Raw genomic sequence first — 71139 nt, 5'->3', positions numbered from 1 at the left:
TCCATTGTTTAGTGTCATATTTGTTTGTTTATCTTGTTTGATTTGCACCACCTCTAATCTGCCAATCAAATCAATGCAAATTGCTCTGAGCATTACCACAGCATGTGATTGATATCAGATGATTTGGCTGTGCGCTCTGCCTCCTGCCTGTCAGTGTATGGAAAGCTGCCCTTTTCTCTACTCTGCTTCTCGCTGGCCTGTTGCAGTACGTGACCTTCCTCTCTGCCTTCTCACAGCAGTAGACTTCACTGTTCATAGCATTCACTCCTTCACAGAGAATACCAGATATTCTGTGCTGTGCTGCTGGGTACATATATGGAGTTCTGCAGATGGGCATGGAACACTTATTATGTTGTCTCTTGCAGTAGATCTTTCCAGCTTCATTGCTTAGTTTGAAACATTTGTTAGAAAGGTAATCAAATGTAATGAGTCACATTACTTTAATGAAGAAATTAAAATAGTTACATTACTTATTACACTTTTAACTGCATTTCTCAGTAGCATGGTGGTAACGTCACTACTTTCTGAGTGAAATAGCTTTTCAGTAGTGAAGCTAATTAACTGACCGAGTAGTGCAGCAGCCGTCCATGAAAGTTACAAGCTATTTTTCCTCAGGAAAAGCTCTGAAGTGCAGCAGACGTTTTTCCTGCAGAGGTCTGGATAAAGTACGGACAATAGAACTGAGGATAAGTTATTCGCAGGACATGTTCATGTGCTAATGTCTGCAAAAAAAGAAAAGTTTTCATTTAGGTCTGTTGTTTTTATTGTTTATATTATTATCTTTTAATTTTTTATGGTTTTATCGACCGAAAATTATATTTTGGAATTCTGTTTTTGAATTACTGACACAGCCAGAGAGATGACTGAAAGAGGCCAAGAAAGAGAAATAGGCCGACTGACGATGTCATGTTATTGGAGGGCATGTTTAAATGTCATAAAGTCTTACAAAAAGATTTAATAAGTCTGTCATTTTATAATTAACAGTTTAAGTGAACATTTTTTGCTTGCCTATTCTTATCACTGAGAAAGTGTCGATTTGACATAAATAAGAAAATAAAAAAATGCCACTTTCTTGCAGCTTAGCATGCTACGTTTCTCTGGAGGTAGCTTCAGTGTAGTGAAACTTCATTTTGATGTGGATTAACTGGTAGCTTAGCTCTTAGCTTGCCCAACACTGTATGTGGAGTAGTGAAAGAGTGAAGGCAGGAGAAAGATGTCGAATGCAGCCGTATGTCACCTGTGACGAGGGGTCAAACAAGTTTTAAGTAGAAATGTGCCAAACAGGTTGGGAACCAGTTGATAAATCAATGTACTTATGGTCTTTCTTTTAAAGTGAATATGTTTGTTTGCAGTTCCCTGACCTGTGCATGTGTGTGTTTGCAGTACAAGCAGGTGGAGCAGTACATGTCGTTCCATAAGCTTCCTGCAGATGTTCGGCAAAAGATCCACGAGTACTACGAGCACCGCTTCCAGGGGAAAATGTTTGATGAGGAGAACATCCTGGGAGAACTCAGCGAGCCGCTTAAAGAGGTAATAAATTCACAAACACTGACAAATCAACACGTGCAGACCACAAACGCTCTGTCCTCCTGCAAATCTCTCCTCTGTCCCTTCTCTCTTTATCTCCTCTTCCTCTTTGTCCAGGAGATCGTCAGCTTTAACTGCCGCAGCCTGGTGGCTAACATGCCACTGTTCGCCAATGCTGATCCCAACTTTGTGACTGCCGTGCTGACCAAGCTCCGCTTTGAAGTGTTCCAGCCTGCAGACTTCATCATCCGTGAGGGCACAGTTGGACGGAAGATGTACTTCATCCAGCACGGACGAGTCAGCGTGTTGACCCGTGGCAACAAGGAAACCAAGCTGAGCGATGGGTCTTACTTTGGAGGTGAGAACATGCAGAGTTGTCCAGGAAGGTACAGAGGAAGAAGGTACTTAAATATGAAGGTGATAGTGGTTTATGATTATGCAAAGTACTCTATGGTTAATTTATCTCACTGCCTGTTCTCTTTTTCAGAGATCTGTTTGTTGACCCGTGGACGGAGGACAGCCAGTGTGCGTGCAGATACTTATTGTCGCCTGTACTCTCTCAGTGTGGACAGCTTTAATGAGGTGCTGGAGGAACATCCAATGATGCGACGTGCCTTCGAAACTGTCGCAGTTGACCGACTGGACCGTATCGGTAAAATGGATTTCTGATTAGCTCATACATTTCTCCCACCATCTCATAAATGCAGTGACTCACCATTTTCCATTTAGCTTTCTAATTCTGCAACGACCTTGCCCAACATTATAATAATCCGTCCTATTCTGCTAAATTTCTCAGGCGCTTTGTCCTCAGCTGAAAGGTCAGAACTCATCTTTGAAAAATAAAATGATGAAATAATAAAGGATGAGTAATGTTCTCAGTGAAGAACAGAAAAACCTTGAGGCTAAAACCTCAGACGTTTCTTATGTGTTCAGTAAACAACTCCTACAAAGTAGATGTTTTCAATCTTTCACGCCTTCTATTTCTGGAACTTAACTCACACTTGGTATCATATCTTCATTCGTCTTTTCCTCTACAGGCAGGAAGAACTCCATGCTCCTGCGGAAGTCCTCCCAGGGTGGTTCTCTGGGGGGCAGTATGGGTCGTGGTGGAGGTCGGGGTGGAGGGGGTCCAGGAGCAGGAGGCCTTGCAGCAGGCAGTCTGGGTTCCTGTGACAGCATGCTGGTGCAGCAGATTGTCAAACACGACAGCATGCCTGCCATGCAGGACGCCATTGCGGCCGCTGCTGCAGGAAGAAGCGTCATGGGAGGAAGTGGCACGGTGTCTCCACGGCCACGCCCGGTCATCTGGGCGCCGCTGGTCCATGCCCCCCTGCAGACTGCTGCTGCCACCAGTAATGTAGCCATCGCCCTCATGCACCAGCAGCAGCAACAGCAGCAGCAGCTCCAGCAGTTGCAGCAGCAGCATGCGCTCGGAGGTGCTTTCTTCCTGCCTTCCCCTCTTATTTCTCCTTCTCCCTCCTCCTCTTTCCCTCTGTCTCCTCCTCGTCCTCCTGTGTTACAGCCCCTCCGCCCCTCTGTGAGCTCTCTTATTGGGATGATGACAATGGGAGGGATGGGAGGGTTAGGAGGATTAGGAGGGTTAGGAGGGATGGGTGGGATGGGTGGGATGGGTGGCTTGTCCCCAAGAGGATTTCCGGCCTCTCCTTCAACCATGGGCCCCCCTGGTGGGTTGACATCGCCCCCTGTTGCTAAAACTCCACCGACACCAGCCTCCTCTGTCCCGACTTCAGTCCAACAAGGCAGACCTCTTCATTACAGCCTCCGCCTCCAGGCTGATCATCCCACAGTGATTGCTGGATCACTAGGAACCCCGACTGGTGCAGGGCCACCAACTCCACCCCTCCACAAGATACCTGCCACCAACCCCTCTGCTGCTTGTGGTGCCCCCTCCGATAGCAACACTTCTGTGATGGGCCAGCAGGGAGCGAAAGAAGCTCTGTTACGTCACGGAGGACCCAGCTCTCAGGGTCTGCCAGCGCTGGGCAGACTCACCCAGGAGGCCAGGCTGCTGTCGGCCTCACAGCCCACTCTGCCTCACCGCTCCTGGGCTGGAGTGCAGCCTCACCCTCCTCTCCACAGGAAGGCCTCTGGTGGTAATTTGCTGGCGGCTCCTTTCCTTGCAGGGCAGTTAGCCAGGGGAAGCAGTGCGGGCATGCTGACCTCAAACGTTCCAGTACAGCTGCTGACAAACATACCGTTTAACGCACAAACACAAGCACAGGCCGCAGTTCCTATTCAGCCGGCGTTAGCACAGAATCTGCCCACACAATCTGCCCCTCATGCTGCCTCCATGCCCGCACCTACAGCTGCACACATGCCTTCTGCAGCTTCCTCCTCCCCTCCGAAACAGACCCCGCTTTCCTCTGCTGCCCCTTCACCTGCACCCACTCCCTCATCTCCTACACCAATACTCTCTCAGACACCTCGTCCTAAACCAATCCCAATGCCACCCTCTCGCTCCTCCTCTCCTCCTCCCTGCTCCACCCCTCCTTCAACAGGAACAAACCCGCTGTCGCTCTCATCAACTCCTCGTCCCAAACCAATCCCTACACCCTCTCCCCGCTCTTCCTCTCCCTCTCCCTCCTCCACACCGCCTCCATCATCTGTTACTACCCCTGTTCCACTACCTCAAACTTACGGGCCCAAGTCATCTTTTACCTCCTCTTCCCCCCCATCCTCTTTGATCACCTCCATCCCACCACGACCCCAGAGCCCCCGAGCCAAGGCATCCAACACACCTCCTTCTGCCTCACCATTGTCAGGCCCCAGTCCCGCCCCAACCCCAATCCCTTCTCCAATACCGACTCCCACACAAACTACCCGCACCCGCACTTCCACCCCCGTTCAGACTCCTACACAAGCCATGACACCTGTTACTCCTATCCCTGCACCTTCCCCCTCTCCTATGCCTGTTACACCTGTCCCTTCACTGAGTAAATCCCAGAGTCCAACCCCTTGTCTCCAGCCCACTGTCTCCAGCTCGACCCGAGCCCCCCCTTTGAGCCAGATCCCAAAACAAACCCCAGTCCAATCTCCATCTTCTTCCCCAACAACAGCTGGCACTAGCACTCAACGTAAAATAACTTTCTCAGTTCATCCTGTGAAGCAAATCCCGTCCGTCCCAACACCAAGCCCCACTTCAGGCTCCGATCATTCCACCAAACCAACCCCACCGACACCCTCATCCTCTGCAACTTCATGCTCCATTAAACCCTCATCTCTTACAACCACCTCTCCCCCCACCACCACCGCCGCCACCTCTTCTAGTGCCCAATCTGCCTCTGCTCCCTCCCCTAAACAAATGCCAACCACCACAGCTGCCCCCACCCACTCCTCAAAACTCAGTACACCCTCAACCCCTGCCCAGACCTCTCAGGCAGCCACCACTACACCCACCCAGTCAGCACATGCAGCCACTCCTGCCAACACCACCTCACCTAAAGGTGGGAAAAAAGACCCACAGCTGCCACTCGCCAGAAAAGACTCAGAAGGACTGAGACACAAACTGCCTGCTAACATGTAAGAAAAAAAAGGAAGAAAATCTCACAGGATGTTGATGTTGTGGCCGGTGCTGATTAGCAGAGCCATGGATAAACAGAGTTGTGTCCGAGTTGGAGCCAGACATCTAATGATGTCATGTGGACAGGTCCATCTTGTTTGCATTCACTCTAGGATGTGATTGTCTTAGAACATCAGGTGTTTGTGTGACTCTCAACCAAGCCATTGCTCGAGGACTGTCTGGGTGTGTCGGTGCAGGCGATGGTAGAGTCTGAAAAACCATCCAAATGTATACATACATATCTGTGTTAGTGATTGTTGGAGCAAGCGGGGGAGCTGAAGTGGAAACAAAACACACGGTGAAATGGGATGGAAGCAATAGCGGAGAAAAAACGAAGTCTCCATTTTCTTGACAATGGAAGCAGCAATACATGTGAAACCTTTGAGAGGGAATTACCTTGACAATAACAATAAATGTGAGAAAATAATAATCGTTCTGCTGTTGGGAAGACCGTCTCTTGTGATGTCCGTTTCAGGCAATAGAGCAGACACTTCCGGGTTTCCAGCTCCAACTCCCTCTTGCCTCCCATTCTGCACCAAAGTGTAATATTTTCTCATCAGAATAATAATAACGATAAGAATATAGAGTTTAAAAATCACTGTAAAGTCGATGCTCATATGAATTTGAATAATTAGGAGCAGTCCACTGGTAGTTTTGTTGTCCCAGGTGTGTGGTGTTTAGTTTTTTGGACAAAAGTTTTAAACCTACATGTTCACTCTGACGATTTCTGTATATTGTGTTTTGTTTTTTTTCTGTGTGACAGACAATACTGCTCTGCTGTGCACCGTGGCTCACTTGATTTTCATCCCACCCAGCTCCATGTACTGTAAATACGTGCCTCTCTGTGGGTCTGTTGTAAGCTTCCTCACTCCTCAGCCTCTCTGTCTTTCATCTCCTCTCTGTCTCGCCGCCTTTCATCTGATTTCACAGCCGCGGTCGCTAACTGCTTCTTTGGCGCTCACAGACTCTCTCCCTTTCTCTCGGTTTGCCCGACACTTTGCTCTGTGCGGCCATCAGCCTCATGTTCAAATGGCTCTCCCTTCCGTCGCCCCATCACACTGTTTCGGCGCCATTCCCAGTGATGTTTGATGTTTTGTGTGGGTAGCAACGAGACTTTTCTGTCTTAACCCTTGATACCATGTTGCCTAGACTATATATTAAAGGACCAAATGTTTTATTTTTTATTTATCACAGCTTTAGCTTTTGAACAGAGAAAAAAAAGCTAATTATGCTGTCACGATGAGGATCCTGAGCGTGGTGTTGAAGGTGATGATTATGATTGTGATTATGATGATGATGATATTCTTGACAACCATGACAGTGATGATGAAGGTGTATATCTGGATGTAAGAATAAAGCAGATTTAGATATCATCTTGATGGGTGTGTTCAGGTATGAGCTTGTGTTTTCTGTCCTGTGTATGTGTATATTTAATTAAACTGCTGTTACCTTAAAGGTTCTGTATATGACACTCAGAGCATTTATATAGCAGCAAGCAATTATTTGCTATGTGATATGGAGTAATGGCATCCTGAGCAGAGAGTGAAGTCACGCTCTGAGTGTAATCCGAGCTTCTCTGTGGTTTGTTGTGGTAAGCCATTCTGTGTGTATCCCACTGTCTAGCTCATTGCCACTGTTTTGCTCCGCACTCATACGTTGGCGTTAGTACAATGTCTCAGAAGCATAGCAACCACCCCCCAGTTTCCCCCGAGGTTAACACTATTAGCTCTGTCAGCACTGTTGCTGTTGCTTAGTGCTGTTCATGGAGTTAGCACCGTTAGCTGCTAGCCGCCTCCTCAGCCACCTCCATGTTGAGTGCTGTGTACAGACAACCTATACACTCTGAATTTTGCATAGAGCCCCTATATCAACAGGCTGGATATGAAAGTATTGATTCATAATTCAACTTAAACTTGAATGTTGATGACTTGGACATTTCCAGAGCAGACTTGAGACTTTTAATTTTTTCCAATGTGGTTGCTTTTGGTCTAGTTTGTTCAGTGGCCTTCAATATGTTAACATTTTAGAGATTTAAAGCTCCACTCCTGGCGTCGATTAAACCTCTGGTATAAAAAGATTTCCGCACACTTACATCTATGCAGTGTTTCACTTTATTGTTGGGGTTTCGGTCTCTTCGACCTTCATCAGAGCATATATACGGCAACAATGGACAGGCTCTGTCCACTGCATAGATGTGAGTGTGCCGAAATCTTTTTATACCAGTCTGGATTTATTGATGTTTCCAGCACCTTGACAAGACTAAGCTGGGTGGAGCAGTGATTGTTCTGCATCATTTATTAAACCCCTAAAAACGTACCTCTGCTCATCCAAATTAGATATTTGGAAGTTTTTTTCCATTAAAAAAAATCCCTTCACGCCTTAAAATGGCTTACAAGTGGGGTATCAGTGGCTTAGTGGATAGAGCAGGTTCCCCATGTACAAAGGCATTGTCCTTGCTGCAGCGGCTGCGAGCCCGACTCCAGCCTGCGTGTCATCTCCTCAGATACACCTTGTTTTGCTGTAGCATTATTCTACTGATATGAAAAAGCCTCACCCGGCAAAGAGACAGGGTTGGTTCCTTAGGTTTGTGACATATGAAACCCTGGCTGTCTGAATCTGTGTTTTCAGACTCAGTGGTGCTCTACAGTTTTGGTGAAAATGCTCAGCCATGATGCTGACTTATGACAGATCTTATGACAGATATTACTTATGACAGATCTTGTACTTGATTTTCATTGTAGGGGGTCTTTAAAACTGACATCCACGACTAACCATCCCCAAGAAACCATTACAACCACTAAACAAGCTGTTATTAATGTAAAAGAAAGTGCTGGTTTACCAGAATTATGAACAAAAAAAACAAAACAAAAAACAAACAAACAAAAAAATGATTTTCTCAACTCATCTCCATAGTATTTAAAAAAAAAAACATGGCACTTTTTATTCAGCACTATTTCATAAGGAAAAAGAACTTATCATGAAAAGTGTTTACGGAAAGGTTTATGGATTGTCGGGAGTCTAAAAATATAGAATCCACATATTAAATACCTGTCATCTGTAACTTTTTTACAGACCTTTTTGAATTTTAAACTCCGTACGGACTGTGAAAACCCTTAAATTCACGGGGGGAAAAATTAAGGATATGGATATAACCTCATTGACATCAGTGATAGCTATTGCCCTGGTTTATTAAATTCACCTCCATTGTCCTGGAGAGACAGAAATCATGTGGACTATTTGACTATCTGCATGGCCTGAAACCACCATGCAGCTGTGGTAGACGTATTCAGATGAGGAACTACTGCCACAGAAATCTGTATGCAAATAATCTTTGTGAAATCTTGGATAATTTTACCACTTTGTGCCTTGACCAATCTGAGAAGCTGCTGTCTGAATTGTGACAAGAGACTCAAGACAATCTTTTATTTTCGAGCCAAAACTGCTTAAAATGCTTTAAAAAAATACAATGATTTCATTTTATCATATGTTTTAAGATCTAATCTTTAAGATCTTAATCTTAAAAGTACCAAGTAACTATGGCTGTCAAAAAAATGTAGTGGAGTAAAAAGCACAATATTTATTAGACTTACTAGAAATAAGTAGTAGAAAATGAGAATACTCAAATGTACTTGAGTAATTGTTTACTTTCCACTGGTGCTACTGTGGCTTAGGATTTGTTGATTCTGTGATTTGAGTGAACTGATCCTTTAATTTACATATTTCATTTTAGTTTGGACAGATCACCAGGATACTGATCACCACCTGAGACTCCACTTGGACACGACCCTGATGATTCATATTTGGACTTGTTCGTGACCTCGGAGGATTTGGGAATTGAGAGGTTTGGCAGCTCATCTTCGACACCGCTGTGTGACAAAATAACTTCTTGTGTTGAATGGCTGGTTGAATGGTTAAGAGATGTTCGCTCAGTCTTAGCTCTGCTGCTGCTGCTCCTGGATCCCCAACACTAATCCTGTACCTCTCAGCAGAGGGCAGACACACTCGCATCCAAGGTTAAGCTTGTGAATGTGGGGACACTTAAATCTCTGCCGCTCTTGACTGGAACTAAATGGATATCTGTCTCTGTTAGGGAAGATTACAGCCTCACTGATACACCTGCCTATCCTTCCCTTCCTAAAACTCTTTCTCCCTCACACACATTTATTTTACCTCTCCTCTCTCATGAATGTACAAGGGGATTTTAACAGCCCTTCAGCCCATGCAGGCGGCGATGAGAGAATTAATTTTCACATCTACGAGTTAAGAGGCATTAGTATGTTGGATTTACACTTGTTATTATTTGCACACTGTTTGAATAGCCCCTGTTTTGTCAGTAAGAGGATGATTTTCATGTTGCTGTTTGAGCTAGGCCATAATTATAATTAGGGAGACACAGCACCACCAATATCCAAAAATGCTTAAAATGCCACCCCTCCTCCAATATAGCCTATTGATTATTATTGAAGAAATATATATAAATCCTTTTTTTCCTATGTTACAACAGGCAACCATGCATGGCCATCTGAAATAATTATAAGTAAAAGTAATCATGATCTTGAGTAAATTTAAAGGTCCAGTGTATAGGACTTGATAATCACCAGAAAGTGTTAGACCTTCAAGTGCTGCACCTCCAAAACACTAGTTGGCAGCAGGGTTTCTGTGAAGTGCTGTAAAATTGAGTTGATTCAAAACACACCTAAAGCACACATTAAACATGGCTTAATAGCGACAGTTTCAAACACAAGTACACAAAACAAATTCACTATAACTCGCAGCATTCACAGACAAAGCACTTGTCTTTATCTGGACACATTTTCCCCACAAATACAACATGCTAACATTATTAGCACAAGCCTATGGCATTTTACATTGTATAAATTAGCATAGCCTCTAGCAGAGATTTCCTCCGCACATATAAAACCAGGGACAACAGCAACATTTAACAAAGGTAACGTTACAGAATTTGGCTCCATTACAACTCACAAGGTTCACTGACAAAACTGTCTTATACTAGACACATTTTCCAAACAAATATAACATGCTAACGTTATTAGCACAAGCCTATGGCATTTTACATTGTATAAATTAGGCTAGCGACTAGCAAAATTTCTTTTGCTCATAGGAAGCCAGGTCTTCACAATTTACTGTTTCTTATCTGTGAAATAAAAATAAATAAAAGCTTAGTTTCCACTGAGGGAAATGGTCTCAGCTTGCAAAAATAGACAGGAGGTCTGCGTTGCTGCAATGTGTAGTTACATTTCTGAGGAGGTGCACATCAGGTTACCGCATAGGTCCGGCATCAACAGAAGTATAAATCCCATTTTATCATGAGTCGTTTATATTTACTTACAGAGCAGGTCCTCTTCCGAGGAGTTCACCATGTTTTTTCTGCACTAGTCCCGAGCAGACAAACCAGTCACCAGCTCTAGATAAGGCCTTCTGTACTTTCACATTTTCACATCAGCCTCCATAATTCTACACTTGACATGCAGGAGAAGTTTCAGTTGGTTGCAGCCTCAGCCACTAGATGCCACTAAATCCTACACACTAGACTTTTAACAAATTGCCAGTATTTTTACTACTAGATCTGATCATCACATGCTATTTGACAATGTGTAAAAACAAGTTCCAAAAATTGCTTGGGAACACATGAAGTCTGAAATATTGGGATGCTGTTTATAAATGCACAGGGATTTTCAAGTAGTTCTGGGCTACAACACTCACCGAGTAAAGTATATATGACGGCACATTTATGTCAGTAGTTGCAAGTGTGCTTAAACATGCTCATTATATTATTTCACACACTCACATATCAACTGCCACTCACATGTTACAAGTCCTCACACACGAATTCACCAACTGAGAGTTGTACAAGCAGCTGTGAGCAAGAAACAAAACAAAGGAAGAGGCAAAGAATAGCTCCTGGGTGTGAAGAACTAAGCAGTAAGCGCACAGAGGACTTCATGCAAGTGGCAGTTCATATCTGCGCCTGTGAAATAATATAATGTGCTCATGAGCATGTTTCATCGCCCTGGTGGCTGATGACATAAATGCAATGCCACAGGTAACTTTTCATCCTAAGAACTGTAAAATAAATAAATAAATAAATAAATAAATAAAACACAGAAAGACCTAAATTCTCCTCCTCTTCAGAATAAAAGCTCTACGCCAGAAATTCACTGTACATAAAAATGAAATTTACAAGTCACTTGCGGTTCAGTCAGAATGGACCTGCACCACATTTTTGGACCGCGACCCACTGGTTAGGAACCACTGACTTAAAGGTGTACTATCCAGAACTGTGGTTACTTTTTGTAAACATGCTCGCCAGCAAAAGTGAAAGGAAAGCTAACCCCAGATTCACTCTCATTTGGAATTTTGCCTTACTATATTTTTGTTTTTTCGACGCTGTGTATCTTGGATGCCTGATGCTTATGGTCTGGCACCTGGTCTCTACCTTTTTGTAAAGACCCAACTTTATCTGAGCGCTGTGGGAGTACACGCCGTGTATGTCCCGAACACAGGAAACAAGAAGAAACTAAGAAAATGCAGGCAGAATCTCTGCAGAAAAATACACCACTACACAGTTCTAGTGGACCATAAGTGATGACTGAGAGGGATTACTTCTGTATGAGTCTATACATTGTTTATCAGGAAAGTCCTGCAGAGTACATCTTTAAATCATCAAGGATCTAGGATTTGCAATGCTTTAAAATGGTCAGTCCTGCTGCTAACTTTGGGAGCTGTAAAAAAGGGAATACCCCAAGACCCCCCCTTCAGAGTTGGGTTGCAGAAAGCGTCTTCATTTCCACAGTGGAGACACAGAGTAGTCTTGTACTGAAGGCACAGGTTGAGCAGACACTTAGAGTCAGACCTGCTGACTGCACAGTGACCACTAGATGGCGATGACACTTTAATAATCACATCAACAGAGCAGGAAGAAGCAGAATCTTGCACAAAGACACCATTTATAGTATAGCTCAAGTATGTATCTTTACAGTAACATGAGAGAGCAGGAGGGGCAGTTAAATGCTGAGAACATTTAATGTGAGGAGGAGAGGCCACTGTGGAGCAAGAAAAGAGGTTAATGATGGCAGACCAGCCTGGATTACCAGCCATGAATAGAGGTGGGGGGATAAACGGGACTGTAATTGCTGCCTGTCATTCTGGCTCTGAAATAGACTCAGAGGGAAGTCTTTACTGTGAGGCCACACTGGAAACAAACTGCAGACACTTTCAGGGGATAAAAACGTACACTTATCACACTACAGTGCTGCATTACATGGTAACATCAACAGTCTGTGTGTACTCGTCTTGCAAGTTTAATTACTGGATTGATATAAACCTCAATTCATTCATCCACAAACAGACTGAGGGGTCTTTCTGCAAGTGTGATTACACTTTCAGAATCAGAAACACTTTACTGAAGTCTGTGTGTCCTGCTCCTGTGCAGCAGAGGTGGTGGGGCCTTTTGCATGTCTGTGCCCAGGGGCTCATTGTGTCTCATAATCCACCCACAAACAGTGTAAATTACAAAAAATGTTGAGAAATGAAATCTATAAGTGTGTTAAATATAAATGCAAGAATAGCAGGTGAATAGCAGAATTAAATAAGTATAATTCAAAATGGAATAATAAATAATTCAAACATGCTTTTCCAACCTATTCATCCATGACCATTTGTTACAGGTGGCACTTTTTGCTACCAGTTCAACCACACAGCTTTCCTTTTTTTATGAGTCAGTTTTGAAGGCCTGGGGAGATTAAGGTATCAAGAATTTCACAATATAAGAGCAACGAATAAAACAAAAGGTCAGAAAAAAACAGCAACATTTCTCAGTTTTTATCTTATGAATCATCTTGCGACCTCCTCACGTCTCAGCAGGGGCGTATCTTCCTATAGGCGACATAGGCGACACATAGGGCGTCACCCAAAACTGAAAAGGCAAAAGCCATGCAGGGTGCAGTACAAAAACACAAGGAAGACTTGGTTGTTATCTAGCATTACTGCATTTGTTGTTTTTATATATTGATTTCTCATTAGCTCTTGTTAGTAATAATGAGATACATGTAAAAGATGATAATATGTGTCAGCCCTGTGATAGTCAGGCGACCTGTCCAGGGTGTACCTCGCCTCTTGCCCAGTGTCAGCTGGGATAGGCTCCAGATAAGCGGTTATGGAAAAAGAATGAATGAATGAATAATAATAATGCTAGAGTTCTCAATGGGCCGAAAAATTACAACCCAAATTGAATTGACCCATGTGGGTTAAAGCCTGAAGCCTGAACGCAGCCCATCAGAGATCATCACATAAAATACTAAGCGTGAGCCCGACCAGGCCTGACTCCCCGAAAAAATCGGCTTCTAATGTCCTCACGTTTCTCACTTTTTAATATTTATTTTTGTATTTATTCATGTATGTATGCATGTATTTATTTATTTCTATTTATTTAATTATTTATTTATTTATTTAATTCTATTTATTTAATTCTATTATTTATTCAAATTTATTTAATTTTATTTATTTATATCTTTTTTATTTTATTTTATTTATTTCGAAAACAAGATTTTTTTTTCCCACAGCCGGAGCCCTACCCGACCCAGCCAATCAGCACACATTTTCGGCCTGAACACGGTCCAACCCGTGGGGCTTTTTGGACTCAGGTTGAGATTGAGAACTTATAATGATAATAATAATATTAATAAAAAGAATAATAATAACAATAAGAAGAAGAAATAGAAGAAATTTTGGGGGGTTGCCAGGGGAGGCGTGCAAGGGCACTGAATGTGCTAGCTCCGGCACTGGGTCTCGGCCCCCCTCACTTTAAAACAAACTAACATGGGGAAGGGGGACTCAGTTGCACCTATGGAACATGTGGTGCACATGTAGTTTTACGTCTTTGTCTGGTGGCACAACCGCAGAACAAGCACAGATTTAAGGTTAGGGGGGTGGTATTGGGTGGGCTGGCTGAGCTCACCGCAAAATTATATATAGACTTCCTGCAGCATTACTTCAAACCCACCAACACACTGCTGGAGCTACTGTAGCCGAGGATGAGATTCAAACCTTGAAAAACGCGCGGTGATCCCCATCCCCATAACCACTTCAAACGGGAGGCATATATGTAAGTGCTCAGGGTTTAGTGTGTGCAGTGAAATGAGAGCTGCTGTTTCAGTGTCACTTTCTCTACCTGGAAAAAAAATCATAAAGAAACAACTGCGTTTTTCTTCTTTTCAGTAAACCATATTTTTTTGTCTGATTCACCGATTCATTTTTAAAAAGTCCCTTTTAGTGTTGCCCTTTGCTGCTCTTCACACTGGATGTGACACATCCTCTGTATGAGTTTCATTTAGCACAATAAGTTCCGTTTAACTTTGAATCATCTCTCAGCCTCAATCCAGGCACCTGTTTGGACTCCTGTGCGCTCCCATCTCTCCATCACCTCCAGATGGCTCCTCAGGGAGTTCTGCTGAGTCATGAGGAGGGGGCCACTAAGTCTGTTTCGACTGAAAACGCTTTTGCGTCTGACAGGTAAGCAATAGGCAGATATCCTTCAATCCGCTTTCGCTGCCCGCCCTCATCTACCCACCTATGCGCGGTGATGCCCGATGAGAGGAGGAGGAGGAGGAGGAGGGAGGAGCGGGGTCTCCAAACCTGCCCACCTCTCTCCTCCCTCCGCCACCGGCACCGCGACAGACACCGCTCCTGGCCTATCGCGTCAGAGCCGGACCCCCTCCGTCCTCTCCCTCCCTCCCTCCCCTGCGCCCTGCCCACCCCGGCGGTCTCTTCTCCAGCCCTGCCAGAGCCAATCCGCGACTGGGTGTAAGTAGGGCAAGCCGCTTCCTGGTTCTCAGAAAGAAGGAGTTGGGAGTCGGAGTGGGCCAGCGGAGACAGCAGACAGGCAGGGGGGTCAGAGCAGCAAAGAGCCGGCGGGCTGCAGAGACAAGACAGGAGCCGCAGGAGAGACGCCGACGCACCGTTTGGCGAAGATTAAAAAAAGGAGGTGTCGAGCTGGGGACGGCGGGAGCGGTGACCCCCGGTGGAGACAACTAAACAAGAGCGGGGAGGATAAAATAAAAAAGAAGAAGAAGAAGTAGAAGAAGTAAGCAGGGTGGGACGGAATAATCCAGGAAGTGCGGAGGCCGGTCAGGTGGGAGGCGACGAGCCTGAACAGGTGACACACCGGCACTCAGGTAATTGCTTCACCTGAATGGAAATTATATCGCACCTTTAACTTAAATGTGATGTAAGTGACATGTGTGTGTGCCATGACAGCGCCGGCTCGCCTCAACCTATAGCCTCCCTCCTCCCCTCCCTCCCTCCTTCCTTCACGGTTCTGATCGGGGTCATGGGAGGACTAACCACGTCACGGGTATTCGGTAACTCCCGTCGACATTCATTCCCGTTTATAATACAGCCACAGCGCGTCTCCTATTGAGCCTGTGCGTTAAAGAAAAAGAAACTGAGGCTGTGTGTGTGTGTGTGTGTGTGTGTGTGTGTTTGGAGCAGGTGCTGCAGCTTTCATATGTGCGTCTGTGTGTGCGCGCGGCCAGGTGAGACAGGCAGAGGCAGAGCAGGGTCGGCGGGTACATTTCTGGAGACTCGGCTGCTAATTATAGCCGAGAACACCGGCTGACATCCAAAACCTAACCTGCTCTCACGCACATCACCTGCCTCTCTGCGCTGCTCGTGGGCACGCACAGCACGCACTGGATGTGTTGGGTTTTAGCCCTCTTGTACCGAAATGATCTCCCTTCAGTGGTCTGTTAATCATCATCATCCCCACTATCATCATCATCATCATGGCGCACCCAGTGTTTTATTTTAATCCTGTCCCTATCCTGTGTTACAATAGGATGTGCTCAGGCTGTAATGTTAGGTTAAGGCTTTTGCCTACCTCATGGGTGGGGAGGGCTGGCATGCAAGTGGGCTTTGTGTGTGTGATTACAGAGGTAGATGTGTTGCTGACTCGCCCCTCTGACAGACCGGCCTAACAAGCTCAACTGGCTTGGGTTTGGTTTCCCTGTCTTGGGCACAGCCTGTTTGGTTAAATCTTTAGCCGTCCATGCAGGTAGTTAATGCCTTATGCCCTTTAGGCTCAGGTGTTGTCGCAGCCTTTTTAGTTGTTCTGTGGCTCACCTCTGGGCCTCTGAGGGGTCTGACACGTCGGCTACAGCCTGAGCTTGTGACCAAAAGTTTGAAGAAGTCCCCTTTTCTTTTTGTTTCACTGTTCCCTGTGTGCATGCCATCATGTGAGTGGACATCCAATGCCTTCTCGTGCTGGGACGGCTGCCCACATATGGAAGACCCATCAGGCATTTGAAATAAATTCTTAATGCCAGCTCTGTTTTGCCCTAACTTTGTCTGCAACATAATTGGACATCTGTGCTTCATCCCTCGCTCCTGCTGTCCTGACACGACCTCCGTCCTGCTCTGCTTTCTGCAGGGCCTGCCTCTGCTATCTCTTGTTTCCCCCCCGACGCTCCATCGTCGCGTGTTTAGTCTGAATCTGCACTTCAGATATGTTCTCCACATCACAGCCTACATTTTTTGAATATTTCCTGGAGAGCCGTGGAAATCTAAACAGTACTGTACATACAGTATGCTGCTAATCACATTCATCTCACAGAGGTGTGTGTGTGTCAGAGTGTGTGTGTGTGTGTGTGTGTGTGTGTGTGTGTGTGTGTGTGTGTGTGTGTGGGCTTTCTCAACCTCACTGACTGTTCGAGAACTTCTTTTCCGAAGAAGTCAAAGTAGGAAGCGGTCGGTTTCTATCAACGTCTTTTATTTCTGCTCTTACAAGAACCCCCCCACTCCACCCCAAATTACATCTGATGCATCATATGATTGCTGCTGAGTGTGTGTGTGTGTGTATGTTTACTCACATGCTCTGTAGCCAACCTATTTTACAACAGAGGAGAAACAAGTGCTTTAATTAGTCAGCACTTTGTGTTTTCTCTCACATCTTTGTTCACATACTTGGTGAATGCCTGACCCAGTGCCCCCCCCCCCCCCCCCCCNCCCCCCCTCTGGGAGGAATAACACTCTACTCAGGTGACATTTTTAACATTGCTGTGCCTTTTCCTTCAGGTGTATGAACTCTGCTGACCTCCGAGCCAAGGACCAAAGAGGAGGGGAACGAGCGGGAGGCAGAAGAAAGCAGGCACCCATCTTCTCCTGGGTTTATGGACTGGAGGTAGGAATAACTTATCAAATTATTACTGTATGTGTCATATCATCAGTTCCAAAATCTGTCCCTCTCTCTTTCAAACACTCTAATATCTATGCTGTCAACCATTTTAGGAGGTTTTCTCAAAATATATTAGCCCTAATAAAGATGATTTTGAGGGTTTTGTTTACGTTAAACAAAGTAGTTGGTACAAAGTGTCGTCCAAATGCACCTTAAAGGAAAGGTGTTAATACCTGTTCCAAATGGCCGCACTCGAAGTTGCTGTGACGGAGAAGACTGAGACGTGATTAATTGCACGGGTAGAGATTATGGGGCACACTTTCAAACACACTTTTGGACATTCACATGTTTCCCACGGTCACAGAAAGCCTGGAAAAGCCATGAAATTGTGTTGCGTGTTATGAAACTGTCATGTAATAAAACCACAAATGTATTTTCTGAAACTGTCTACGCAACGTTGCTTTAATATGCAGCGATGTGTGACAACGTTTAGTTTACCATCATGTACATCTCTTCACTTTCTACCCACGTTCCCTCTCTCTCTTGATGTTTGCCAGCTAGCTGAAATTATGTTTGAATAGAGTTTGAATCTGATATGTTTAAAAAGTGCCAGGCAAGTGGGACAAAAAAACCCCAATATTGTAATGGGTCCTTGAAAAGTGATGTATTGGTTTTGAAATTTTGTCCATGAAAGTGTGTGGGATCCCTGCAGCCAGTCTCTCATTAAAAGTCCAGTGTGTAGGATTTAGGGCCATATACTGACAGAAATGGTGTATAATATTCATAACTATGTTTTCATTAGTGTATAATTAACTGAAACTAAGAATTGTTGTGTTTTTGTTACCTTAGAAAGAGCAATTTATATCATTAATATGATCTACAGTAGCCTAGAACAGACAAATGAAATACCAGCTCTAGGTATGGCCATTCACAACTTCATGTCGGCCATCATAGTACTCCTACAGTTGAGTTTCAGTTGATTGTAATTTGCAACCTCATTGCTAGGTACCATTAAATCCTACATACTGGACCGTTAAAGGTCCAGTGTGTAGTATTTAATGGCATCTATTTGCCGAAATCATGTATAATATTCAAAATTATGTTTTCATTAGTGTATATCCACCAGAAACTAAGAATCATTGTGTTTTCGTTACCTTAGGCTGAGCCATTTATATCTACATACGGAGCAGGTCCTCTATCACGTAGTCCACCATGTTGTTCTACTGTAGCCCACAATGGACAAACCAAACACTGCTCTAGATAGGGTCATTTGCTCTTCTGTGTTTTCATTCCTGTCATCTTAGTACTCCTACATGATTGACACAGCTCTGCAACCTCACAGCTAGATGCCACTAAATCCTACACACTAGAGCTCTGAAATCAAATTTTAGATCATGTGAAGAATGACAAAAAAGTTTGAGGTAGAAGTCCAGAAACTGTGTGGGTGAAAGGAGTTTCAAACCCCTCTACAAGTGCTTTGTTTGACTCATACTGATGTCTTAAAAGCTGCTACAAGGAACTTTCATTTTGTTCTGATTTTGGTGGCCCCTGTTGACAAAAGCGGTAGTTTCCATGAGCACAAATGCTTTGTGTCATAAAGATTGTGATCTGGGGAGTGCGTGCATTTTTTTTGGAAGCAAGTGAAAGATTTGTTGTAAAAATAGAGCTGTTTGCATTTTGTATAGTGATTGGTGGCTATATAAGATTAATAGCTGTAATGTGACGATGGTGAGACAAAATAAACTTTGTTCTCGCCACCAACGGTAATTCATATATTGATGTAAAACCATGTCTCGAGATCTATCTCATAAACAGAACAGACATATTACATACCTGTGTAGGCGAAAGAGGGCTAATTCAGGATTGGACGTGAGTCATGTCTTATCCTGCAGTTCTTTCCACTTGTTGGACAACCAAGGCCGACTGGTGTTTTCGCCTGTGCTCTATCACTGTCCTTCTCAGTTTTTAGCTTTTTCTGGTTCTTCAGTCAACTCTTTTCTTTTCTCTTTGCTGATCGTGCCCCCAGTATTGGCCATAAACCCAAATTATAAGAGAAATCTTCTCCTGCTTCCACTGAACTGTCAAATATACTCACTGTGAAACTTTGCCAAGGAACATGTAGATACAGGCTCTTTCAGTTTGTGTCACGTAAATGGTTTCATCGGACACAAGGACAAGCATTAAAAATAACTCTAGAAAGAGTCAGTCATATCGCTGATGGACTTGTTTGCTTATGTAGTTCATATGGAGGCATCAGTATTAAGCAGCATTTATACTTATGCGTTGGTGTGTCTGTGTCACTCTGCAGTTACACCTCCAAAACACTAGTTGGCTGTGGGGTTTCTGTGAAGCGCTGTAAAGCTTAGTTGATTCAAAACACACATTAAACACACATTAAACATGGCTTAATAGAGACAATTTCAAACACAAATACACAAATTGGCTTCACTATAAGTCGCAGCATTCACAGACAAAGCACTTGTCTTTATCTGGACACATTTTCCCCACAAATACAACGTGCTAACGTTATTAGCACAAGCCTATGGCATTTTATATTGTATAAATTAGCCTAGCAGCTGGCAATCTTTACCTCTTCTCATATAAAACCAGGGACAACAGCAACATTTAACAAAGGTAATGTTACATAATTTTGCTCCGTTACAACTCACAAGGTTCACTGACAAAACAACTGTTTTATACTAAACACATTTTCCAAACAAATACAACATGCTAACGTTATTAGCGCCAGCCTATGGCATTTTACATGGTATAAATTAGCCAAGCACATAGTGGAGATTTCCTCTACTCATATGAAGCCAGGATAAATCACACAGAAGACTTAAAATACTATTTTTGTGGAGGCTTTATTGTCTTCACAATTTATTGTTTCTTATCTGTGAAATTAAAGTAAATAAAAAATTGGTTTCCACTGAGGGAAATGGTTTCAGTTTACAAAAATAGACAGGAGGTCTCCGTCACTGCGACGTGTAGTTACATTTCTGGGGAGGTGCACGTTTGTGAAGTTGTTTCATCTTGTTGTTGCCGTGCAGGAAAAACGCCACTGGTGAACCATGTAATGTGAATGTTAATACACTGAAGTGATGGAGGTTAAGATGTGATTGGTGTTTTCAATCAAATCAAACAAGCTTGATCAACATGCGCACTAAATGCACAGTTTGTGTTTTCACATACCTCACTGAAACCAGTACAGATTAGTTTTAAACGTTACAGATTTCAGCTTCAAAACAACAGCGAATCTGCCTTCAACTCCTCTCACACCATGTTACACACACACACACACACACACACACACAGAATCACAGATGAAAGTTGAATCAATTCTAAATGATTGAAAATGGAGTTTATGGAGCTCAGCCCACCGTGTGTCTGAGTAACACATGTACTCAGATAAAAGGGTTTGACTACTTTCTCTTCTATGAATCACCCAGAACAGTTAAATCTGCATCTATTTTATTTATCCTGTCACTCTGCAGTTAACACCACAAACACATTGTTGTGGGGTCAGACCTCATTAAACATTATTGGTTTATAGGACGTATAAAGAGGATGGGCTTCTGGAAAACATCATTGTCCTTGGAATAAATATGAGCTGAATAAAGTGGTCAAGCAGTTGAATATTTTATGGGCAACCTGGAAGTTAACTCCTCTGTAGTTTGTCAGCTGCAGACGCTCGACGACTTCAATCGGCTTTTAAGGAAGGTTCGGGAGTGATGCCAGAAATACACTCTTGTGTTTAAAACGGGCTCGTGATATTTATAGGTTTTTTGGTATGTGATATAATCACAACAAAGCAGCGCTGCCTTTTGAGAAGCTTTAAAGCCGTATTGATGTTAGTGTAACAGTAATAAGAAGGCTGAACCAAGACACAGTTCTTCATTGCCAACAACATTAACAGCTTCTTTAGCTCAAGGATAACGTTATGATAACTCATTTAAAAAGCTGTGATCGTTGGTGTAGGTTTCGTTTCAACATTAAGGGGAGGACATACATGAAACGGGGGATTTGGGGGTCCTCTGCAAGAAAATTTTGAGCATCAAATACTTACTTTCCTGCATTCTGCTGAATTTCTATGCAGTAGTTTGTGCCTTTTCTGTATCAATTTATGGTGTAAATGTCTTAAAGTTTGATAAAATAAAAGTCCTCTGCTACTTTAATGGACAAATGTCCTCCACCCACCCCCAAAATCTGCCTATGCCTGCATTTAAAATGCAACTGGAAAAAAATATAAATTTAGATATTATTAAATTGGGGAAAAAAGAGGTTTTTGGACCAGCCCAAAACCCTAATTTCTGATTCCTTTAACTAATGTACTTTATTAGAGAACATATAAAAAATTACAGATAGCAAATTTAATGTTCATTATACCCCATAAAAATTAATATAGAATATTACTGCAGTACTTCTTTTACACTCACTTTTTTCAGGCTTTTAATATCACTCAAATTTAAGTTACTGTTCAACCAAGGAAAAGTCAGGTTAAAAAAAACTTAATTTTTTTTTTATTTTTTTAACTTAAAACTTGAACACAACAAGAAAGACAACAACCAACCAAGCCATAAATACATATTTTTTGATATTCCTTTTTTTTTTTTGTCAAATTAGGGCTGAGCAATATATTGGCATTATATTGATATTATGATATAAGACTAGATATCATTTTAGATTTTGGATATGTTTTAAGTTGTAAGTTGTCTTTTCCTGGTTTTAAAAGCTGCATTACATTAAATAATGTAATTTTCTGAACTTACCAGACTGTTCTTGCTGTTCAATTATTTGCCTTTACCCACGTAGTCATTATATCCTCATTACTGGTTATTATTTATCAGAAATCTCACTGTGTAAATATAATGTGAAAGCACCTATATCATCATCACAATATCAGTATCGGGGTATTTGGTTAAAAATAACGATATCTGATTTCTTCCGCTTCACCCACTGCTATGCAAATGATCATAAATGCACTGAAAAAAGACTCTACCATGACTAAAAATGTCACCAGGGTACATTTCTGATATGGTCATCCCCTATTCCACTTCCAGACCCCTTAGATCTGCTGACCAATCACTGCTCCTCATTCCACACACCAAGTTAAAAACCAAAGGTGATCGTGCATTTTCAGTTGTCGGCCCAAAATTGTGGAATAGTTTGCCACTAAATATTAGAACTTCCCCGTCCATCGAAGTCTTCAAAGCACGTCTGAAGACTCACCTTTTTTCTTTAGCCTTTTAATTTATTATCGTGTAAATAGGCTCTTGTGTTTATTCGATTCTATGTTTTATTTGTTGGTTGTCCGATCGCTCTTTACTAATTTATTATATCTTCTTATTTATGACTTTTGCTTTGTTTTGTTGTTTTTTGATTGATCATTTCTGTGTTATGTGAAGCACTTTGGTCAACTTCTGTTGTTTTTAAATGTGCTATATAAATAAACTGACTTGACTAAAAATGGTGCATTAACATTAAAACTAAAATTATGTAGCATAAACCAAACTCAGTGCATTTTTCGTAGTGTTTTAACGCACTGATTTCAGCTGTCAAACAACTACAGACCAGCCTCTGTCTCCTCCTGATGACTGCTGATTATCATGAGAGGAAACACGACTCCTAAACTATATTTTTAAATACTTTACTATACATTTACAGTATGTGAAGGATAAAATCTCATACAGTGATGTACAGGCCTCTTTGAATGTTAAGTTTAAGCTTGATTTTGTGTTAAATACACTCATCGACACTCGTATTTTATTTGAGCTGAGTATTTTTTGTGACTTCGGTGTGTGGTGGGCAAGTTGGTGTGACAAATCATGTGACTTCGGCTTTGCTGGAGGATGACTGGTGACAAGCATGTGTCCGTGAACTAGTGGTGGGTAGGGGGAAGTGACTTTGAGTGGTCTGTCAGGCGAGGAACACACACACACACACACGCGCACGCACGCACGCACGCACGCACACACACACACACACACACACACATATATAAACATGCATGCACACAGTTCCAGGAAATGCTTTAATTAGGGCATGTGAGCCCATATAAATTCCCCCTTTTCAGACATGGGTCTTTCAGTTTCATACAAAACCAACTGAGTGGGAGGAAGGTGGGGAGCGAGAGACCAGAACGGGGGAGGGAGAATGGGAGTTGAAAGAGGTAATATTTGAAGGTGTCTCACCCCTTTTTGTCAGGCCGTTTCTGTCTACTTTGCAACAACCGTTACTCTGAGAAAATCTCTCTATTCCCTACTTTTACTTTGATCGTGCAGCAAACAAGGAGAGACGACACCTCTGCAGTCACACTGGTGTGTCATCAGCGTAAAAAAAATGGGCCTTCGCTTGTCGAGAAGAATATATTTCTGTCTGTGTTTTATTTTCATGAAGTCATGATGATTATCTCACTCAGGTTTATGATTGGAAGTCCCCTTTGTTTAAAAATGCACGTAAACCACGACCAAATTCCTTTGACCTCTGCAAAATGGTGCGTTTTCACCATATATGGCGGTTGTTTCCCCACACTGAGGCAGTCATAGCCCAGGGGTGACTACACAGTGTCCGTAATCCAGAGTGCTACTGCGACTACAGTTGAGAGTTGCCCCCACTCGATCTGTGTCAATAGAGGAAGTTATGTATCTGCCATTTCCTCTTTTCAGTCATGAGTTTCTGTAGCATTTGACAGCCCTCCCTCGCTCTCGACCACCAGCCTCGCAGCCCACGCCGCCTGGCGCTAACAGATCAGCAGGTGGCCGTGACTCTTCTTCTTCTTCTTCTTCTTGTAAAGAGTCAGAGGAGAGAGACAGGCTTGAGAAAAAAAAAGAAGCTACGGGCTGAAGGAGGGATCATGATTCAGCTCTTCTAGTAACAGTGCAATTGTTTCTGTACAAATTGAGCGGGCGGTTATCATAAATAGGTACAGTGAGACAACGCTTCAGGGAAAGTGAGAGAATAAACACCCAAACATGAGCAGGCAAAGGGAGTCATTGAAACTGACCCCTTTCATGTGTGATGTTCAAAGGGGAACTCCAGCAGCAAACAGAGGCTTTTATTCCAAAACGGTTGCAAATCATCCCTTTTGGAAAAATAAAGTCACCTTTGTTTTGTTATTATGAGAAAAACAAATGTTATTATGGTGCAGACATGAAATATGACACAGCTGATTTGACTTTTGGATCAGACTCCTTTATTAAACCACTTCTTCCTTCTATTTTGCCTCGTCAAACATCCGTCACTCTGAGTGTGAGAGAGAAAATGTTGCTGTGAGACGTCCATTAGGAAAAGAAGTAGTCAGTCAGTTTAACCTCACGTCTGCGCAGCTGTCTGGTTCCTGCAGCACAGCTGGACCACAAGTCAAGTTGGGTTTTGAAGTTCTGATAATTCATGGATTGTAGCTGCAGTAAAAACAAACCTCCTCCCCTCCCTGCCACGTCGTTAATCTGATGTATCAGGAGGGTGACACATCTTTCACTGAAGTCCTCAAACTGTCTTTTTACCTCTCTCTGCTTCTACAGATCTGAATATTTTTTCTGTTTTCTCTTAATCTCTGTCGGAGCTGTCTTTGCTCTTTTCCTATGTGTCACCGTGTCCTCCATTTATCTCTCCATCTGTTCTAGTGGTCGACCATTTTTACTTCGCACAGGAAGAGGAAACTGATCAGGATCAGTTAGTTTTGCGACATTTCTCTCTCTGTGTTTGTGTGTGCGTGTGTGTATAAGTGTGTATGTGTGTGTGTGTGTCCAGTGCTTTTGCAACATCTTCCTCTGAAACAGGAGGTCATTTGTGTAGGAGAGCTGTTGAGACCCTCCCAGTGATGTGGCAACTGAAAACGCGACACATGCACAGAGACAATATGTGTGTTCTTATCACCTGATAAAGTTCCAAAACTGGTTGTTGTTTCTGCGGCGGCCATTAATTTTTCTTTGGTTGAAGACATTTTCACTCATATAAGATCATTTCTTTCTTTTTTTGCAGTTATTTCCTGTATTCATTCTTTGCATAATTATATTCACAGGCAGAGTAGCTGCACAATGTAAGTACACATGAAGAGACTGTACACGTCACACTACATAGGGCTGCACAGTTAATCCAGTATTTTTGAAATCACATCATTGCCAAGTGCAATATCCAATTAGTAGGAGCTGCATTTTTTAATAAAGGTAAAATGTGTCACAATATGCCCTTTATAAACAAAGTACTGCAGTGTTACAGAAACGCCCCGGCCTAAAAATCCTCCTTCCAGATGTAAGAGAACTTCCTCGTTTGGTACAGACCTCATGAGGCATGAGTCTCATCTCAACATCTGTCAAATTAATCACAATATGATTTTTTGCATATCCTGCAGCTGTAATACTACATCGTTTACTCTATCTACCTCACCCTGTCTCCACAACCAGCCCACCACTTTGACTGAGGGGTGAATAAGAGGAAGAGACATAACGTGTTGTAAGAGTCGTATCTGTCAAACACCCCCCCCCCACACACACACACACACACACACACGCACACACACGAGTACACCCACAGTAATCTAAACGTACACATACATACATTTATAGATTCACTGCATCTCTGGAAAACCTTAATAAAGTTTGTGCTCGAGCTGCTTTTGTGAAGTTTATTATTTTAAATATTTAGAGTTGTAGATTCAGTTGTGTAGTCGCAGTGAGATTGCATTATAATATGACATGTTTTTTCCAGTGGGAAAAATCACAGTTTTGAAAATACAAGTAATATAGGAGTCAAAATGGATTAAAACTGAAGTAATTACTAATTAACGAGCTGTTGGATAAATTTATTACATTGTTAGTTCTTATGTTCAGGTCCAACTGAACAAAGATGCACAAATGTACTTCTTGTAAAATCTGACGCTACTTTAAATGTTTCCTCACAGTTTATGGTTTCATGTTAAATACATTTATACTCTTTTATTAATTACTTACTCACATTTTATTTAAATGTTGCTCAAAATATTCAGTATCAGATGATGGAAAAATACATAATTTTACAGTAAACTTAACATTGCTTATACCCTCTACATAAAAGAAAAAATAAATAAGTAAAGCATCAAAAATAATTTGCTTTTCAGCTACTTACAAAACAGACACTTATATACATAACAGAGGCTTTAATATAACAAAAATAGTAAGTTAAAGGGACAGTGCAGCTGAATATTTTATTGGGTTGTTTCTGGCATCAATCAGATAAAAAGCTGAATGGTCATAGTTTCGTAGCTTCATCAAATTTGTAACACAAGAAAATCAGAAATTTATTTAACAACACAGAATTAAATATTATTTGTTTCTTGGCACAGATTTCAGAGACGTCATTATATTGGCCTCGATGGAAAGTCTGACTGAAAAGTGACTTTGATGTTACGGATGAAGTCCTCCTACTGTACCTGAAATAAATATTCCTCAAGCTAATCTTTAAAACATGTCTTTACTCTCTATGTAAATGCTCAATGTAAAATAATTTATGATTTTGACCTGAGTTCCTCGGCCGGTGCTCCGTTCCACGATAAATATCTACGCAGCTCATCTGATTGTACCGCGGACTGACAAGTTAGGACGCCCCCGCTGAGTTACAGCAAGTACGCTGATGGGTTACTGTATGTTTGACTGTAATGATACTTTATCGCTCCCTTGTTGCTTTCATTACAGTTTTTCACATGCAGTGTAAACAGTCGTCTCAGAGAGGAAACGTCCCTCAGCTTCATCCACTCACATGAGCTCATCAGACGAATCATTAAAAACCACACGCAAAAAACATACACAAAGTTTCTCTCCTGCTCTTATGTATCAATAGAGGTGCCGTGTTTGATTCGCCCACACAGCTCCAGCGTTCTCACACACACACACACACACACACACACACACAGACTTGTGGAGTGTTTTGGGGGGGTAGAAACTGCTGACCAGATAAGGAGCTGTAAGAGCTAGTAAAGTGTGAAACCACTCCGTCAGCATGCCTCCTCTCTCACATCTGTGTGTGTTCTCCATCTTAGGGTGAAACTCCCTTTTGGTGATGCTAATGATAGAGGTGGCTGCCACCACATCTCTCCCTCAGACATCTGCGCACACACCCACACACACACGCACATACACACCTGCAAGGACTCTTGCTACTTCCTGTGGCTGCGTGCATGTGTTCACCTCTTGCTCTGTTTATCTCCCAGTCGTCATGTCACTGCTGCTCTCCCTTCTCTTTTTCTGTCTCCCCCTTCCTCTCCCCTTGTAACTTAACTCTGTCTCCTCTTGTTTCATGTCTCCTCGCTAACACAGATTGTTCGAGGCCGGGACTAGATTTTCCTGTCTCAACCTCCCCTCTTCTCTGCTTTATCTCTCAGAGTGTATCTCTCAACACCCACTCCCCATTCACTCACTCTCATGTGTCTCTCCTCCCCCTTCATACCCTCCTTTTTTCTGGTGTGATTTCTAAGAACATGTGTGTTTTTAGAAAACATACCTCCCTCATGTTCCTTTTGTTGTCTCTTCTCAAATCTCGTACTGTTTTCCTCTTTCCAACCTCAGATTTATTTCTTTTCCTGCTCCCGCTCCCTCCTCCTTTCACAGCAGCTAACAGGGCAGAGACGTTACACATAACACTCCTCTCAGAAAAAACTAAGAATATATGTGCTTTAACTTATGTAGGAAAATAACTTTCATCAGTTGCAGAGTGTTCACACGCAGAATGAAAAAGCTGTAAGTAGGAAAAAACTTTGCTTTGTAAAAACATAGCTTACAACAAAACTGCAAAACAAAAAAATAAATAAAATGCATGAAACCCACTCTGTATTTTCAAAGAACCTTCAAGCATCGAGCCTCATAAGCAAAATTGACGGGAAATAAACTGGTGTGTTTAACTTCTGTTAATGAACAGTATGTATGAATGAATGACTTTATTTCACACCAAAAAAAAAAAAAAAAAAAATTAAATGTCCCTACTCCTTTCTTATATTTCTTGTTTAACTCATATTATTTCAATAAATTCCCAAATTTATTAACATCTAATATACAACTATCCCCAGTCTAATTAAATAAATAAGTAATAAACCCAGTTTATTATATTAATATCATATTAAAAATAAATAAGTGTGAAACTGATGATTCAGTATGTTGGGTTGCACATTAGCCAGAGTAATATATCAGTATAATCTACAGTATATATTGAATTGTAATTTAAGGCGAGTTATAGGGTCGGGCACTTGGACAAATATATCGGCGATTCACTGGTTGTTTTTTAGACAATTTTTGTCATTATATTTTTCACATTAATCGGCCTGCCTCCAAAGTACAAGTCAAGAATGCTGCTCAGAGCGAAAGATTGCAGGGAGTAGAGCCAGAAGAGCTGGGCGATGTGGAGAAAATCAAATATCACAATAGTTTTGACCAAATAAATCAATATTTGATATTACAAGGACATTGCAAGGTTGACTATTGGTGTATTCACAAGTTACACACTAATATTTTTGATAAATTATAATGAGTAATGTAAATATAATGACTAAGTGGGTAAAAGCAAATAATAGAACAGCTACAACAGTCTGAAAAGTTCAGAAAATTACATCACTGTACTGTAATGCAGCCATTACAACCAGGAAACAATACAATATTAAAATATCGAAAATCTAAGACGATATCTTGTCTCATGTCACGATATTGATATGATAAAGATATATCAGTCTGCCCTAAGAGCCAACATATTCTCACATCTAACACGGTGAATTGAGGGTTTATTTCCATTTATTTTGGTAAGTGTTTTTTGTTTATGTCAGTGGTTTCCAACTGGTGGGTTGCGGTCCAAAAGTGGGTCATGGTTCCATTCTGAATGGACCACAAGTGACTCACCCACATGTCAAGTTTGTGAAAAACACTCTTAAGTACAGTGAATCTCCAGCACAGAGTGTTTATTCTGAAGTGCCATTTCCTGCTGTAGAGTGAGTGACGAACAGACAGCTACTTGACAGAGACAGCAAACTAGCTTGATGGCATGACCAAACACGAGTGTGACGCTGAATGTATTAACCTGTGTGGACCTTGAACTAATGACTAAGGAGAAATCTGGACCTTGTGTCTGGACCAGTCAGTTTATGATGAGTTAACGAGGCAATTAAGCTAACACTAGTCTTAGTACGGTGAAAGAGACACAATTGAAAAGAAGGTCTACAGTTATATTTTTGTGTTTAATGAGGAAAATCAGTCTAAGAATATTTTCTATCTTTTTTTACAAGACAAAAAAAAAAAAAAAAAAAAAAAAAAAAAAAAAAAAAAGCAAGGAGAGCTTGTGGAACGTAATGTTAGCAAACATGCTGCTTGAACACATCTCTCAGCTGCACATTCATGTGCGAATATATCAGCAACATAGATGTTTAATAACTAGATACCAGAGCCCAAGATGCCACCTATTCATTCCAATGAGATTGTTTGCCTGGCGCATACGCCAAGAAAAAAGGGTTTCTAGTTTCCGAGTTAACGTCTATGGTATGCAGCCCACTGAGTATGCACAGTGGTGTTTCTCACGCTGGCCCTACCCACAACTTCCTGCTCGGCGTATAGATGGCGTCATGGATTTTTAATTAGCTTTTCTGGGGTTGAGAAAAACTTTGCAATTTCAAAACCTCCCATGGATCCAAAATTCGTAATAGAAAGAGTCCGAATTCACCCTGTTTGCAGTTTGAGGTGTCCTGTTTACAGTTGTGCAGATGTCTCTTTTAATGGTGGTCTTTGGGGAAAATGCTTTTGGGCTGCAGGGCTTGAGCTTACCTGAGTGGCCACTGGTAAGAAATGAAAGCAATGCTGAGCGGCTTTCCTGGGGGCCTCATCGGCAATCGCCGAGTGGGCTAGCAAGATATCATGTCGGCAGAAACTCTGCCTTTTCTTGGTCTTGAAAGCTAAATATCAGTAAAATATAATTGATCCTAAGTAAAATGACTTCTCAGTTGTCTTGTGGAAAAGTATCTTCTAAAAGGCCCCAATGTTCGTCCCCAAAATATTCGTAATAACTCATTTCAAGGCATTTGTTTTAAGTTCCTGGGATATTTGATGTCAGTGTTGCCCTTACAAAGACTACAGTTCTGTTAAGAGACTATTTTATTTACATTAACGTAAGGCTAGAAGTTGGTGAGTATTTCGGGGACAGAGCGTATATATGTGCACCCAAATGTCTCGTCTTCATGTGTTGATAAGCTGATAATCCTCCAGCAGATTCACACTGCTGTTCAGGTCTGGCATGCAAACTGGCTGCTGTTGTAGCTCGCAGTGGAGAGTTTGTGGTGTGTGAGGGTGAGGGGATAAGGGCCTCTGCTCTGCCAGCCAAATGAATAATGTAATGTGTTCTTGGAACTAAGACCACAATGTGCGCATGCGTCCACACACACACACACACACACACACACACACACCATATAATGCCCCAGTTACAGTAAGGCCAGAGGAGGGCTGGTTGCTGGGGCTGTCTTGAGTAAAAGACAGAAGTTCTGCTGAGTAACATCAACTCACTGGACTTCTCCTTTTTTATAAATTCCTCCACAGGTCCCATCACATCAGGGTGCAATCACTCTAATTATCATGATGGTGTCTCGCGTCTTCTCTGAGACAAATTCAAATGCAGATTCAAATTCTCCCCGGTTGCATGTGTTTTTATATCTCCTGCTGGGATGCAAATGTTCAACCCAGAGGGAACTGTTGGGACGCGGAGCAGGTGGAGCTTGTTTTTTATCTCCTGGCAGAGACGAGCTGCGTTATTAGAAGACCTGGACATGTCCGCATGTGTGTGTTAACAACAGTTTGGGGTGTATGTTTGCTGCTTTTTGCACTCAGATACTCCTGTGTGAGAGTGCTCTGCTGGGCTGAGTGCAGCTTTGGTTTGGCAGACGTGTGTGTACTCGCATCTCTTCTCATCCCCCCCATTTCCTCCTCCCCTACTCTTCCTCAGAGAAGGTGTCCCAGCACCACACTCCACTCACTACCCCAAAATAAGTAAGGTGTAAAGAGGGTGAAAACTTCTGTCTTAGCCCTTAAAATCAGTCGGTCACACAGAGAAGAAAAGTGGTGAGAGGAAGACGGAGTGAGTGGAGGAGAAACGGTATGAGCTTGAATCTTACTTTCCATGTGTTTGGCTGCTTTTGTTGTTTTTCTGGCACAGTGGTAGTTTAGCATTGTGATTTGTTTGTGTTGTGGTTATGAATAACATCTCAAGTAGTGTGTTTTATGTGAATGAAAACACTCGTAGCTGTGTGTGTGATGCCTCAGTGTGTGTGTGTGCATGTGGAGGAGGGTTTCATTTGCTGTAGAGAATGGACAGCTGCTGCTTGCTTGTGAGCATTTTACTGTAATAAGTACATTTTTAAAATGTTTCTGAGCTGCTACAATGTTTAGAAACAAAACCATACACAGGTTTTATACAACACAATATTGTGGACGTAAAAATACTACAAATTGTTGGTAAATTTTGTAAAGTCTGCTTTTAAAATTTCACTCTTTTTCCTTCCAAGTTCAGTTTTAACTTGTCAAAGTCTAAGAATGATCCATATCCCTGGTTGTTTAAGTACTGAGAAAGCTGTCACAACACATGCAACTAACTATATGTGCTCACATTAACCAACATACACACACAGTCACAACACACACATGTACGGGCACTTTGGAAAACATCTGACATCAGAATTCATAAAAGCTTTTCTCCTTCTCCCTCTCAGCCACAGTTTTCTGTGAATAGTATAAAGTCATATTTTCCCCCTTAGCGCTGGAGCCTGATATAATTGAGGTGGACTGGGAAAACTTACAGCCTTTAACGGAAAATAAGACCCATAAAAATAACACTAACAGTTCTAGTTCCAGTCATCACACACACTGCAGAGGGATTTCATGATATAGACGGTGGATACTATAACCTGCTTTTACACCGAAGAATAAATCTTTGTGTGCAGGTTTGGTCAATCCTGCTGCTGTAATTTTCCTGGCCTCCGCACAAATTTGTGTCAATTTTTTTTTTTTTTTTTTTTAAAGGAGTCACACTGAGTCGTGGTAGTGGACAGTAATGGTGGATTTAAGTTTCCATTTCCTTTTCAGTAAAAACGAACCCTCGGTGAATTCCCTTCCAAACGTGCTTTATTCGAGTTTTGCTTAAGGTTTACGACCCGGTCGTACGACTTCAGTTGTAGCTTTGGGTTTATGACGCTTGGCCTGTTGGTTAGATAAAGACAAAATGATAAAAAATCTCCAAATGTTATCGGATGTTTTTAATCAAGTAACGAATTAATCCTTGTTGTTAAGAGAGAGGAAGAGTGTGCGCATAATGAAAGCAAGGGATGAGGAAACCGTAGAGTTGCAGAGGAGGTGAATTCCTCCACCGTCGACAGAGGAGTGGGAGGTGAGAACAAAAAACAAAGAAAGAGATAAGAGGCGATTGTTGGAAGGATAATATCTTAACATCTGAAGCGTCAAATGCACGAAAAGTGAAAAAATTGAAGATTTTTTTTAGATAAAATACTTTTTTGGTGAACTTTTTTTTTTGTGGTTGAATGTTTTGGAAAGACTAACAGTGACTTTAAATGACACACCTAAAGGCAAACAGTGATATCAGTTATTTGACTTTAAGCTACTAATCCTTCATTAACATGAATAAACCTACAACAGCAGTAATTATGCTTTATGATAATGGCTGAGTACATTCGTTCACGCTCGTGAACGAACAATATTTTGTTTGCAAGGCAAAATGTGTTTGTGGTGTCTGACTGTGGGCTGTTTTTACTTTAGTTACAATATGTTGCAAGGTTCAGCAGCTCATGCAGACATGTCCTTGGTTAGTGACAAAGAACAGAAAGAAGGTGACAAGGAAGGAGAAGAGGGGATATGAACTGTGTGTGTGTGTGTGTGTGTGTGTGTGTGTGTGTCATGATGTGTCAGTATTAAGTGACTCACAGACAGACAGAAAATTGATGGGAATCGTCGCAACTTCTTTGCAATCTTATTATTTTCCGAATACGCCTGTGTTCTGAGGAATATGCCTAAAATAACAAGCTCGAACCACCAACCACCCATGATGCTTTTTTTTCTCTCTCTCTCTCTCCCCTGCGCCGGAAATTTAACGTGCGTTGTTGTGTGCTCCTCCTGAAACCCCTTTGTGTCTCGCCTGTCTGCACTGCTTTGCTTCAGTTTTCTGTTTTTGTGTTTTAGTGACATGGGTATTTCAGAAATTGGGAAAACATGACATATTGTGTATTTATGGATTTAATAATTGTTGGTGGCATTCCTGTTTTCCTGTGGATGCATTTAAACAATGTTTAGATTTGACGCTGATCCTTAAATATGAAAGTCAGGTCTGTTTAATTTCCACTTATAATGAGACAAACTGTATGCTCACAAAGTCAAGGGATACATCTGCACCTTGTCCTGCTGAGGCTATGGTGGAAAGTTTCCAATAGGATTTTTTTTTCTATGTTAGTACACATCTGTGTATTATACAGGGCTGCAACTCATGAATCATCTACAGATCTGACCATAAAATTAGTTTTGTTCCGATAGTGATATCAAAATTGGAAATGCCTCCGATACTGCCTAAAATGCTGGAGAGGGTAACGGCGGGTACGCATGACTATGCACCAATCTGATTCGACATCATTTATAAATAAACATTTAAGTATTTTCACACCCGGATGAAATGGCAGTTCTCCCAAAATTCAGTGCTTCTTTGCTGCTTTAAAACAGCACCCTACGCAGCACGTTGCACTGTGCAGCCACTGGCAACTACTGTTTTAGAGCGCCGAAGAAGAATTGATTAAATGGAGTGCTTCAAGGATGATGTTTTTCTGTAGGCCAGTGTTAAAGTTAGCATCGCCCTGGTTCCCTAATCAAAAATCCAATGGGATTTTACCATTGGATTTTGGATTACTGCATAAAATAAGCTCTGTGACAAATGAAACTTTATGATACTTGCACGTTTTGTTCAGCAAGATAACCTTCACAACTGTTTTATTATTTCTGAAGCCTAAATAAAAGCACCAGAAGTAAAAATCTAACATTAGGATATAAACAAACTACATTACGGTCTCATGACTTGACGTCGCCACTAGCCATGTCCATCATGATGACATTCTGTAGTCTCACATAGCCACTTGTTAGCAACCGCCTTTTTTTAAGATACATTAAAGCTTCAAAATTCACAAGTGGGGTATTTACTGACATATTTTATGCCATATAACAAACATGAAAGTATCTAAAGCCTGTGTTCTTACTTCAGCAACTAACCAAATTCCAGTCAAAAAACCCATTGACTTTGAGACAGGAAGGAAACTGTGAGTGCTAAAATGCAAACTGATCTCAAGGTTTTGGGTATGGTATAGTATATATTTATTTAAGCTTTATTTAACAAGGAAGTCTCATTAAGATTGAAAATCTCTTTTACTAGAGAGACCTGGCCGAGGTAGCAGCCAATCAGAGCACATTTAAAATGCAAGCACAACATTACCAGTTTGCACAATGTCAGCAATTTGGTAATATTTTACACTAGGAAGTCCCACCAGTAAAAAGGCAACGTGTACAGTATGAAAGGCTTTGGTTTCGAGGGGTGGAACCAGTGTTGCCTATTTCAACACCACCATCATGTTTTGCAACCATCTTTAATGCAGTTGTATCATTTTGGTACTTGGTATTGGTCAATACGCAACCTCAGATATCGAAATTACAATTAGGAAGGAGAAAATGCTATCTAAACATCTTTACAGAAAACGTCAGAAAAAGTGGAAAATAGGACTGCAACAGTCTGAGATATTAGCGGTACAATAATGAAATATATCAGAAATATCACAGTTTCAAGGTGTTACAGTATGGGGTATAACACAGTTATTATTCTTATTATCAGTTGCGATGATCCTTAAAGGAATGAAAACTAGTATGTGTAAAAAGTCCGACAGACAGAAGATGGGCACGCACAGGTGAAATTCTTCGTTCGTTTGCATTTCTTGTTTCAATATAGTTCGTGGTATGATACCGATCAATTTTCATAATGCGATATACAGTTTCGCAGTATACCGCTGCAACCCTCATGGAAAATGCCCATCATCACTTTCTAAAGTGCATGCTGACGTCTCCAGATGTCTTGTTTTGTCCAAACCTCTGTACAAAACCCAAAGATATTCAGTTTATTACCTACAGAACAGAGAAAAACAAATAATCCTCACATTTGAGAAGCAGGAACCAAAGAATTTTTGGCCTCTTTGCTTGAAAAACTGGCTTCAATGATTGTTCCGTTACCATAAAAGTTGCTTTAGTGTGGTGCAAATGTAAAAAGAAGTGTGCGTATGTGTGTGCAAGAGACAAAGCAAACTCATGCCCCTTAACTTCCTCACTCTTCTGTATCAGCGGCTGCCCTGACACTGTCGTCCTTGTAAAGATAAGTCAAATGAAAGAAAAATAACTGAATATGTGTTGTAGAGGCTGTGGTGGTATTGTTTAAAGAGCACTGGTTGACGTTTAGCATGCCCAGGCTTCAAAGGAAGAGCTTTCTGCACCAGTTTGTCTTTGTGGTACAATGTAATATGGTTTAACTCTCATATTGCACCTACCTGAATGCTTGTTCCTGGGTGTCATATGACTCATAATGCCAATATGATTTTGGTTCTTACGTGATTGTTCAACTTTGACATTCTGTGAGTTGACTGAAAAAGAATTTTTGTGTTTCTGAGGTGTTTTGGTTGCATCCGCCGGTTTCCTTCCTGCCAAACCAGTTGAATTAATGTGTGCGGTGTGAAGCCTGAAGGGTATTTATTCTACATCACCCGCAGTCCTGTTATGACCTTAGATACACTACGCCCCATCCACCTGCTGGCCTCCTTCTGAACGGGGAGAGGTCGACGACGAGATGGTGTTTATCGGAAAGTGTTCGGAAAATGTGGCCGTTGGGTTTTGGAGAGAGGGGACGCGTAGGCGACCTCGGTGGGGGTGGGGGGGAGGGGTATCTCTAAATCTGCCTTCGTCACCGTGCACCCTCTTTTGATACAACAGGAAGGAGAGTGAGTGACAGAATGTGCGAAAGAGGTAGACATCCCCGAGGATGAACGCTTAACCCCAACTTCTGACAAAGAGATCAGACCTTTAAGTTGTACGTCTACGGGTTGAAGGAAAAAGGAAAGAAAAAAGAAAAGTGGTTTTCAAAGACAGAGAGACGGAAAGCGAGGGAGAGGAGTTGTAAAGAGCGAAAAGATGGATGCCATGAGACACACGCTGCCTCGTCTCCAGCTGACTGTGCCAATGCCCATGAAGACAGGGAAGGTAGGATCAACATTTGGATGTGCTGGGGAAGAGAGAGGGAACATTTGGGAGGTTTGAAATTTTGACAGGAAGGGTTAAAAAGTGCTGTCAAGTTCTAGTTTTACTTTTTTTTTCGTTGAATGGGTGGAGTACATTTATACAAGTATGTGTTTTAAATAGGCTGGCGTTCGGATCATCACAGAACAGGTTAAATCTAACAATGGTGGGTGGGGGGAGCCACAGATTGGCACGCAATGTGTGTATGTGTGTGTGTTCTTGTGCCTGTGTGTGTGTGTTTAATAGGGTGTGTTTTGGAGCAGGTTAGTCAGGTGGATGTACCGTCGTTGTGCAGAGCCCTCTGGGCACTGTGTGAACACTGTTATTGGATGGCCAGGGGGCTGCCAGTTGCTATGGGAGGGAGATGAAGGGCAGGGAGGGGGAATCTGGAGGGTGAGTTGTTTGTGGAAAATCTGGTCTGCTCAGGTGTGTGTGAGAGATATTGTTGAGCAGGTATAGTGTGGACAGGGTGAGGTGCGAGCTTAGGGAGCCAAAGATGGGAGTTGTTGGGTCTTATTACCGACAGGCCTCGTTGTGTCTCACAAAGAGAAATAAATAAAGTTACTGTCCTTATTTGACATTAACTACAATATTCTGCCTTCAACCCAACACTGGTACCTCTGTGTCTTTGAAAGGTCTTTATTAGATTAAGAAAACACGGAGTGGGTTGATGTAAATGAAATTTAGCAGCTGGCCGTGCCCTGTATGTTGCACATCAAGTTTTAGAGTGACGTACTTTTATTCCAGTCCCTCATGAAGGTTGTAATTCTTCTCTTGCTGTTTTTTCCTTCCTCATTCTTTCACTGGTGCTCCCCCCTTTCACCCACTCTAGCCTGTCACTTCCTCCCTGTCCCTCGCTTGCTTTTCTTTCTTCTCACTCTCCTCCATTTGTCCCTCTCGGTCCTCTCCAGGTATTTTAATCAAACAGCTAATGCTATAAAGGTTTCACACGGGAATTAACCTACTGCCCCTAGGTTACAGCACGTACAGTACGTTGCATAATCCTGCATCCTCGCCACGTCATAGTTATCAATCATTTGGTTTTATATATCTCGCTCTCTGTGCTCTAATTATTTCTTCTTCTTCTTGCTGTTATGTTTTGCCGCTCCCGCTGGCTCTATTTTCTCCATCACATTCGTCCTCTGGTGCCCCAACCCCCATCTGACTGGCCAAAATCGCTGCCTCTTGATTTAGTAATCTGGAGAGAACGCACAAGGAGGGTGGGGAGAGGAGGATAAAGGGGGGGAGTTGTTGCTAAGCCCAGTTTAAATTGTCCTTCACGTGAAAGAAACTCCTCGTCTCAGTCACGCTACAGAAGATTTACTTTTAGGTACTTCTAAAAGTACTCTCTGGCTCTCTGAAAAAGGAAGGGTTCAGTGACTAAAACTGCAAAGACAGAATTAAATGACGACTAAAATCAATAGGAAACGAAACAAGTTTTGTTCATATTAAAGGCAGATTGTGTCAGATTTCATTCCCTCCACTTAACTGATCTTCCTCTTGTTTCTTGCAGGTGGCAATGTCTCCAGGAGAGGACGGTCTGATTGGGATCCCCTTCCCGGAGCACAGCAACGAGCTCTTATCACACCTAAATGACCAGAGAAGGTCAGGACTCCTCTGTGACCTCACTCTGACGTCCCGTGGGGCACGCTACCCGACTCACCGCTCCGTCATGGCCGCCGTCAGTCTCTACTTCCGTCGGCTGTTCGGGACAGAGGAGGGGGGAGGTGAGGGCGGGGGAGGTTTCAGCGTGTGCCAGCTGGACTGCGTGGCCCCCGACGCCCTGGACGCCCTGCTGGAGTTCGCCTACACTGCCACTCTGACCATCCCCAGCTCCGGGATGAGAGATGTGCTGCGAGGGGCTCAGCTCCTGGGCATCCAGTGTGTGGCTGACGCGTGCAGAGACATCCTGGGGGAGAAAGCGGAGGTGGAGCCGGCAGAGGAGCAGAGAGCCCAGCACATGGCTACTGACAGGATGGCGGGGGGCAATAGTATGGTGGAGAGAGGGTCTCGAAGAAAAACGGACAGAAAGAAGGTGAAAAAAGTGGGACCGCATCATATCAACTCCTCGGTTTTGAACCCACCGCCTGCGTCTCCTGTCTCGCACCCTTCACCTGCATCCGACAGCTTCCGCTCCCTGCCGTCCACCCAGCCTCCCAGCCCCGAACAGGAGGAGCTTCGCCTCAAAGCCGGGCAGAACGGAGATCCCAGGGTGATCAGAAATCCAGAGAGAGGGGCCACACTAAATGGCGGGCAGCTTCACTGGCTGCACGAGCGCCCCCGTATAGCCCAGCCGCCTCCTGTCCCGCCCTTGAGTGACAAGCTGTCAGAGGACGAGGAGGGTTTTGGGGATGACAGTATGCTGATGGAAAGCACCTCCATACCTACCTCTGTAGCTGATCGAGGAGCGGTGGCGTCCACAGTGGGAGGTGGGAGGAAGAGGAAGTCTCAGACACCCCAGCAGTGCCCCGTTTGTCAGAAGATCATCCATGGAGCAGGGAAGCTGCCCCGACACATGAGAACACACACAGGAGAGAAGCCCTTTCAGTGCTCGGCATGTGGAGTCCGTTTCACCCGGTACAGAAACCTCTCAAACATATTATACACAAAAGAATGATGTATTGTTGCCTGGTTGAATCTTTTACTCATGTTCACTCTCTTGCCTTCCTGCCTCTTGACTCTTCTTCTTCCCTTTCCCTCTACATTAGGAATGATAAGTTGAAGATCCACATGAGGAAACACACAGGCGAGCGTCCTTACCCCTGCCCGCACTGCTCTGCCCGCTTTCTGCACTCATACGACCTCAAAAACCACCTGTCCCTCCACAGTGGGGCGAGGCCCTTCGAGTGCCCGCTCTGCCACAAGGCCTTTGCCCGAGAGGACCACCTCCAGCGTCACCGCAAGGGACACAGCTGCCTGGAGCTGCGGCCACGCCGGCCCAGACGTGGGGCAGAGCTTGGGGAGGATGGGAGAGGGGACGGAGGCGTGAGGGAGCAGTCCAACCCTCTGGATGCTTTGTCCTTACAGGCCCACGCCTCAGCGTTCCTCCCTCACACATTGCTAGATGGTGGGAGTGGATCCGGCGCCGGGCCCCACATGATGTTTCCAGGTGACATCGAGAGGGAGCGGTCTCTCGCCCTTCAGGCTCTGGCTCATATCAGGCCTCACAGGCTGGCCGGCTACCCTGAGCTCTTCCTACGAAGCCTGGAGCTGCGAGCGGGCAGAGAGGCCGAGGGAGAAGATCCAGGCGGAACCAACTCACCGGTTACGCAGCGTGACCGATGGGCTGAAGAAGCTGAAGAGGAAATTGGTGAAGAGGAAGCAGAGGAAGAGGAATAGTGAAAAGAGAGCGTGTGTGTGTGTGTGTAAACGTGTGCGTGTCTGTGTGGTAAAGCATCCACAGTAAAAAAAAATCTCACTCAGGTGGCTGGACTAACGACCTGCTGCTCCCATATAGAGAGCGCTTAAAAAATAAAAACAACTTCATGATATTAAAAGAAAAAAAATGGAAAACGGGTTTTCTTAGATATTTTAAATGTTTGTCTTCTGGCTCTTGGCATTTTGATTTCATTTGACTTTTAGATTTTAATTTCTCGTTTGCTGTTTAATTTTATGTATTTCAGGTTTGAGCTGTTTGATTGGATTTTTGTAGCTGGACATGCGTGTGTGGAGTGTGTGGTTACTGGGATGCTTTTCACTATGCAAACTAAAATCCAGAGCTGCGACATGAAGGGATATCTGAAGATGTTTATTTTTTAGTTACGACATAAATGTATTGATTCAGGTGCAATTCAGAAGTCATATCACCTAGATCACAGGAATGAGTTTGTGTGCCTGGTTTCCTCTGGTGGTTATCAACGGAAATGCAGTCGAATTAATCAAACTCGTTCTGTACATTGTAAGCAATAATGTTCGTTGTGTATTTTCTCGTTAGTGGTAGAATCTTTGCTTTGATTTTGGTGCTGAAACCAAAGATTTTTAGTTGAATGGTTTTCTTAAATCTTAAGTGAACAGGAGAGGAGGGAGGTGAATTGTAGCCAATGTTGGATTTGAAGAGAAGACTCTTCCCAACTGTTTTGATAGCCATGAGAGAGTCTGCTTCCATGTTTGAGTGTTTCGGAGCTGCGGGGCTCTGTGTTTAATGCCTGACCAAAAGAGACAAAGTCTGGGTCAATGAGTTGATCATGTTGAAGATAATTCTTCTTTTCCCAAAGGCTGTGGATTTCAGTCTTCCAATGCACTCATTTGGGTTCCTTGTTTGGAAAAAAAAAAAAGTAAAGGGGTAAAAAAGAAAGTGAGGGGATGAAAGAGATAGCATTCCTTTTTTTCTGTGCTTATTTATTTATTGTTATTTATTATGGTTCTTCTGCTGAAACTCTTTGTGAGACCAAATCCAAGGGTGGGACACATATTACAAGTCTTACAAGACGCTGCATTGCGCTAAAGATTTTGATTCTTCATGTAACTTAACGCCTTTTTTTTAAAAACGGGCTGCGTGTCTTCTTTTGGCGATTCTTCCTCGAATGCATTCTTTGCACATTTAACCCCGTCAGGTACTGCAATAATACAGGCACATTCCATCCTCCGGGGTACAGAGAGAAGGGAACAGAGCAAAGAAGAAGTCAGAGGGTTCAAAACCTTCAATGCAACTGGAACACAAAATGACTTTGCTGTTTGACATTTTCAGCGCGCTTTTTCTGTTGTTAATTTAACACGTATAGTACTGTATGACATATTAACATGGCAGTTCTTATAGATCGGCCACCGCTGTGTCTAAAGGGGCCATTATCCTTTGAGTTCGACCAAAAACTATCTTGTTTTCATCATGCTTTCCTGGACCGGTACATTAAGGCCTTTTGCAGGGTGTAATGCAATCTTTAATGGCTTTAAACGACAGCAGTTGTCTTTTTATTTCCCATTCTCTTGAAACCTATGTAGTCAGAACCTGCTGTAGCAGTGGCGCTGGTCTGGCCTTGTGTGCACTATCCGCTCCTTGTTGTGTAGTAAATCTTTTTTTTTTATTTGCACTATGAGATTTGAGAGCTTCAAGCCTTTTTTTGTCTGACCTTGAATATCTAGTCCATTAACTCACTCGATACCATTTAAGATTGTGATTGAAATACTTCTTTAAAACCTGCATACAATGAGTACTCTTCCTCCTGCATAATAGTACAGAGTTATAGTCAATATAATATATAATGGGATGAATTTGCCTTAGATTTTTTTGTGCTGCAACTACTCTCAGGAAATCTTGAGCAATGCACTAAGTGATTATACAGAATATATAAAATGGGAAGAAATTGTTTGGTGCTGTTGGGCGATTGACACTCTTCATACAAGTGTAAGGCCAGTAGTTTCAAAATAAGACATTTTCTAGAATAGTTGACGGTTAAAAAACCTATAGTGAGATAAAAACAGGGAAATGGTGATGACAGTAAACTACTGGCCTTACTGGAACCAGTCCTACTGGAATGGCAGTGTGACAGTTGGTCCGTTCATGAAGGGTGTTGGTGCTCCCGGTCGGAGCGCTGTGAATGAATGAGGGTTAACTGATGCCAGCTGTGAAGTGTGTGTTTCTATGTGAGCTGTTTGTTTTCTTGGCTTCGGTGAAGGGACATGGGGTCTGGTCTGTGTAGAGACCCCGCTATCAGGGATACATTTTTGTCTTTCAGTTTTTAGTGGAATCTTCTCAGAGATATGAATTCATTTTCCCATCATTTGTTTCAGTTAATGTAAAGAAAATAAATAAACATATCCAAGCTTGATCTTTTCTGTGTTTCTGTTATTGGTTTATATCACAAACACAACCCTTTAAGAGCTTTAGTAAAGAGTTAAAGTAGTTAATTCGGTGCTTTAAGAGTTGTGACCAGGATGTGTGCTGAGTGGGAATTTTACAGTTGACTTGTGCTCTCTGGTGGACAAACGATGTAATGGAAACACTGTTTTTAAAATGCTAAAAACAGTCTGTTGTGACATTTCTAGTTCCTCACAACTGACACTGCACTGTAAATACTCAAACATATGTGATAAGCTAATAGTGTGCAATCATATCAGCCCAGTCAAGCTCCATGGGTGACTTATCACCAATGACTCATGACTCTGCTTCGACTTGAGCCTTTGGACTTGAAAATACTTTACACCTTCCCCAAAGCCCAAATACTAAAATGTTTATTTAAAAAGTGTGCCACAGATCAGTATGATTTCATTTGCTAAATCAACTAATGTTAACACTTTTCATTCACAGCATGTCGACAATTAATTCGCCAGATCTACTTTGTTTAAACTGATCCAACAGCACTGAAGTTGCAGGAAAGAACCATGAAGAACTAACATTATGTTACTGAGCACAAGTTTGGTTTTATGTACAAAAATTATGTGGTGGACAACAAAAAAATTAAGTGCAGTATGCAAAATGTACAGGTTGAAACCTATAGACGGAGCTGCAACAACTTTCAACTTAGTACATTTTAAGTTGCATAAATACTGATAAGTCAAGGCTAACATAGTTAGCTAATGCTAAGCTAACATCAGCTTAACATCTAAATAGCTTTTTTTGACAAACCAGTTTTCAAAGCATCCATTTTTTTTGTGGCTTTATGGCATGGGACAGTCTAAGCATGAAAGGGTTAGAGACCGAGTGGATGCAGCACAGGGCTGCAGGCTGGAATCAAGGCCATGGCCGCTGTGGCACAGACATTGTCTTTGTATATGGGACACCTGCTCTTTCCAGTAAGCCACCTGGCACCCTTATTTTTGTACATTTAATATTTTACTCCTTTGTTAAAATGCCATTACATTCGGTGAAGAGCACACTGTGACTTGTTTGGGACTCAAAACTCAAAGTTCAAGACTTTGGACTTGAATGCAAAGACTTGGAACTTCCAAAACAATGACTCGGTCCTACCTTTGCTATTTGCTGTGTAAAGATACAGTGGAGTGATGGCATCCTGAGCAGAAGGAAGCTGCATTCCTTGTGAGTGTTGTAAGCTAAGCTTCTCTGTGGTTTGTTGTGGTAATGTTTGCATGTTTGTGTATGTGTGTAGCCCACTTGCTAGCTCATTGCTGCTGCTTTGCACTGTGCTCATACGACTCTTACTGCTGATATCAGGAGGGCGTTGTCATGGAAGCATAGTGCCCACCTCTGGTTTCACTGTGGTTAACACTAGCTATGTTTCCATCCAAAAGTTATTCGAATCATTGGGAAATGCGCATTAAAAGAAATATAAATCCTGTGTGTTTCCATTAAATGTGCGGACTTTGGTGAAAACTACGAACTTGCGCGAGTTTTCCGCAGAACTGGAAACAAAAGTCTCGCATTCTTCTTCTTCTACGTTTTCTGGCCGCTGGCAACCAGCTTGTAAATGCATTACCGCCTTTCTGACCCGGAATGTGAATATCACCATGGAGAGAGGTGCGCTACATCAGACTTAATTCGAACATAGCTGTTTCCATTTCCCGTTTTGTGAATCAACATTTTTTCAAATCAACCAAAACCTGGCTAAAGCGAGTGTATTTTAGTTTGTGCGAATCAGGGGATTTTAATTTGAATTTTGGCGTTTCCATCATAATTTTCCGATGCGATACTTCTAGATGTGCATCTAAACAGGCTGATGGAAACATGGCTACTGTTAGCTCTGTCGGCCACCACCCAAGATGGCAGCTTAGATCACGGCCTCCTTCAACAGAATCTTAAAACATCCTGCTAACCAGCAAATAAACCCCATTCAATACTAAAAGCAGTTAGATAGCAGGATAACGATGGAAACGAGAGTAAAAAGTAAGAAAATATTGTTAGGTGCAGAGCAACATGCTAAAGGGAAAGATGGCAGACGGCAGAAAGGTAACAAAAAGGTGACTTTAGAGAGGACTCTACAGGAAATACAAGACTTCAGAAAAGAAACTGACTGCCAGCTGTTGGTTATTAAAGACAACCTCAACAAAACAAACCACAAATCGAGAAGGCAGAAGGCCGCATTGATGGAAACCAGGATGCTAACATTGGGACAAGTCGTGAGGAAACATGCTTAAATCTAAACTCGGAATGAGGAAATGCTTTTGGACCAAGAGGGAAGATTGAGGAGAGAGAGTATCAGAATATACAGCTCTGTCGGCACTGCTGCTGTTGTTTAGTGCTGTTTATGGAGTGAGCAACGTTAGCTGCTAGCCGCCGGCTCAGCAACCTCCATGTTGAGAACCGTGTGCAGACAACTCGTACACTCTGAATTTCACACAGAGCTCCTTTAAACACATTATTAATTGTCCTCTAAGAGTCTCATTGTCTCTGAATGGAAAAAATCTGAACGAAATAGGCCTTTTCTCTGCAAACGTTTTGACACGTCACAGTTGGAAAAACAAAAGTGTGAATCACACAGTTAGCTATGGCTAATTTAATTTTGCTGCTTCAGTTTCTGGGTCCTAATATCGCACACGCTGGCTCACTGTCACGGTTTACTGGTTTAATGGGACACTTTAATAGCACAGAGCCATCGTTAATGTCATTAGTCACACCTGTGTTTTTAGGACAAGTTAAAATGCCTGCTGTTAAAAAGGCCAGGTGTCAAATGGGTCTCAGTCAAAGGCTATTTATAGACATTATCATCACATTAACAATCCATTTATAACCCTGTGAATCATGCACCATGTCCCCTGATTACAGCTCCTCTCAGTGACCCTGATACTCACCAATTAACTGCCAGTTTGTGTGTGCACGCGCGCGCACACCTGTGAAAGATCGGGCACCTGTCTGCAGCAGCACTGGCAGCTGAGGTAGGATGTGACGTAGATCTTTAATCCTCTTAGGTTAATTAAGCTGAACCAGCAGGCCCCGCAGTGCAGCTCCTATAACAGCGGAGGTTTCTCGGATCGATCTGATCGTATGAGGAGTCAAACAGAGACTCTGGGAGGAAAAGCTTTGGACCATAAAACTATCTGAGGAGAGCTGGAGCCGGTGTGTGTCTCCTGCAGGATGCTGCCTCGGCGGATGCTGTGGGGCGCTGTGACTCGTCAGGTGGCACCGCGGCTGACCTACAGCACTGCTGCACAGCCGCAGGTAGGCCTGCATGCACACTGCAACACACTCTGCAAAATGTACACACTGCAAAAATATACACGCTGCAAAATATACAGTCATGCACTCTGCAATAAAATGTAAAACTCAGCACACCGGCCTACCGTCCTACTTTCACATACAGTCATGCCAGAGATTTGACACGTTGCACCTGAGTTTCAGTCATAAGGAGATCATCCAGCAGCACTCCAGCACTTTGATTTTGGGTCAAATTACTTTCTCATTGTTCTATATGATATAAAAATATAAGGCACACGTTTTTATTGTCACTTATAGTAGACTACTAAAAAGGTAGGCCTATATTCAATGATGTTTTGTGGACCTTTAAGATGTTTTCATAACATTGCAGAGCATGACAACTGTTACCACATTTTAAGTACTGTCAGTGTATTATTACATGGTTTCAACAGGCTGTGAGTCCCACAAGCTAAATTAATTTAGTGCTGTTCTCAAGATGTTTGTTTTATTGGGTCTGTTTGGATACTGTGATGCATTCTAGCTGGTACTATTTTGTCAGGGTTGTAATAACATAAGCTATGTCTACATAGACATAATTAGTCGATTGACAGAAAATTAATTGACAATTATTTGACAACTGTTGCTTTTCTTTGTCATAAATGATATTGAACTGGATATTTTGGGGCTTTCTGCTGTTGATCATACAAAAAAGATGTCACATTGGGTTGTGGAGATGTATAACAGGGCATATGTTATAGACAAAATGGTTAAATGATAATGAAAAATAATCGTAATAACAGCTCTATTTTTTGTGCATCCATCATGGACGCTTCGGCAGTCACTTTTCTTTTATCTTCCTCTCTGTCACTAGGCGAAGCCAAAAAAGACCAAGTTTGGCCCTCTGAGTGACGAAGACCGGATATTCACCAACTTATATGGCCGGCATGACTGGAGGTAAGAAAAATAAAAATAAATGGTAAAACCATTTCTTCCAGTCTCTTATCATCTGAAACCCAGCTGTTTATCTCTCTTCTTCTTCCTGTCAGACTCAAGGGCTCCCTCAAACGAGGAGACTGGTACAAGACTAAAGAGATCATCCTGAAGGGACCCGACTGGATCCTGAACGAGGTGAAAATCTCCGGGCTTCGAGGCAGAGGAGGAGCAGGCTTCCCCACCGGCATGAAGTGGAGCTTCATGAACAAACCCAGCGGTGGCAGGTGGGAACAAGAGACATTTGTCAGAGCCACTTTAGCATCACTGTCCACACCAGTAATGAGACTGTGGTGCTGCATCAGTGTATTGAGTGTGTCCTTCTTCCCGTGTCCAAAGGCCAAAGTACCTGGTGGTGAACGCTGATGAGGGGGAGCCAGGGACATGTAAAGACCGTGAGATAATGCGTCACGACCCTCATAAACTAATAGAAGGCTGTCTGATCGCTGGGAGAGCCATGGGCGCTCGTGCTGCGTACATCTACATCAGAGGAGAGTTTTACAACGAGTCATCAAATCTTCAGGTATGCAGAGGCACAGATGGGTAAATCCTTACTCTGTAGAGGCTGTTTAATTCATACGTTGTGTTTGTACCCTTCAGGTGGCTATCAATGAGGCATACAAAGCAAAGCTGATAGGGAAGAATGCCTGCGGATCTGGGTATGACTTTGATGTGTTTGTGATGCGGGGAGCCGGAGCCTACATCTGTGGGGAGGAGACAGCCCTCATCGAGTCTCTTGAAGGCAAACAAGGGAAGCCCAGGCTCAAACCGCCATTCCCTGCAGACATAGGTGAGGCGTACTGATCAGGCCCACAGGAAGTGCGTCGGACTTGGAAGCCAATTTTCATAGAGGCCAAACAGTTCAATTGTGTCTGTCACTTGATGTCCTGTGGCCCAAAAGACTTTTTCTCTTTGACTTACATAGTGAAAGAGACATCTGTAAATCAGTGGATAAATTTTTTGAGCTTCACAACCCCTGTGAAATGACTCGTTTCAGTATCGGCATTTGATCCATTTGGTTCGATCACATTTTGAAAGTTTAGAAGAGCAGCATGATTGAATCATTTTATTCCTGTTCAAGTTAGTGGACCGCTAAATTGGAAGTAGCCAGCTCTGCCAGTGGTAGTCTTTAGTTCAGGGGTGTCAAACATGTCTTAGTTCAGGGGCCACATACAGCCCAATTTGATCTAATGTGGGCTGAACCAGTGAAATCATGGCAAAATAACCTGAAAATATCAACCTTTCAAATGTTTCCCTTTTTCAAGTGTTAAGACATACATTCTGAATATGTTCATCCACTGGAAAAGCCTCTGAGGCAGTATTTAAGCCCCTCTGTGTTAATAAAAATCTAAGGAGAGCTGCAGTACATATTTTAAATGCTTTCAAGAAAGAACTCAACAAGAATTTACACAGCTGTCCTTTTAAAACCAGCTAAACTACAGCTTGGCCCCATAATGAGTTTCCTTTTGTCAATATGACATCTTGCTGAGAAGGAATCTACAGTACATATAAATGGCATCAAAATAGCCCAATCTTTAATAACTATTCTCTTCTCACTCCCATTTTCATGTCCGGCCTGGAGTACAAAAGGTACTTAGAAGTCTTAGAATTGACCAAGCTCATCCTTTTTTCCGTATCTCCGAATGCGATGCTCAAGTGCATCAACATTAGGTATGTATAATCATCTAGCTGGTCGGATTTGACCCTTTGGCGGGCTGGTTCTGGCCCTCTGACCGTATGTTTTACACCCCTGCTTTAGTGCACCTACTCTATAACTCAAACAGTGTGGAAGCAGAGCGGATTATCTGGATCATTTTATATGAACTTGAACTTTTTTGGCCTCATGCACCACTTAGCAACTTTCATCGGAGTGGACAGTGCCCTGTCTCCATTGCTGTATCCAGTTCTCTTTATACATCCACGTCTGATGGGCGGACTGATTCTTTTTACAGTATCGGTTCCTTTGAGTTGATACATAGAAATGTATTGAACCTGTCGAACCTTTCAAGTTTTGATACTGTGTGTGTAAAGCACAGCGTCAGTTTCTGTGACTCTCCATTATAGCACATGCATGTCTGATAGCTAGCGCTGCCCACCCCACAAAACTTCTCATCAATGCATTACCAGTCATCATTTCGAATTTTAGATTAATAAAAATAAAATATTCTTATTAATGCATTGATTTAGGATCCCATCTGTATGTAGGTAGGGCTATGTAAGCTCAATATGATGCTACAGAAATGTTGCTGACCATCGCTCTTTGAGGGGCAAGTAGCAGTAGGGACATCTCTGAGCAATAATATAGAACACTTCCTCTTTGTAGCTACCATGTTGTTTCCACATTACAACTTAAAGTTCATGAACACGAATGAAATTCGTGAAATTGGAAGAATGACCATCGACCATCAAGTGTGATAACAACGAGCTGGCAAGTGGGACACGTCAGGGATTCATGAGCACTCACATATTCATGTTCAACAGGCTGACCTAGTACATACCGGACACTAAAAAGAGTCATTCAAAAAGATTTGTTCGTTCATGTTTTGCCCATCACTAGTTTCCTGCTGGGGTTAATTGTGGTTTAGGAAACTGCAACATATGGTTATATTGTTAGCACAGTCCTGAAGTGATTGTTCACAGCTTCATCTCTCTCCTTTCAGGGGTGTTTGGATGCCCGACAACAGTTTCCAACGTGGAGACGGTTGCTGTGGCACCTGCGATCTGTCGTCGTGGCGGAGCTTGGTTCGCCAGCTTTGGGAGGGAGAGGAACTCTGGGACGAAGCTGTTCAACATCTCCGGTCACGTGAACACACCATGCACCGTGGAGGAGGAGATGTCTATTCCTCTGAGGGAGCTAATAGAGAGACACGCAGGTGTGTGTGTTTACACTCCCCCCTCTGTGTTGATGTTGGTTTACTTAACAAGATGCTGACATGACTTCCTCTGTCTTGTCGTGTGATTGGTGCAGGAGGAGTGAGGGGCGGCTGGGACAATCTATTAGGAGTGATCCCAGGGGGGTCCTCCACTCCCATCATCCCTCGGCACGTGTGCGATGATGTTTTGATGGATTTTGATGACCTGGTCCGTGCAGAGACGGCACTGGGAACTGCTGCTGTCATAGTTATGGATAAATCGGTAAATAATGTACATAACAAAATACACTTCACCATCAGTCTGGAAAGATAATCTGAGAATCGTGTGTTTTCCTCAGACTGATGTGATCCGAGCCATCGCACGCCTGGTTGAGTTCTACAAACATGAGAGCTGTGGCCAGTGCACCCCCTGCAGGGAAGGTGAGGAACTGCACAATACACTCAACACAATGAAGTCATCATGCAGTGAGTTTATCTGACACAACACTGTCTCTGTTCAACTCTACTTTTACTGTGGCTCTTTCTTGCTTTAGTAGGCTAGAACAGTCACATGCACATCCAGAAAACCTTGGTGAGATAGGTAATGAAAAGTCATCATGAATATAATGGTATTAGTACCTGCAAGCTAAAATCAGAGCTCCCCTAAGCGTTTTCTACCCACTACAGGTTAAAAGTATACAGAGTTCACAGTTTGGTATGTTATCGATACAACAGGGAAGCCAAACAAGCAAAAAAAAAAAAAGAAGTTTATTTATGATGAAAAATGTAACTTAATTCAACACTGGCACATGGGCCATAAATGTTCCTGTTACAGTTAAAGGGTAACTTCAGCATATTCCAACCTGGACCCCCACTGTCCCATGTTTTTGTGCCGAAGTGACGAATGGGTACAGTTTTTGAATTTTGTCCAGTATTGTGTGAGATAAATGCAGACAGCAGAGGCTAAACCAGGGGTGGGCAGCTCTGGAGCCATAAGCAGCTCTTTAACTCCTCTCCAGTGGCTCCATGTGGCTTTAAAAATATCAAATCATATGGAAGTGAATATTGTTTTTTTTACATTTTGATTTTTATTTATCATTGTAGGCCTTACGAAATTCATACTTTCTCTAACTGTAAAAATGTGTAGTCTATACACAGAATTAAAGAAAAAAGGCACCTTCACCTCTAAATGTTGCAAGGTTTTATCTAAATGAACCTCAGTGGTGGCGGCTAGTCTTGAATCTCCCTTGCGAGGCTAGCTCTGGACTCCAAACCCAAAAATGCAACAGTCTCAGAGGAAAATGGAGACAGATTAATTTGCTTTCACCACCAACTATTACCAAATGTTCATAAACTGCCCTGCACTGACTAAGCACCTTGTGCTAAAGCATATTAATCAATGCTCATTAAGACCTTTTAGTAATGTTGATAGGCTATTGTAGACGCAATAGTCTGTGTTACCTTCACAAAAAGACTCAAATATGTTTTGCGGCTCCAGACATTTTTTATTTATTTATTTATTTTATTTCTTGGTGCTAAAATGGCTCTTTTGATAGTAAAGGTTGCTGACCATTGGGCTAAACCAACTGCAATTCAGGCAACAGAGCACCATCAATTTACGTCCACTAAAAGTGTTTGCTTTTCTGAGCCTGTCTGTGGCAAAAAACAAACACTTTTAGTAGACACAGGGATTACATTGCGGCATGTTTTGCTGCTGCTGGCTACAGTCCTCTTGCTCAATACTAGACCACTGTTGTCTCCACTAGTCACTTGGACACAGAAACATGGTTAAATAGGGAAATATCTAGGTTACCCTTTGCCGCAAGGGATGTAACTGCAGCATGATTCTGTGGACGTTTGTATCGTGGTTTCGGTTTCAGTTTCAGAACCGTTCCGCCCTTACTACTCACGTATTACCTCTGTGGCGGGGAAGCACTGAGATCTTATATGTAGGTAGAAGAAACACTACTGTAATGTAAAAATACTCTGTTACATGTAAAAACCCAGCATTCAAAATATAACAAGAAAAAAAGAGTTAGTATAAAAAACTAAATGCACTTAAATACCAAAAGACAAGTGCTCATTTATTCTCTTCATGTGGCTGTTTGTCAGAGAACCTGTGCTAGGTCATAATATTGTTATAAGTTCATGGTGCTTTCATTTCAGTGAGTACTTATGAGTTGTTGTCATCATCTTCCCTATCTGTGTCCCCTCCCTAAGGAGTCGACTGGATGGACAAAATGATGTGGAGGTTTGTTCGAGGAGAAGCAGCAGCTTCAGAGATCGACATGATCTGGGAGCTGAGCAAACAGATAGAGGGACACACCATCTGTGCCCTGGGAGACGGAGCTGCCTGGCCTGTGCAGGTGACTGTTTTTTAGACCCTATGAATACAGGAAGCTGAGAATGAAACATAGACTGTGGTTACTAAGTTAAAACAAGTGCTAATTTACATTTTAACAAGCCTCTTTATCCTCCTTCATCTTTCACTGTTCATCTACAGGGACTGATCCGCCACTTCAGGCCCGTCATGGAGCGCCGCATTGCTCAGTATAACAAGAAAAACCCTCCGAGAGAGCCGGTGATTGAGATGATCTGAAACTGTGCAGGGGTCCATTTCAACAGCAACACTAGCTCATTGTACTGTACGGCATTGTGTATACTATTTTTTAATATAGTTTTTAGATATGAAAGTAATTCTGTACTATTTAAGAATTCACACTGCAAGTTCTTCTGCTTAAAATTAAAATTTCTCCCAACTTTAAAAACTGTGATCATTGCCGATCCCTCACAGGCGACATGTTCTTTCAAGGGTTTTCATGAGAGGGTAAGTGGTTTATTTTTGTCATGTTATTCTGCAGCAAGTTGGTCACTTAAACCAGTATGTATTTTGGCAGGCAGAGCTGTGGACAGATGTGACCGACTCCATCTCTGAACAGACTTTGAGGAAAAAACATCTAATGAAGAATCACAAAGCTCAAAACACAGCAATAAATTAAGTTTATTTATTTCATAAAAGCATGAAATAAATTCAATAGGTTTACTACATATTAGTCCAACATGATCTGTACAAAAAGACCAGAATAGGAAAGAATGATGTCACAGACTCGGACAGGGAGAAAGGAAAGCAAAGAAGGTGACAGAGTACAGAAAGCTGTACTTGGGATAAAATGAAAAGTGGTCGGTGATGTGCAACATCATTGCCTTATGAGATTGTTTTATATTCAAACACTTCACCTGGCGTCGGTGGTCAAACCAATCCACATAAACCTGAAGGCAGAAATCGCTCATCTGACCAGCTATACATCCACAAAATAGTTTGGAGTATCAGTCCTGCAAATGTTCATCTTCAAACTATAATGTGTGCACCAAAAGAAACAAACAGTAGTTTTCCAAAACATTAGCACGTCCATTTGGACCCAAAGTACTAAAATAATGTTGCTGTTAAGAGTCATCCGTGTGATGAATGCATGATGGAAAAAGACAGGCTCAGTTTGGGTGGATATCCGGTAAGACTCGGGACAAAGCACTGAGGGAGTTTAGATCTTTCCTGTTTTAAGGTGCCATCCAGAAAGGCATAGACTGCTGCTGTGGCTGTGTTTTAGCACGAGGGGGTGGTGGAGGGGGGCAGCGATAGCCCTGTGTCCAGCCTGAGGAGGTGGAGGTGGGGGGGACTGCTCCAGGGTTACCTGGCCCTGAGGCTTTGGAGGTTGAGTGGTCTTCCTCTTCATCAGAGGAGTCGCCGGTGTACGCCACCAAGCCAGTTTTCAATCTCTTCACTGAGGGTTCTGAAAGAGGAAGAGGAGAAGCAGAAGGAAAGAGAGAGGAAGCACATTTGGAGGGGAGGAGAGAGAAATAAGGGGAGGGGGAAAACACACAAAACCCAACAGCGACAACATGTTTCACATGAGACAGGTTCAAGTTAATTATTCCAAACACATTTTGGGAGAAACAAATAGTTAATAGATTTAAATTATAGTTTGTCAGCAGAGTAGAGAAGAGGGGGGGCAGCCATTGGAAAGCACCCATTGGTTGGTGGGGAGCGACAGCGTTAGGGGCCGTCCAATCGAGCGGCAGGACAGCGTCACAGGACGAGTCGTGCCCCACCCCCAATCAGAATCCAGAATCGCCCCAGAGATACATGGAAGAGAAGAAAAACACAGAGAAAAAGAGAAAAACACAAAAACAGGAGAGATTCTCGTTAGTGAGGAAAGCAGACAAACTGCAGACAACCCCAGACTGATGATGTCATCAGAACGGGACGGTAAGGTCGACTCGCATTATCAGACTTCTTTACAAAAGGACTGAACAATACAACAAAAGACGTCAGGTCATGAGTCATAGCTCCGCCTCACTATCAGGAGATTTCTAGTGACAGCGGCAGAATCCTGCAAGAATCATAAGAAGCAGAAGGCCCAGTTGAGTGTTCGTCTAATCTGCCACAAAACTTCATTATTCAAATCCAGGAAGCTTTTTGGGCCGACTATGTGTCTTGATACATCTGCTTGGGGCTTTATGTAACTTAAGTAAAACCACTGAAATGTAGACACAGTCCAGTGGCCTGCGTAAGGATTTACATTTTACTCTCTGCAGCTCTACATTAAGGCTGTGAACAGATCCAGGCTGAGCCTATAAAGGGTGCAGTCCACACTCAGGCACTGTGGATTTGGATTTGGGCAGGGATTTTGTCAGTCCACAGGATAATGCCCTTACCCACGGAGCATTGCAGTGCCCTTCTCTCCTCCATCCTGGGTCTCACTCCATTCACAGGCAGCAGCGGTGGAGGCATTAGCTGCCGACTGGAGAGCACAAAGAGAAATGGTGAATTAACTACACCTAATCGTCCTTACACACTATTAATATTTGACTAAAGGGGACCTATTATGCATTTCCATATTTTCTGTCATATACATATTATGTTCCAATGTCAGATGTTAATGTCAAATGTGGCCAACGAATGTAAGTACGCAAGAGTAATTGCTGTGAGCAAAAACCTCATGCTTCAGACTGTTCTGAATACTCTGTTTCAAGTTTTCTTTTGAATTTAGAGGCAAGCTGACGTCAGCTCTTGATGGATTTCTTTAGATGGCCATCTGCTCCAGGCTCGCTGCTCCAAGTGTTAACATTGCATACACTGCTACATGTAGCTACATGCTAACATCAGAGAAACGTCATCTTGGTTGCTGATGTCAACATTTGGTTTAGAAGCTTTCCTGGTGATTTTTCATGGTAAAAGTGCTGCTATACTCTGTTACAGTCATTCCCAGGTTGCAAGTACACTGCTACATTGGGGAAACTTGTCATCTTGGTTGCTGTTAATTTCTCTCAGAAGTCGGATCATATGCCTGCTGAACATGTCCGTGTGTGTTTGGAAGTTTTTATTTGGTGATTTTTCACAGCAGAGAGTGCTGCTATACTCTGTTAGAGACATTTCCTAGCTGAAAGCACACTGCTACATGTAGCTACATGCTAACATTAAGGAAACATGTCATCTTGGTTGCTGATATTGTCAATTTTTCCCAGATTTTGGATCGTATTCCTTCTGGAACATGTCTGGTTGTGAAGATTTGGTCTCGAAGCTTTTATTGGTAATTTTTCATGGTAGACAGTGCTGCTATACACTGTTACAGTCATTCCCTGGCTGCAAGTACACTGCTACATGTAGCTACATGCTAACGTCAGGGAAACAAGTAATCTTGGTTGCCAATGTTCTTAATTTCTCTCAGATTTCAGATCATATTCCTGCTGGAACATGTCTGGTTGTGAAGATATTAATTGTGTTTTTATGGTACAAAGTGCTACCATACTGAGGTAATGGTGCAGAGATGATGCAGAGGCAGACATGATCAGACACCTTTCTTTCCCAGTACGATTGCTGAGCATGCATATTGGTCAATACCGAGAGCTGATCTGCATCACTAAAAAAAATGAATAGCTGTGCACTACTAACTGCATGAATGTGAAATGCTTGCTATAATTGTTGTGTGGTGTGGCTCAGGTTAAACCCTTTGAAAGTCAATTACATAAAGGACGTGGGTGTGAAACTACTTTAAGGTTTATCGGATTGGTGCATAGACTTGTGTGCTCGCCAATACTACAGCATTTTATCAAAGGCATTTCCAATACTGATATCAAAGGAACTCTATGCAAAAGGCCAATAAATGCTGACCAAAAGGAGCAGGCAGGCTTTTTCGGGAAACAAATGTTAAGCGGCAGGCACTAAAACTAAGCGTTTCAGACAGAGGGTGGATACAGGAGTTTCAGCATGGACAGTATGAGGAAAATAAGTTGCTTTTTGAACTTTAAAGCATATAAACATGTTCTGACAGAAACCTCAAATACAAGTATGAACCTGAAAATAAGCATAATAGGCCCCCTTCAATAAAATGTGAGCCAGTTACAAAACTCTGTGTACCTGTCCCTCTCACTCGGTGGGCCGGAGGAACTCTGTGGAGCAGGTCCTGTAGTCTCCGGGTTGCCAACGGGGAAGCCTGCACCTAAATTAGTCATATGAATGGGTCCATGCTATGAGCAGAAAAACACACAGGCGCGATTAGCAGACATCCTCTACTAAACCCTGTCCTGACACGCTAACATGACTAATAACTAGATCAACATCAAAGTAAAAAAAAAATCTGTCTTTGTCAATAGCTTACCATAAGTCTGATTACTCTAACATTTTCTCCAGGCACTAAGAAAGATACTTAAAGCTTATCCGGATTAATGATACCTGTTTCTGAAACTCCTTATTACCAGTAGAAAGATAAGGTAATGTGCAGGTGAACAACAGGAAGCAGCAAGCCATGCCATCTCAACCAGTGTATGTGAAACGTTTGAAGGAAGGGTATGATGGTAGATAAATCACAAACAGTGACGTTATTAGAGCAGCTTATGACGCAGATTGAACACGACTGGCTGATGAAACTAAGTGACTGACACACACACACATACACACACACACACACACACACGCACGCACACACACTGCACTCAGGTAAAAGCGTAGGCATGAACAACAAATGGCAAAAAAACAAAAAACAAAAAAACAAGCGGGCCACAAGGGTGAAAAATAAAAGCCAGCAGACTGATGAGGCGCTGTTAATGTTTAGGAGCTGTTTATCACCTGGTATCCAAGCAGTCCGCTGTTCCTCTCGTCTGGGACCTCCTCTGTAAAGCGTCTCTTCTGTGGTGGGTTGGTTGGAGCGGCGGGAGGCGGAGCTTTGGGTGGCGCTGCGGCTGATGGAGGAAAAGGTACAGGAGGAAGAGTCTGCAGGGAACGAGAAACATATCGTAAGTATTACTGCTCTGCATGCTATACACGTGTGCTTTTGAAGGCTCAGTCCTACCTGTGGTGGCATGGTGCCTGAAGCAGGAGCTGGAGCAGGTGCAGGGGCAGGAGCTGGCGCTGGAGCGAGGGTGTGGGTGGGAGCAGGCGCAGGAGCAGGTGCGGGGACAGGGGCAGGGGGGAGGGAGTACTGAGGAGGCACACCTGCAGGTGCTGCAGGATGTATAGGAGGTGGGACAGTGTAAGGTAGAGAGACAGGTTGTGGCTGAGGTGGCGGTACAGGCATGGCGTAGCCTGGCTGGTATCCAGCGGGAGGGTAGTAAGGAGGCTGCGGAGGCATCCCGTTCACCACTGGAGGCTGCGCAAAGCCTGGAGGAGGAATGGGAACAATCAAATCAGTCTTTTCCAGTGTCTTCTAGTGCAATTCTAACTGATCGCTAATGGTAAAAAAAAACAGTGTATTGCCAGATCAAGTGTGACAATATTGTACCTTGTTGCGTTGGCATCATTGAGCTCATTTGATTGAGGAAGCGAGAATACTCTGCATGGACCTAGAGAGAGAGAAACATTGTACTTAAGGCTTGTTAGTGGTTCACAAAACTAAAATATGAAAATCATAGTCAGACTACAGTAAAAACGTGACATAATATCACTGTGTTATGGAAGAAATGTTGTATAAACCTACAATTAGAAGTAATAAGTTCCACTACAAATGATTTAAAGAAGGAAACACACTGAGCTTCTACCTTTGTGATGCATTTTCTGCAGGAAGCTGTGGCTGAAGATAAAACCACTCAAACTTGTGGTGTAGAACAGACAGAATACTTACTCAGCTATCTACTGTTTTGTAACTGATGCATGCTAATAGCTTTTTATCTCAATGGCACATCTGTACAAGCTCAGATCTGACACCATTTAAACCACAGGCAAATGCATGTTATGTTTTTTGTGTACTATTACTTTTTAAATCATAATTATTGATGGCTTCAGATTTGATTAGTCAAGAATTTAGTGTACCAAAGCAGATGTACACCCCTGGTACATTTGCGTGGGTGTTTTCGACAGCTGGACCTGTGACAGATTTCTCAGCAGCAGTAATGACTGCGCCCTGCACTGCCAGCAGCTGTGGTCAGTGATCCAGCTCTCCCTCCAACCAGTTAGTAATGGTAGTACATGACAACAAGTCAAACAGTTGGAGACGTATAAGCTTATAATCAATGTCAATTGTAGCAGAATGGAAAAGCAAAGACCTGGACAGAGTCTTGTGGTTTAACATTTTGCAACAGGAAATTACTCACCGTCTGAAGCAGATTCTCACACAAGGTTTTTGCTGCTGCAAGTCCTTCTGGTTTAGGATGACTGGGGAGAGAACAGGCTGCTTTTAGTTCTACTGAGCACACAGAAAAAAAAACTGCGGCTAGTTTATATTATTGCACAAGCAGGAATCATCTCTGAGAATCAGAGTCTGTCTTAATTCACAGGACAACACCCACCTGATGTAAATGTACATAGGTTCGAAGGCCTCTCGTCCGGAGGCGGGCTCTAAACAACCCGATCCTTTTCCTCGTAGGAAGACTTTTGCTCCAGTCTCAGCCTGGATGTGCTGCAGGTACGAACAGCCGGGGCCCTCGACCCGCTCTTTGACCACAAACCCGGGGATAGCGTGCTCCAGGCCCACAAAGATTTTATCTTGAACATAATGCATCTACGAAATGACAGACAAGTAGGTAATTACAAACATCATCTTAGCTCATTAGATGTAAAAAAGACACAGGTAAACAGTCGTACCCCGGACTGAAAGTGAGGTTTGTGGTGGGTGATCGGGGGCAGTGAGGGAGGAGGTGGGTTGTGTTGCTGGTAAACTGTGACTGGAGCCCCACTAGGGGTGAAGGGTGAAGAGGACGACGAGGCAGTTGCAGCCTTCACCACACCGTTGGTGATGATCTCCTTGATTCTGTTAACTGCCCCTGGAGAACGAGGGAAAGAAACCATCAGTCTAATCACATGATATATAAAGATATTAATCATAACTGACTGGAGGTAAGTCTGAAATGGTACTGACTGTCGACAAGCTCTCTAGTCTGTCCTTGGACGTGCAGATACAGAGGTCGATCGCTGCGTGGAAGGAACAAAAAGGTTGTGTTAATATTAAATAAATAACCATCAAGTTTTTATGATCTGTATCTGAAAGTGAGAGGTGAGAGAAGTCACCCTGGGAGCGCTTTGCCCTTCTCCTCTGCTGTCATGTAACGACCTCTGGTTGAAACAGCAGCACCACTCACTTTACTGATCTGCAGACAAACCATGTGAGGTAGAAACATGTCAACTCCACGAGGCTAGTGATGAACTTCATTCTGTGAGATATGATTGTCCGTATTATTTACTGACCTCATCCTGCGTTTGTCCACGTGTCAGCAGATTCCGACAGGTGATTGGGACATCGTTGATCTCCACCTCAGCTACGACCAGGTCATCCTTGGCCTTCGTTGATACAGGAGGCTTCCCAATACCGACAGCCTGAGAGAGGAGGGGAGGCAAGAGATGAATGTGACCACTGTCACTAAATAGGGGCAACATAATACTAATATGTTTAACACTGAGATAACACGGCAGAATTTTGTAATACTATAAACTGTGATGCTGTTAAATAAATATTTGAAGAAAACTCATTGAGGCAGCAAGCTTGTGGTGAACTGACTCAATATGTGACAAAAGTATACCTGCTCTTATGAATGAAGAGAAAGGGAGTGCTTAAAAACACAAGGAATTTGTAACAAACAACTTAGTGTTCCGCAAAATAATGATGACTCCTTGAAATATTTCATCTTAGCAGAGAAAGATACTGGAACATCTTTATTATCAGCATTACTCTGCACTTACTGGAAATATTTTTTTGATTATCACCACAAAAATGATATTAGATTTATCCTAGACTGTAATTATGAATACTTAAAAGGGATAGTTCCCATTTGTATCCATAGCCAGTGTATTACATACCATAGACGTTTGTTGGCATGCAACCAGTTTGGAGAAGCAGGCAGGAGTCTGACACGCGAGCTAAGCGATGTACTGCTGTGGATGGGGGCAGCAGCAACTTGTATTTAGCTACCGAAAAAAATCACCAACAGCTTAAGTGTTCACTATACTGAGAGTGTTTTCATCACTTTATCTTTCTGTCAGGCAGCCCATTCCGTTAATGGTTCCCCTATGCTCTATGCTCTCGTCAAAGTCACCAGACTCCACTGACAAAAACTGTAATTTTAGCAGTAGCTGCTGGTCTACCACTGCCTCAATCTCTTAGTTAGTTTATGTTATTGTGTGACTTTTTGAAACGCCAGAGTCACTCAATAAATCAAACAAAATAAGTGATTGGGGCAGCGGTATGCAGGCCGCTCATGTGTTCAGCGATGTTAAATGTTAAAAGAAATGTTTTTCTCAATGGAGTCTGGTTTTCGGAGAGTGATGTGGTGTAATTCACTGTCTGACATTATGGTACAGCAGTGAAAATATTCTGGTGGGACTTCTTTTGGGTGACTAAAATACATTTAGCTGCTGACCCCTCCACAGCAGCACACTGATTCGTCTCTCTGTCAGACTCCGGTCTGCTTCTTCAAACTGGGGTTGTGCTGTCTGATGTCCACAGTATGTAATATACCGACTATGGGTAAATACCTCATACAACCCTACTTACCACAGTCTGCGCTATCCCTTTAAAGCAAACAAGCCATTTCAGTCTGTTACCCTATTGTCATACAAACAGTGTGATAAACATCAACTAGGCAATTCAGCACATCATTTTGCACAACTGCACTGATGTTGTGACATATATCACGATGAGAAAAGGACGCTGTAGTTTCCATCATGTCGGTTTCATGATCTTTATACAGAACAAAGATTTAGCTACAGTTAGGGTTGGCAAAGTAGATCAAATTGATTTGCAGCATTGGCCACACAGGCCTAGTTCAATCAGAGAGGTTTAATGGATCGCTACCATGGTATTACAATAGGGATGCATGATAATATCGGAATGTCTTCAGTATCATCAACATGCTTCTTCTTAATTTGCACAATAAATTAATATTATATACATTGAAATGTGTGGTATTTCATGACTATCTACTGCAGGGCCATCGTGATAACAGTATGCATGCATAATATGATGATCAATAAAATTAGGTAGGGGAATAAATTGGCTATATTGGAGTTGTTACATATCAGAATATTGGATACCCCTATATTAAAAGTATAGAGGATAATCTCACACTGCAGTCTATATCAGCATATCCCAACTTTACTAACATGCTATGATGGTCCTGCATCAGAGCTGATGAGGTTTAAAAGGATGACTTTCTTAGAAAGTAACTAGGCATATAACATGCTCCTTATTACCTTATCAGGTGGTCCCGGAGTGCCTATCTGAGAAGGTTTCAGTTTGCCTTTAGCTACCAGCATAGCATTAATCTTGGCAGCCACAGCAGCTGCAGCATCCAGAGCCCCGGTGGGTGCAGCCTCAGCCTCCCCCATCCCACCGGAGCCTGGGCCCGGGCCGGGCTGGTCCCATTTGCTGCGGCGGCTGGGAGGAGGAAAGAAAGCAGAGAAACACAGAAAGAATTAGGAAAATAAAGGGGAACTGAGTTAAACTTCTATTTCGCTGGTATAACCTGAGTCAATCTACGTCAAGACACCTGCTGTTAACTGTTATTACTGGTGTTTGGGAAATTAAACAAGAAGTGAGACTTTTCCCTTTATGATTTTGACTTCCGGTGATCATTCATGTACCATTCATGTGGGTAAACCCAAATCCATCACTCTAACAGATCTTACAGTGTTAGCTTATAACATGTAATTACATGATAACTGCATTAGGCAGAGCCGAGCAGCTCGACAACACTCCGCCATGATTGCACAGACTGGCTACCGTTGGTTAGCATAGCTGGCTAACAGAAGGCAGCTGGGCGGCGGGACAAACACCACATTAATGTATAAAACAGCCCGTTTTCACATACTCACCCGCCGTTTTGTGTTCCACAAAATGACATCAATATCTTGTCAAACGGAAAATGTCCTCTCAGTGTTAAAATAAACGTGAAAACCCTCCCTTGGCTTCTGCACAGCAGACTATGCTGTATGCTAGCTGCTAGCCGCTGCTACTGTACGGACCTGACTGTTTCCGCCTCCGGTTAATGTTGCTTCCTGACGGTTACACCACAAGACGGCGCCAGATACTAGGACAAATATATCATGGGCATCAAAAAGGGTCAGGAGTGGTGCTGCTGCCTCACCTGTCCCCACCTTTCATCACTTCCGTGCCACCCTTGGCGAGTTTCTTTAGAGGAGGCATCAAAGTTTCCAGTGGAGGAAGGAGCCTTGAGCTGCAGGACATGCTACATGACAGGCAAAGGTAGGTGAGCAGAGTTACCTTCTTCTTAAAATGACTTGTAAAATGGAAGAAGTCATGTCTTAATTAAGTTTTAAAACACGTGTCAGGACTTTGTTTGTGTCGCCTGTTTGTCCTGAAGTGTTGGACAGAGGGGTTTTGCTGTGAATGCAAACAAATGCAAGCTAGCATTTAGCTAACCTGACTTTAATGTTGAATGCATGATGCCCTGCCATTTTAAGGTTTTGAACTTAATATAAGCAAAGTTTTTATGTCATACAAACATTATACAAGTCTCTTTCAAAGGCTAACTGTAATGTATTCTCAACCCTGTTCATAGAGTCATCACATAGCATGTTGACTGACAGGAAGACAGGTGTATTTATTGCAACTTTAGCACATTAGCATAGTTACAACACAACAGCTTAAAGACAAGCAACTACAACTGGGCCAAAATGACAAATTCTAGTAGAGGTTATTAATTCAATGGCGTGTTTGTAGCATTTTAATGTGACTTGCTGCCTCAGATTGTCTTTTAAACAGTTAGAAACATAGTCACCTCTTTTGCAAACCTCCTAACCTCTCAACCTGACCTTGGTTGAAGGTTGTCTGAGCTGTAGGCTTGCATTATTCTCTGTGATGACAGCCAGGCCCTAAAGGCCCCAGCATCCAGCATCCTGTGCAGACACAGGCCACAGCATCATGCCCACCGGCTCCCGGGCTGTTCTGATGTTCTGGGTTACACAGAGTGACCGGGTACTCAGGTACAGGTGTTTAGTTACTGACCACCCAGGAGCTCAGAGACATGGCCAGGTGGTGCAGGTTACTGTGGAAGGTGAGCACGCTGCGTGGGGGCGACATGGATCAATAGATTGAACAACCAGCAGCCCTAGTTGGATTTCTTTTGTCCTCTGTCGTGGGGTGTTGACAACGGTCTGCAAAACGTTTGATTAGGATCGAGGTGTGTCATGTGTACGTAAGAGGAAATGGCTTGTTTTAAAAGGCTGGGTGTTCGTTTTCAATCACAACACAGGCTTTGTTCGTGCTCATCTATTAGGACTGGAGTTGTTTTGCTTGTCTTTCTTATTCAGGAGTGGAAGTGATGGATTATTTTCAGTCCTTGTACATGAATTAACATGGCTTTTGTGAAATAATACATTTCACAGTTGGCTTTTTTTAAATTGAAGTAGTTGACTTAAGAAATTTGACCTCACAACTGTGAAGACATTTTCGGTAAATAGTCTGCAAGTTTAAAGTGTTGTCAACATACCTTAATTTGTGATTTTACATATTTACCTTTGACTTGAAAAGAAAACCAAATAAATAAAGTTAACAAATAATAACAAATAAAGTTCTCGATCCCACGCACCTTACAGTAAGACTTTATGGTGTGCAAGAACTTTTTTGAAATTCTATATTTCCCCCTACAAATCATGTGGATTTAACTCTCTCTTTCTAGCATTTAACTCCCATTTATTTTCATTATAAGTAGATTTTATGAACAAAGTATTGATAACGTTAGATATGATAAATTAAGATAGAATAAGATAGCTTATCTCATCTTATATTATCTTATACTTTTTTTTAACCCTACATCAGAGAAATTCACATGTTACAGCAGCTCAGATAGTTAAGCAGTCGAGTGCCAAATAAGGGTAAAAATATGACAAAAATACAAATTAGATTAAATTTTTTTTAGATAATAAAAAAAAGATCTATACAATATATACATCTTTTACTCATACTGATAGTGTTTGTCCATGGTTGATAGTTGCACAGGGTAACTGTAATACCCACATGGTGTGTAGCATTTTTACTGTAAAGATATAGAAATATTTAAACATTATTGCATGGTATGTGGTTAAATATTTGCACAGGAATGTTACACAGTGCAAATGTAAAGGATATAAATAAGTACATGTATACGTATATGTATATGAGCGGATATAATTGTATGACATATAGGCTATTATATATAAGAATAATTACACAGTATAAGTTTGTGTATGTGTTGTGTGTGTGTGTATAACAAAAACAATATAATATGCAGATATTACATACAGCACATATCCACCATATGCATATAGTAATAATTTAATAGTATACTATGTATAATATATAATAATAATGTTACCATATAGCAGTTGAGTAGGACTTTTCATTACTTTTTCCATCACTGATCAAATTAAACATTCTGAAGTCTTGAAGCAAGGGCAGATAAGATGAGATGTTTGTATATATTATTTGAATTGGCCTCAAACCTTTGGACATAAAATAGCTCAGTATTCATAGTGGAGTTAAATTATATTTCCTTTCAGATTATTTTCTCTTTACTGGGTGAACAGAGTTTGTTCTGCAGTGCTGAGCCCTCAGGACAGGAGGTGTCCTCCCCTCTGGGGACTCTGTCACTGGGATGGGTCAGTTACTGAGCCACCCGAGCTGGAAGTTCAGCCGGTGCAAAGACAGACAAGAGTAAGAACATGTTGTGTAGTCGGGAACACGTGCAGCCATTTTAGAGCTGTTAACTTGCAGCTGCTAATAAAATCCTCAAGTACACAGGATTGTATTTGTACCATGACAATAGTGGCCCAACGACTAACTTTGTACATACATCAGGACGGTAGTCACATACAGTACTGTGACTTTTTATGATTTTTTTTATATTATACTATAATATTTTAAATAACATTTTAAATGACATACAGTACTGTGACTTTTCTATGATTTTGAGCATATTTGAATAGTAGGAGGGGACGTGGCCCCCTTTCATAAATATTATAATTACTGCCTAGACATACATGATGAATGCTTAGTCTAAAACAAGTCTACACAGAGTTGTCTTGAAGTAGCCATCTGGATAAATGGAGAAAACTCTGAAACAGAGTGTGTTACAGTTTGGACCCACTCAACATTAATGCCACTGGAGAAAGAAATGACACTCTGTAGACATGGAATAGTAATTTACACCAGGATGGAGGTATTCATTACATTTCAGTTATTTCAGCTGTGATGGTGCTGCACACCAATAACAGGAAAGAGAATCGCCAAGATTGCCACTCGGGAACACACATGGCACAGTTGTCAGAATATAAGTGAAACTATTGTATAAAGACACGTCTGTGGGCTCTGTAGGCACCGTCCTCCTTCTGTCTTTGGTTACTTGGCATTTTTATAAGACTGAGTAATAGAGTATGTTTTGAAAATGTTTTGCTTTCTCATCAGTGTGGAGTTGTGAGGAACAGAAAAGCAGATGTGATGCACTGTACGTCTGAAGTGGAGTCTGCTGAACAGGGCGAGTAACGATGCTTGGTTCCAACTCTGAAGTTTTGTTCTTATGTTTCACCTGCAGGCGGCGCTCTAATTCTAAACACCATACCGTCCACTCTTCAGCCTTCACTCTCAGATAAGGAAGTGATAGTGATGTTACAGCTGTTGTTGGACTAAACCAGTTTGTGCTTAAGGTCATACTTCAGTAAATAGAGCTTAAATTTCATTTGACACTACTGAATGAAATCATTTTTGGCTGCCATTCCTTTGAAATGCACATTTCACAGCAACTAGGTAGTCCTTTGGAAAACCATGATATAATAGGGCTGCAGCGAACAGTTATTTATTATTAATTAATCTGCAGATTATTTTCTTGATGTTTCGAATAATTGCTTAGTTTAAAAAGTTTCATAAAACAATGAAAAATGCACATTAGCACCTCCTAATGTCCAAGCTCATGTGTTCAAATGCCTTTTTTTTTTCTAATCAAAAGTCCAGATCCCCAAAATATTAAGTTTCTGATCACACAAGACTCAAACAAGCAGCAAATCTTTATATTTGAGGAGCTGGAAGTAGGTTATGTTTGGTACTTTTGCTTGAAAAATTCATATGTGAATAGTTATAGATTGATTTTCTACAGATTAATTAATAGACTTATCGTTTCGATCTAACACATAATCATCTACGTAGGCTTTTGTTCTGGTATTGACCAGTGTCATGGAGATCCATAATGTCCCTCCTCAGCCATGATCCCTCTGCATGAACAAACCATAGGGTTCAGATGAGTGAGGTGTCAGAAGGTCAGAGGTCGGGGGAGCTTTGACGCCTGACAGGGATGACTGTTTACGGTCAGCAAGGAGGTGGCGGCAGGGGAGCACAGAGACACGGGCGGAGAGAGAAGGAGCGAGAGGGGCAGACATGCCATGTTTACTGTCTTTCCTAGTAAGAACCCGAGTGTGAACCGTAATGTGTATGTCGGTTGATGTAACCTCCGGCCTTCAAGGCACACAAGCCTGGGTCTCGCCTGATCCTGGCGGCTGACACGGAGGTGTGAAGTCAGGGGACGTGATGGGGAGGAGGGCGCCTCATGGTGGGGTTGCCAAGGGGCTGAACAAAGAAACACTGTGAGCTCCCAGGTTTCAGTGTTTGCTGTCAAACCAGCGATTACAAACCGTTTTTTTAATACTGTGTCGACTACGTGTGCGGGTGTCGTAAAAATGAATGTGTTTGATATAAGCTGATGTTACAGATGTTGAAAGTTGGAAGTAGATGAAGTCAATTCTGGGACAATTATGTAAGACTTGAGAGTTTTTGTTATTGCAGAATATTGTAATGTATAAGTGTTAATGTCATATAAGGTGAGGCCATGCAGAGAAATGAGACTGTAGGCGAGGCAGAAAGTGTGGAGGGGACAAGACGTGATTGAGAGAGAAAAAACAGATGGGGGGATTGAATTTTAGAGGAGGGCAGGCGGAGGAGGAGTGCGAAGGGAATCTTTTTTGTGTATGTCTGGAGAGAATGGGAGCCTCTTATACGCCTCACAGCGTGAATTTGGCCCGGGCTGCGGGCCCGTCTCGTCTACACAGCAGGGTGCTTTCCTGAGCGGGCTGCCCAGGGGAGGGGCACCTGCAGCAGCCTCACACACTGGTCAAGAGCAGAGGGCTGGGAGGCGGGGCGAGGGCTGCTGGGATGGAAAGATGCTTGGTGGTTCCAGGAAACGGACATGTGCTGGATTTATGAAATCCTCAGGTAGAACAGAGTGACGATCCCGAACGAAAATATGTGTCCTGGTGTTTTTCCCCTGTGGACCAGAGAGGAGGAGATCTCAGGATGAAATCAAAAGCCTCTGTTGCGCAGGAGGACAAAAGTTATGATTGGAGCAAGTCAGCCGGCACTGGCAACTACCAACACAAACAACACAAAGTTTATAGATCGACCAGCCTGCCAACTGAGACAATATTTTCCATCCATTTGGTTGGCTTGACCAAACACCACGTATTTGAAGTTTATCAAACACTCAGTCATCCCCGCAGACCTGAGGGAGGACTTAATCATCTGATATATTGAGTTTTAGACTACGCAGACACCCAAAACCTGTCCTCTGTGCAGACTCAGAAAAGTAAACAACAAGCTCTCTGTGCTTTAATATCCAGGCTGCTGCCAAGTGTCCTTTTTGGACAGGTTTCATCTCTACTCATGCTACACCCTCCATCTTCTGTCTTTTTGGTATGACCCAGGGGTCCAAAAATCACCACGTCTCATATGAGGGCTCACGATTTCAAACGTATACGGCGCTGGCGCTTTGTCTGCAAGAAATTCCATTTAAATGGACAAATGTGCTGAGAGGGCCTCAGTTGTCTGTGGAAGGTGGATGGATATTGCATTAACTTCACAACAGAAGCGCCCCCTGTGGTGTGACCGCACAGGGCTCCGGATAATAACTGCAGTGGGAACGTTCTGCTCAGAGGTAGCCAACACAGGTAAATGGAAACACATGGTGGGCAGCATAGACTACAGAAGGCCTCAGAAATAACGGCATCACAGTGCAGAGGAACTCACGAGCTGCCTCGACGAATGTCTTTGGTATGTTTCCCTTCAACCTGTTGGTATTACCACTGCAGCTTCTCCTGCAGCCCTCAGGGTTTATTCTCCCTCAGTTAATGGTTCTACATGTATGCACTTTATGTGCAAATAAATAAACCCACTCTTTAACTTTGTTTTCTTCACATGAATCAAGTCTCATTTTACATTGCATTTCACATGAAAATACTCACACAATCCGTTACCGGGGGATTATGTACTCACAGAAGTTATTGCATGTCAAGTGAAAACACAGTTAACCACAGTGAATAGAGCTTAATGGTCCCTCTGTGTGGTTGGGTGCGCAAGGAAAACTGTTAAATTGGATTAAAAATTTAACGGATCACTGAAACTTCTTTATCTGCTCTCCGTGTGCTCTGTGTCAACATTTCATTGAGGTCTGGAATATCATTCCTCTCTTAGAGGACAGTGTTGCTGTTTTAAACATATAGATTTAATTGTCATTTTTGCCTTAAATGTCATTTTTGCCTTTTTTGTGGCCTATTGACGACATACAATAGTTGATTTTTTTTTTTTACTGTGCAAATTGAAAGTCATTTTAAATTTACAATAAAAGCAAAACAATCTCCTCAGAAATTGTTCAAGGGGACAATTCACACCCGTGTTTTTTTTAATGGTTTATTTATTCATTGGTTTAATTCATTTTTAAGGAGACGCACACTCTTTACGGGAAAGCTCACGTCCATCAGCACAGATGCAAACATGCTTTTAGCTTTATAAAGTGAACCTCAAACATAATTCGACTTAAAAACAGAATTCAGTTTAAATATTACTTCTACTTTGGGCTGGGTGATATGACGAACATCCAATATTACGATATTTATGACCGAATACCTCAGTTTCAGTTTTGTGACTATTGGTGCTTTAACAAAATATTTACACAGTGAGATTTTTTATAAGTTATTATCAGTAATGTGGATATAATGACTAAGTGGGTAAAGATAGATAGTAGAACAGCTAGAACAGTCCATATAATTACATCACTTTACTGTAATGCAGCTTTAAAACCAGGAAAAGACAACACGATATTATGATATCAAAAATGTAAGACAATATCTAGTCTCATCACAATATCAATATGATATCTATATTTTACTCCAGTGGTTTTTCAAATGATGTGCCGTGAGGTCAAGCTAGGTGTGCCGTGGAATTTTGTGATAACCTTACCTTATTATTGCAGTGTATAACTGTGCCTGTATAAAACGTTATGACTGAATTCTTAATTGACTGTATCAGTATGTTTTGTGCACTCATTTCCCAATAAAGAGGCAAAGTCTAGCCAAAAAATTTAATTCAATTTAAAAAAAACCTTCATGGGGAGCCTATTTGTCGCCGTTAGCATGTGGGAATTATAAGTGAAAAGCCCTGATTGGCAGCCAGTGTGAGGGATGATAACATTTAAAAGGAGAAAGCCATGTGCAGGACAATTGATCGCTTTATTGTACGGAGCAAATTACAACAAAGCACCAGCAAAGACGACCTACCACCTGACAGTAGACAGTGTCAAGAAAGCTACCTGTCTTATTATTTCTTATTTTTGTCGTCTTATGCCGTGATAAGAGTGAAAACACACATTATAGAAGCTATTGTGCCCAGATATACAGTAAATACAGGTGTGCCTTGATTTTGGCTTCCCCTTTGGCCTTGGGCACAAAATTTTTTTATTTCTGTAGGATGTAATGTGTTAGTTCACCACACCCAAATCTAGGGCTGTAACTAACTATTATTTTCATTGTCAATTAATCTTTTGATTATTTTCCTCGATTAATTGATCAGTTGAGCTATAAAATGTTAGAAAATGGTCAAAAATGTTGATGCAAGATGACGTCCTTAAATGTTTTGTCCACTTTCAAAATATGCTCAGTTTACTGTCATAAAAGAGTAACAACATATTCACATCGAAGAAGCTGGAATCAGAGAATTTTTTAATTAGTAAGCGCATAATTTAATAGTCGACATGTAATTGATTAATTGTTGCAGTTCTACTGAAATCTGTCTGGACATTTAATCTTAAGGCTTGTGCATGTATGTTGGTTACCTTTGCAGCTTTCCTAGTTTCTCTAAACCACGTGCTGTCCCTTTTTAAGGTCTTTATTTTCATCAGAAGTAGGCAGTACAGAGCGGACAATTAATAAACTAAGAGAAAGATGGGAGATGACATGCAGCAATAGTCCCCTACCTGGACTCGAGCCAGAGACCTTACACAATCCTTACAATCACATGCTCAGCATCTTAGACCCTTTGGCCTCCTGGACACCCTCGCCACCACCATGTTTCTGACCAAAGCACCATGCTAGTATGATACCACCCTCCCCCCCTTTTGTCCCATCATCCCATCCTCACTCCCTTTCTGTCAAACAACAATATTTGCTCATCTGCGTCAAAGAGCAGCGGGGTCTGCGATACAGCACAGTGCAGCCTTTGACTCCGACAGACAGAGACGGGCCGCTGCTACAGGGAGACACAGAAACACCAGCCAGCGAGTGTATACACAAGAACGGGGAAGACCTTCCAGAGTCACTGACACGCTGACACAGACACACAAACAAAAGTATGAACACAACTCCAGGAATTTTCCTCCGCTAAGAATCATTGAATCATAGTCTTGTAGCATGCCTCACCTTTAACATCTGCTTCTCAGCCTCCTGCCTCACTTAATAATTGCTTCTCAGGTTTTTATCCTTTTTCACTTTATTGTTTTTAACATTAAAATATGTCTTTTGTGTTCTTTTGGCACAACCAAAACATGTCCCTTTCTCCTCTGTCTCCCCCAGTTAAAGATCCAATCACTCAGTGACTTACAGAAAGCATTCTCTTTATTAAAGGTTATATATTATGCAATCATTATAAACATCAGTTACAGGCCATGCAAAGCTCTGCATGACTCAGAAATTATAAGTACATTTTCAAACCCAACATGCAGGTCATTTATATTTTTTTTTAAAAGTCAATTGTTTTAGATATGTCAGGGTTCAGGGGAAGCAAACAAAGACTGTTGACCCGCTCAAACATAATTCATTAAGTCAACAAACAAGGTCTCAGAAAAATGTCCCGACGAGGTCCCGACCAGTCACAGCCAGTTGTTTAAAAACAAACATTTTCTTTGATAGTTCTGCGAAAACAAGCAGAAGT

At 42.4% G+C, this 71139-nt stretch overlaps 5 protein-coding genes across 8 annotated transcripts in view; 3 read left to right on the top strand and 2 right to left on the bottom strand.

Annotated features, from left to right (window-relative positions):
• LOC126391776 (potassium/sodium hyperpolarization-activated cyclic nucleotide-gated channel 2-like) overlaps positions 1-6402 on the top strand; it is a 29119-nt gene extending 22717 nt beyond the window's left edge. Inside the window, exons 6-9 of the mRNA XM_050046710.1 lie at positions 1384-1530; positions 1645-1885; positions 2015-2179; positions 2565-6402. Of these exons, the coding sequence (XP_049902667.1) occupies positions 1384-1530; positions 1645-1885; positions 2015-2179; positions 2565-5071 (3060 nt within the window). The 3' untranslated portion in view covers positions 5072-6402. The remainder of the gene's footprint in view (positions 1-1383; positions 1531-1644; positions 1886-2014; positions 2180-2564) is intronic.
• An 8381-nt stretch (positions 6403-14783) lies between these two features.
• On the top strand, positions 14784-42375 carry zbtb7b (zinc finger and BTB domain containing 7B). 2 transcript variants are annotated; one of them, XM_050047842.1, is made up of 4 exons: positions 14784-15300; positions 17198-17303; positions 38124-39187; positions 39319-42375. In XM_050047842.1, exons 2-4 carry the CDS (start codon positions 17202-17204, stop codon positions 39947-39949), a joined length of 1797 nt encoding a protein of 598 aa, XP_049903799.1. In that variant the 5' UTR covers positions 14784-15300; positions 17198-17201; the 3' UTR covers positions 39950-42375. The 2 variants fall into 2 exon arrangements, with proteins under 2 accessions (XP_049903799.1, XP_049903800.1); XM_050047843.1 differs by lacking the exons at positions 14784-15300; positions 17198-17303 and adding an exon at positions 36329-36574.
• Positions 42376-45408: 3033 nt separating this feature from the next.
• On the top strand, positions 45409-52859 carry LOC126392449 (NADH dehydrogenase [ubiquinone] flavoprotein 1, mitochondrial-like). The gene is made up of 10 exons (XM_050047857.1): positions 45409-45659; positions 46507-46589; positions 46682-46852; positions 46965-47148; positions 47226-47415; positions 49286-49498; positions 49594-49760; positions 49837-49918; positions 51698-51843; positions 51981-52859. The coding sequence occupies exons 1-10, from the start codon at positions 45576-45578 to the stop codon at positions 52074-52076; spliced, it is 1416 nt and encodes a 471-aa protein (XP_049903814.1). The 5' UTR covers positions 45409-45575; the 3' UTR covers positions 52077-52859.
• khdc4 (KH domain containing 4, pre-mRNA splicing factor) lies at positions 52461-61928 on the bottom strand. 3 transcript variants are annotated; one of them, XM_050047838.1, is made up of 14 exons: positions 61773-61928; positions 61152-61335; positions 59151-59279; positions 58974-59053; positions 58825-58877; positions 58551-58729; positions 58256-58467; positions 58061-58121; positions 57253-57313; positions 56824-57131; positions 56601-56744; positions 55893-56002; positions 54191-54276; positions 52461-53265 (listed from the first exon to the last, which is right to left on the bottom strand). In XM_050047838.1, exons 1-14 carry the CDS (start codon positions 61799-61801, stop codon positions 53033-53035), a joined length of 1869 nt encoding a protein of 622 aa, XP_049903795.1. In that variant the 5' UTR covers positions 61802-61928; the 3' UTR covers positions 52461-53032. The 3 variants fall into 3 exon arrangements, 2 of the variants coding, with proteins under 2 accessions (XP_049903795.1, XP_049903796.1); XR_007570183.1 differs by having other exon boundaries at positions 53202-53265; positions 55893-55974; XM_050047839.1 differs by lacking the exon at positions 52461-53265 and having other exon boundaries at positions 54134-54276; positions 55893-55974.
• An 8888-nt stretch (positions 61929-70816) lies between these two features.
• Positions 70817-71139, bottom strand: part of uts2r3 (urotensin-2 receptor 3) — a 3603-nt gene continuing 3280 nt past the window's right edge. Inside the window, exon 2 of the mRNA XM_050047862.1 lies at positions 70817-71139. This exon is cut by the window's right edge and continues 1661 nt beyond it. The gene's annotated coding sequence lies outside the window, so the exon portion shown is untranslated.

The sequence above is a fragment of the Epinephelus moara genome, chromosome 6 (genome assembly GCF_006386435.1).
Source record: "Epinephelus moara isolate mb chromosome 6, YSFRI_EMoa_1.0, whole genome shotgun sequence".
Taxonomy (NCBI): Eukaryota; Metazoa; Chordata; class Actinopteri; order Perciformes; family Serranidae; genus Epinephelus; species Epinephelus moara.
This window is presented reverse-complemented; position numbering and strand designations above follow the sequence as displayed.

Bases quoted from the DNA above. Each gene is read 5' to 3' on its own strand.
- LOC126392449 (XM_050047857.1), top strand. From the start codon at position 45,576: ATGCTGCCTCGGCGGATGCTGTGGGGCGCTGTGACTCGTCAGGTGGCA. The intron at 45,660-46,506 runs GTAGGCCTGCAT...CTCTGTCACTAG, and splicing joins GCACTGCTGCACAGCCGCAG to GCGAAGCCAAAAAAGACCAA. The intron at 49,761-49,836 runs GTAAATAATGTA...TGTTTTCCTCAG, and splicing joins TCATAGTTATGGATAAATCG to ACTGATGTGATCCGAGCCAT.
- zbtb7b (XM_050047842.1), top strand. From the start codon at position 17,202: ATGAACTCTGCTGACCTCCGAGCCAAGGACCAAAGAGGAGGGGAACGA. The intron at 17,304-38,123 runs GTAGGAATAACT...TGTTTCTTGCAG, and splicing joins CCTGGGTTTATGGACTGGAG to GTGGCAATGTCTCCAGGAGA. The intron at 39,188-39,318 runs GTACAGAAACCT...CCTCTACATTAG, and splicing joins TGTGGAGTCCGTTTCACCCG to GAATGATAAGTTGAAGATCC.
- khdc4 (XM_050047838.1), bottom strand. From the start codon at position 61,801: ATGTCATTTTGTGGAACACAAAACGGCGG. The intron at 59,280-61,151 runs GTAATAAGGAGC...CTCCTCTCTCAG, and splicing joins CTCCGGGACCACCTGATAAG to GCTGTCGGTATTGGGAAGCC. The intron at 53,266-54,190 runs GTAAGGGCATTA...TTCCTCTTTCAG, and splicing joins GGCACTGCAATGCTCCGTGG to AACCCTCAGTGAAGAGATTG.